Here is a 67,286-nt window from a genome sequence, read left to right as displayed (position 1 = left end):
TCTCTTTTCGTTATCGAATAATTTCGCCCCGTCTAGCTTGCGCTTATGCACTATCACACGCCAGCGGCCTATACGGAGTCGCATTCTTCTATAACCCCATGGGAGGCCATGTACTGTAATTCCTTCCGGAAGACGACCTGTTGGTAAGGCGAGAAGCAATAAAGCGCATATTCGAGTTAAGGTGTTTCGCGATTTAATAAATTGTTACTACGAAACCGTTTGGGTCCAGGGTGCAAAAACATTCCGTTGCGCCACATTTGTGGTGGCAAGTTACGGTTCCATAAAATGTAAGATTTGAAAGTGAGGTTAAATATTCTTTTTTTATTAATCTCCTGATAACTGATGTATTGGGAGTATACAATTATAGTTGGGACACTTGGTATGATATTGATATTGCAAGGTATTTATTTTCAAAAGAAACTCATACAAGAGACATGTTGTACAACTATTGCCTGTTTAGGCATAGTTTGATAGAAAGGCATTGAGTTGGTATCGTTTACAGCACTACTGGATGACACACTCGGACTCAAAGTTTTTAAATAATGTCGAGTTAAAATCACTTGCTGGTCGCTTCACGCAATCATTAGCATAATCCAGTGGTAAAACGCAATACATGTCTTTATTCTCACACTTCCAAAACAGCTTGATGTTATTATCGGATGCCCAAACCACGAGCGCGTCCGCGCAGGAACACACCAACGGATTTGCCTGAACAAAAATTTCCTGTACAGTTGGCAAAATTTGACTAAACGCACTTGTGGGGAGGTAGGTAAACTTATTTCGCTCGATCCCCAATCTATATAACGCACGTAAGTGACTTAAATTGACATCGAACGCCGTTAGTTGATTTCCACCTAAGGAAAGTTCGTCCAAACGAGACAATCCATGAAATGCCTCTGGGTGAATGTATTTTAATTTATTATCGTCAATAGCCAGTACCGTTATAGATCTCAAGTTTTGGAAGGCGGCGGCTGGGAGACTCTCAATCTGGTTGTTGATTAAGACTATCCGATCTAACACTGGAGTAGACACGAACCAATCTTGATTGAACTTTTTTAAATTATTATGGCTTAAATAAACCGAATTTAAACGGGGCAGATTGACAAATGTGTCCTTCCATATAACATCGATATTGTTATTTTGTAAAGAAATCCACTCTAGTGATGGTAAATTTTCAAATGCGTAGGGTTTTACTGTAACGAGATGATTGTGATCCAGGTATAAATCTTGCAAACCTGGTAAGTTTTCAAAAGCGCCTCGTTCGATTGCTTCAATTTTGTTGTGAATAATATTCAATCGGAAACTTCGTTGAATGTGGGAAACGGCGCTCCTATGCAATGCTGGTATCACTTGGCCCTTTATGTTAATTACAAAGTGATTCCCATTGATATTAGGTAGTTGGTTGCCAAACAAGCAACCAGTAATAACTCCGGTTATCCGTTGGTTTCCATATTCAACTGTCGCGTGGTGGTTTTGAAAGGTTGGAATACAAGGTTGCGTTGAACTTCTGGTGCAGAAAAACGCCAAAACACTCAACACCAAATATGATACGTCCATTTGAGGCAAATTGTAATACACATATGAAGGATCATATGGGTCAAATGTATATCATATTGTAACCGTAGCAGATAACGTAACAGTTTATCACTTTAACATTTGAGTTTTGAATGACCCCTTAAGTAGCTGCGCTCAATGAAAACAGACAAAACCACCTCATATTATTTTTCATTTGCCCTGATGACATTGAGCCTGGGTTTTGTTTTGATGACAGGCATAAGGATCTCGCAGACTAGCGGCGATAGAGGAATAGTTAAATGGGGGATAGAACTTGAATTAAAGGCGCCCATTATTATTCACATCATTCTCTATTGCCATCGTGCATGCAACAGTGTAAATTCGCCCACGTACACAAACCGGTGGAAAATTCCCCTTCAAGAAAACTTTGCTCAGTAATTTCGGAACAAGAGCACAATGCATGTAAAACAAAAAAGGCTAAATTAGTGCCTAATCAAAAATCCCCCCTTGATGATATTTCTCCTGGATAACCACCCAAAGAAGTCATTCCATTTGAAAACACAACCCGTTTCCAGTCGCAATAATAGCAGGTCCAAATATCCCCATACATTGGTTCCATTAGAGGACTGGTTGTTACACGTTTTTGATTCTTCAAAATTTTAAACGTCAATGAAATTGTGGAATCTATATTTTATTGGTCACTGGTTTGCGTGTGCGTCATGTCCGTTTAATGGCCATCGGACGAGCGTTAACAATGGATAATACTATCATAATGGGTTTTACGTGCCCAAAACAGCCCAGTCAGAATTACTCATGGTGATATCATGCGGTTTTCGTGTGGCAATATTAAACGGCAGTGGGTTTTGATGGATGGTCCTTATACGCACTTGATTGGGGTAAGGGGGGTCGCATTACCTAATTACCGCCATTTTGAGCGTGCTAAAAAGTGTAAAAGAGAGAAGTAGGGATCAGTCCAGAAAGAACAGAATCAGGACATTTGGTTTTGAGCCACGAGAACGTCATGTAAGTGGTGCGGAATAAAAATAGTATCGGGCATTTATAAGCATTATTTTTACGCGATTAGTATGCAAAGTTAACGGTTGACACGGAGTGCAGTACCTGAAGTAGGTTAATTACGGTCCGTTCTTCTAACTTAAGCCAAGTGTCATAAAACTGTTCAAGAAAAATTATGCGTGTAAAAAAACTGTGCGCAAAAATTCAGTAGCGTTCAAGGACATTAATCGTATGTTTCGTTTGAACCTATTCCAACAGGATATTCGTGAAAGTTAAAGGAAAATAAACGTTTTCGGTACAACCAGTGAGTGTTAAACTTCGTACTTGAAACTCTCGCAAAGTTACGGGCGAACGTCTCCGATAAATCAATAATACCTTAAGAGTCTCAGTTTTGAGTCAAAATGATTGCCTTTCGAAAATTAAAGTTGCCTGGAGCAATGTATCTTAGTTGCAGTTTGAATTTGGAATTAGTTGTTAATTGCCGATCGCAATTATTCCAATGTTTTGTAAGATTTTTGAGATAATAAACTTCAAACGCGGCCATTTATGAACCGAATTGCATGAAATTCAAAGTTAGCATAGCCAGTAGCCATATCAAATGTAATGTCACCGCTTTACCACTTTTGATTATGTATCGTCAGGGGGTAATTCGTGCATGTTCTAGTGTTCAAATGACATCTTTATGCAAGAACCAGTGCCGCCAGGGTGCGGGCCTCCGCTAAAAACTCGACCCTAACCAAGATGCCGCTAGCGGCATTCATTGAACCTTCGGTTCTAAAGATGTCTGCAATAAACGAGGTCTGTAATGAGAAAGGTTGTCTTCCAGGCTTTTTTATGTTAATTAATTCTTTAATAAAACTACTGGCTGGCCAGACAATTGTAACATTGCAAAATGTCAATTGCTTGCTGTTTCCATGGCCAGTTATTAGGAAAAAATGCAAATTGTAATTTTACTCAAGTTTATTATTTGACTTATACATGGTTAGAAATAGGAAAAAAACTGTATCAAACTAAGTATAAATCCAATATGGCGTCCATTTAAAATATGGAAGTTGATGTCAATATTTAGAAAACCGCCCTTTTGAAAAAAATTTCTGCATCCATTGAATAAATCCCATCGAATCTTATAACTTTTATTTAAACCTTTTTACGATAGCTCTCTTTGATACTAAATTAATATTTGAACTTTTAAAATATGATGATTTTCACTTTTTCCAATTTTCTACGAAACGATTTATTTTTTCAAAATATCGCATCGGAATATCCATCAGCATCAAAAACTACACAACTTTGCGAATTTAACCGATTCTGTAGGTATAATAATAACAAAGATTCAATTTAAGACACCCTGTATACAAGGCTTAACAGATCATCTTGTCTATCCCAAATAGATCGTATTTCCCTTTTAGGGGGACGTCGCCATTTCCGCGTTGTTAGAAAATGTGTTGTCAATAACGGACTGCTGACCTTAAAACCTTTAGACAACTGAAATAAGCACCTTTATTAAATTCTAAAGTAAAAACCCGTATAATCTCTGAGTTTCTATAAAAAGCATGACCTTTTTCTTGCCAAAAATTCTACCATTGACGTAATGCTGGGGAATACTGCTTTTTAGTATAGGCTGACAGCAACTCATGCAGAAGGTCAATAGATTACTCAGATATCTTTGGGAAAACAAGATCTGCTACTGCATTTAAAGTTACATACTTATGTAGTATTTGTTAATATACGCAATCTCTACTGTGTTATCTATACGCAAAAACATTTTAATTCAACCAATGCTGCCCAAAAGTAAAAAGTTACAATTCTGATGGTGTGGAAGTATTGCGATAGGGCGAATTCTCCGAGAGCGATCTTTTTGCACATAATTCCTTCAAAGATTTATTTTTAACTTTAATCAACGTGAACATTCCGTCAAATTGTTTCTAATTCCTTCCGGGGCGAATTTTCCTCGGGTAGGGGTGAATTTAGTTAGAGGCAATCAAGTTTTAGGGTTAGCAACATTGGTAGAGCGAATTTAGTCACAGACATGGAGAATTGGCCATTAGCATTAGCTTTGAACAACGCCTTGGTTTCTGCTGAGAAAGTATTGTAGCATGGAATATATTTTACGGGTAAAAATATCCTAGGGGCTAATATTTCAAAGGCGAAATTACGTGGGAGTTTGGGAGATCATCATGCTTCGCATTCGAAAAAACTCACCCTATGTAATAGCCTCAACGTCATCAAGGACCACAATCAATTTTTCTTACTAGTAAACACATTCGAATGTGAAAATGAAAAATAAAATAAGATTGCATGAAACGTCCTCGTAACGAAGTACCTAGCCTATTATAAAATTAATTTAAAATAAATTTTTATTAAAAAAGAAGAGAACAGAGGATTTAATACTAAAACAAAATTGAAAAAAATGTAAAATTGTAATAGTAAAATTGTATGGTGTTCAAATAAGGGATGTACACTACCCCTCGTCCATTACATCGTTTCTATACAATCTTTCACAAGAATATAAATAAAGTTTAAATATGTTTTGCCAATGCGAAATATGACTTTTGCGAATGAACAGGAGCGTTCCGTGTCAACCCCATTTATTAAAATGTGTTCTCTTGCAGCAAATGCGATATTTTAAGAAAAATAAGAATCAATTCAAAGTTACAAGATTATTGAATTGTTATTTGTCCCTTTACCCTTATCCTTTAGGCCAGAAGAGGGTTATCAACTGACGAGTAGCCGAAGCACATCAATATACAAAATAATTACACAATAAGTACCCCCCCCCACATTAATTAACCAGAAGAAATATGAGAAGAAGTAAAACGTGTAACATCCGTTGCACAATGTACATTAAAGGCATGATAGGAGGTAATTAGGTTTATTCCTTAATTAGCATTTTGGAAATTAACTCTTTTCCATTTACAATACACCCAAATAAATTATTTCATTTATTCATAACCCAAGTTGGTATTTTATTTAACCGTAAGGAACCTAAAAGGGAATTAGCAATATAAAGTAATGCACGGTTCGGAATGACAGTTTACCACCTAACATTCTACTCGAAATCCGCTCATTCTCACACCGAGAATGAACATATATCAAATTTAAATACGCAAGGCTCGCGGCCCAACACGAACCTCCGATTATAATTTTTTGACGAGGCGAAATCGAGTCAAAATATCAGTTAAATGCGCCCAAGTGTTATTACTCAGTGACTCAGAACACCAAGAAAGAGTGGGAATTTTTTGACCAAACTTGGTAGAAACGTTTAACTACTAAAAGGTAAGAATTGATTAAAATTTAAAAGAAAAAGAACGACATATAAACATATTTTTATTAACAAAGGGTTCGTGCCCGCCTATTGGTTACACAGACACACTCATTCACTCTTCACTCGCGCTTCGTGGCATCGATTTTGGTAGACAGCCGATTTCCTATTGAGGTATTGTGTCCCAAGCAACTGAAGTACTCTGTAATTCATTGTGTAGAGCTTGCAGCGTCTGCCGAGGATGCGACAACCCCGGTGGAGATATCATTACGTACATCGGGTGTATCATTCGCCTTCTACTTGTAGTTTCATATCAAACCTTATACTCCCTCAAACACTCCACCTTGCACTCAAGCAGGGTCGCGATCGACCTGCAGTTGTTGAGTTGCCTCTTACGACACGCAGTGCCCTCTGCGGTAGGGTTATTCTTTTACCGACCATACACGGTAACACCGATCTCAGTATCATATATTGATTGGGACTGACGTCAAAATCAGTCAATAAAAAATTTTGTTCTTTTTGAAACGATAATACATTTCGAGAATGGGAAGGTTGTTGTCGAAAATAGTCGCAGTTTGTAGTATGTTTGATGTAGTGGAGTCTTGTCGTCGCAGAATTTTACTTAGAAAAGAAGAAAAATTATGTGAATGTCTTCTTTGTTCCTTGTATTATAACTATGCGAATCTTGTTTTACAGTTTGTGAAACTACGTCGAGTATATGTTCTCTTTAGTAGGTATAGAGTAGGCATTGTAGTATATTGAATATGTATAGGTAGGAGAAGTCTGATCGAAAAAGTACGAATTGTTTTGGATTCTACGCACCAAAATTAATAAGAAAAAGTGTCTTCCCGAAAAATTTTGGTGCAGTCGATTTTTGGTAAAAAAGGAAGGTAATACGCTGCCTTTTTTTGAGGCTTGAAAAAAAAATTGTCTCAGATCGACCGGGAAAAAACATTTTCTTATAGACTGTGGCCTGTAGAATCCATAATTTCAAACAGTTCCAAGATTGGGCTACTAGTTCAAAAGTTACAGCCCTTTGAATTTTCTTTCGAAATTGGTTTCTAGTCTATTACCTTTTATTAAGAAGTCTGATCGAAAAAGTACGAATTGTTTTGGATTCTACGCACCAAAATTAATAAGAAAAAGTGTTTTCCCGAAAAATTTTGGTGCAGTCAATTTCAAGATTCATAACGCGCGAGACTAATTAAATCGTGAGAAGACAGGGCAGGAACCTCCAATCAACAGGACAAAAAAGGGCGTAAAGCTAAGATAAGTGCTTACTTGCTTACTTACTCACCTACTTACTTAGAATTAAGGCTAAATTTAATTTAAAAGTGAAAAAAGGGGAAAAGATAGAATAGAGAGGCGTAAGTCACTGGGAGCTACATTGAATATACCTCGAGATATACCTACTTCGAATCGGGGTGGAACAAATTGGCCCTTGGGAAAGGAAATATAAACTTGTCAACCGGAGACATATAAAGAAACTAAGCCATAAATTACAATATTTAAGCTCTCAAATTACGGGGCGGTCAAAGATAGACTGAAGGGGCACGTCTCGGTGACTTACAATTAACTTAACTAAATTATCTCTCCTAGGTATCTCTTTTAGCGATCAATAAACAGCACCCACCACCCAAACCAGGATTAAGACCTTAAAGACAAGTACTCGTAACAGCGATCAAATAGAAGTGCGATCAAAAGAATACATCCTAGAATGCATCAGTATAAATAAGGATGGGGACTGCCTGTTTGGAGCGATTGCGCACCAACTGAGGCGACTGCCAGTGACATCAGAGCCTCACAGGAAATTAACCAAATGATTAAAAAAGAAATCAACGCATACATCAGGGAAAACCTGGAAGATTTCTACCCACAATTGATAGGAGGCGTAGACGGATACGTGGAGGGAAGAAGGAGAGAACCAGCAGGGTTGCGGAAATCGTAATCAAGAAGCACCGATGCATTGAGGTGGAGAAAATTTGAAGGAAAAGCAAGGTATATCCATGGCCCAAATCAAGATGAAAATAAGAAGACTAACAATCATAGGATGCCACATCCCCTCGGACAAAAGAGGGCAGGCGGAACTCAGAAATCGAAGTGAAACAACAAAAAAAAAGTGCGAAAAGAACAGGGGTATCATACTAGGCGACTTCAATGCACAACTAGGCAGACTGGACGGAAGTGAATAGGAGGAAGGGAACGGCAGCGACCTTTACGAACATGGTACACCTACATGGACTGAGGGTAGAAAACATATTCGGCAAGTCCAAAATGGTAACATGTAATCAAAGTAAATAAGCATCACGAACACAGCAGACATATGGGCAAAAACAGTAGGATCGGACCACAAAATGGTAAAGGGGAAAGTAAAGGGGGGAGGGGAAGAAGAGAACAGGAAGGAAAGGACAAGGAGCACAACGGGGAAACCGAAGGGTGGAATGTGAAACTTCTGTCAGGGGAGAAGAAAAGAAAGGAGTACCGAAAGCAGTGGTAAAAGATTAGAAGCAAAAAGGGGATGGGATACCATATGGAAAAATATCGGCGAAACGATCAAAGAAGCAACAAGGAAAACACTAGGGAAACAGAAACCGCCCATGTGACCGAACAGAAAGCGGGCCAAAACCCACACTAACCTGAAACAAAGAAGAAGCTAAGGGAAACCAAGGAAGAAGAAAACAGAGCCTATGAGCAACACGAAATCAAGGAATTCGCCGAGTTCGCGGAGAACATCACCAAACTCAGACCAATGGAGAGGAATACGGAAATGAAATGGTAGGCACATCAGACAATATAAACGGAGGAAACAAGGGGGAAACAGAAAGTATATACCAATGACAGCGTGGGCGATGCTGGGACTACCCAAATTCCTAATCAACAGAACCATACACGCGTGGCAAAGGGAGTATACTAGTATACAATGGTTTTGGAAGAAAACCGAACACCAAAAGAAAACCAGGGGGATCAAACAAGGATGTCCGTTTCCCCAAGGCTCTTCGCGATAGCACTAGACCACGCTATAGAACAAACAAGGATGGTGGTGAGGAACCTTAGCATAGGCGACCATTTACAACTACCGACATTACTGGCGTACGCGGACGATCTACTCGTAATCGCGGATAATTTATAAGACACTGAGGACTTCGTCCAGGCCATCGGGATACCAGGTACACTCGGAAATGGTGGACCTACAAATATACAACGAAAAGAGCTACATGATGACAAGAGTGCCAGGAAACAACACCCCCAGTACAAAGAAGGAGAGAAGACCATAGCCGGGAAGGAGATAACCATGAAGCACAAGATCAAATATATGGGAACGTATGTACATAAGCAGCACCCTCAGCAGGCACAACGCAGTGAAAGACAGAATAACCAACGCATTCAGAATCACACACGGAATCTGGAACTTCATACGAGCGAAGAAAATACCGGACAGCTTGAAATGATGATTTACAACACGATCGTAGCACCGACAATCTTATACGGAATTAACACTTCAGCGCCAACAAAGAGCAACAGACTAACATTGAGGAGGCCGGAGTGGAAGGCACTCAGGATACTGAAGAAAACAGCAACCTCACAAGAAAGCAGAGAAGAGAACTATTAGAGGAAAAGACGATTGCCAGGAGACTGAAGATGAGGCAGATGAGATACTGGGGACATACCAACAGGAGGAACAAAGACCATATCATCCGGGCTGCCAAGATTCTATGCGCCTCGGAATGGAAGGTAGGCCGACCCTGCCAAACATGGAACACCGCCATAAACCAAACGGTAGAGGTCTCGGGGATTACCATGGGAAGATGGGAAGAGAATAGCAGAGACAAACATCAAAGGAAGAATCAGCCACAAGGACAAGTAGCCAAGGGGAGGAGGAAATGGGGACAGAAACTAATGCGGGGAGAGGACAACAATAAAAAGAGCCTAACACGAGAGAAAACAGGGAAGGGAACGAGACCAAAGGATAGGAACATCGGAAGCCAATGAACGCCCGGAGAAGAAGCTATCACTAGAAAGCAGAGTTCCCTCTAAGGCAGAATACCAGTGGCGAAGCTGTGGCCGTACCCGTTCGGGTCGGATAACACCCAGTTAGCCGCCCCCCCACAACCCCCCCAATCCACAAAATCCACCACATTGTTTGGCATATGTCGCGGCCCAGCGCGATGGCAACAAAGTAGTGGAGAAACGTCCCTGATAGTGTCTACCAGGGACGCATCCTCACGACAGTTGACTAAATCCTGGGAGAGGCGGCGACGCCAGGCATATGTCAAAGTTTCAAGTTTCAAAGGAAGGTAATACGCTGCCTTTTTTTGAGGCTTGAAAATAAATTGTCTCAGATCGACCAGGAAAAAACATTTTCTTGTAGACTGTGGCCTGTAGAATCCATAATTTCAAACAGTTCCAAGATCAAAAGTTACAGCCCTTTGAATTTTCTTTCGAAATTGGTTTGTAGTCTATTACTTTTTATTGAGAAGTCTGATCGAAAAAGTACGAATTGTTTTGGATTCTACGCACCAAAATTAAGTCGATTTTTGGTTAAAAAAAAAGAAGGTTAAGTATTCAAATACAATGCGAAGTATTCGAATACTTCTCAAAGTTTCAAATACCTTGCGAAGTATCCAAAACCTTGCGAAGTATTCAAATACTTTGCGAAGTATTCGAATACTAAATATTTGTGAAAGTATTTGAGTTACAAATACAAATACTACTTCCATAAAAGAATTTAATTACAGAGTATTTGAATACTTTAAAGGATTTGAATACTAAAAAGTATTTACAAAATCAAATACTGCCCAGCTCTGACCGGGTGGTGCCTAGCGCGACGCAGTATAGGGATTTCAATGGTAATTTCTTTATAGCCAATTACTAGCTCCCCTAATTATTTTAGAGCAAAAGTCTAAATACGTTTTTTTAGAGAAACAAATACTGCATCTGTTCATACGACCACTTATAATTTTCCGTTTTTCAAAACCGTAGAAATCCACAAAATAAAAAATTACATTTTATAAAAATCAGTGATGCTTTGGAATCTTTTAACAAAATACAAGCGCATCGCATCTAAGTTATCGTTGTTTTACGTCGAATTCTTTACAGCAATGACCTGGTTTCGTATCTGAAAGAAGGCGATGATGGCGATTCTACATTTATTACATCATATGCTGATGACACAAATATATTAATTAAATCACGTTGTATAATGTCTTTGAAATTGCAAATAAAGCTCACGCTAAATAAATTAAGCACATGGTGCAGCAACAATAATATCATACTTAACGCTGCCAAAATATGATTTAAATGAATTCACGTGCTGTAAGACAACCAAAATGCTTGGGCTTACTGTAAGTTCTGACTTGGGTTGGTTTGCTCACATTGACACTGTCTGCAAATCACTTAGAAACTGTTGCTATTCTTTAAGCGTTCTTAAGAAGCTATATGCAACAAATCAACGTTACTGACTTTGTACCACGCCAACTTTCACTCTCATATTCGGTACAATATATGTACTTGGGGTGGCAGTACTCACGTTCAGCGCATACTTGTTCTGCAAAAATGCGCTATTAGAATTATATGCTCTTTACCTTTCAATACGTCGTGCAGACCGATTTTCAAAGAATTAAGGATATTGACGGTAATAGACACCTACATTCTGGAGATATGTTGCTTAGGGTTTAGAAAGAAATCGTTTTTTTTTAATCCTGAACATGTTTACAACACTCGACAGAAGATGTACTTAAACCCTGGCAAACACATTACACAGATCATCATTGTTTCAAAAAAATTTAACGTTTCGAACGTGTCAAATTTTTAATGCACTACCGCCAAATATTAAGGCCATTAAAACCTACCAAAAATTTAGATTTGCATTAAAACAATTTCTAGTAGAAAAAGCGTACTATCACCTAAATGAATACTTAAACATTTGAAACCTTTTAAAATATTTATTGCATGTTCGTCACAATTTTAGAATGTATCTTTTAATGTGTTTTTTTAAATGTGTCGGTTTGTTTTAATATGTTATACATTTTGTAATTTTAGTATTTGTGCTAAGTTTATTGTTTGTATGTATTTTTTTTTTAAGTATAATTAAGCCCGTTCAGTAAGAGTCTACTTTGCTCGGCTGTTTGGACAGTTACTTGTCACGTGTTTTAGGCACTAGAGGGTAGTTAGCCCATAACTAAAAATTTGGAAAATTTTTTAATTAATTTATAGATTCATTCATTGTCACTTGAACTGTTTAACATAATGTCTTGTGGCAGCTTGCGCTTCAGGCGTCGATGAATGTTTCTTCTTCCGATTGGGTAGTTTTTGGTGGCCGGGCAGCTTGGCAGATTGCTAAAGTAGCGTTTAGACATGTTTTTGTAGACTTCGTTGAGCATTGGAACGCTGGTTTCGCGATGGATTTGCTGGTTCCTTATATACCATGGCGCGTTGAGCACCATGCGGAGAACCTTATTTTGAAAGGTTTGGATCTTCTTAAGGTGTGTGGGTCTTGCGTTGCACCATACTGGGCAGCCATATGTTAGTAGAGGTCTGATAACAGAGGTATATATCAGTGTCCCACATGGTATTTTTAACGGTGAATTTTTGTTGATGATTGGGTAGAGTTGGACTAGGCGGGTATGGGCTTCGTTGAGTTTCTTGTTGATGTGGTTCCCCCAACTTAATCGTTTGTCAAGGTGTATGCCTAGGTATTTCACGGCTCGGTCATCTGGGTTCCACGGAATATTCTCATTGTTAACTGTTATGTATGGCGGATTGTTGATCCGTTTTAGTGTGAAAATTTTTGCCTTTGACTTGGACGGGTTTAAGTTAAGGTGCCAAGTGCTGAACCAGTTCGCTACTGCGTTGATACTATTCTGTAATTGCGACACTGCGGCGGCGAGGTCACTATGCTGACTGATTATAGCCGTATCATCTGCGAACATTGCAAGGCTTGAATTTTCAACTTCCGGGATGTCGTGCATATAAATATTGAAGAGAATTGGGGCCAGTATTGAGCCCTGAGGGACGCCTGCTTCAATAAGTTTGGGTTCGGATATGTGGTTGTTGATTACGGTTGAGAAGGAGCGCTTGGTTAGAAATGATTTTATTGTAAGTAGTAAGTACGGAGGTACTTGAATTTGCATTAGTTTATAAATTAATCCATTGTGCCACACCCTGTCAAAAGCTTGCTTAATCTCCAAGAACGCGGCCACCGTGTAAAGTTTGTTCTCGAACCCATGTTCTATAAGTTCAGTAATTCTGGTCAGCTGTTGGACTGTGGAATAGTTATTGCGAAATCCAAATTGGAATTTGGGTATTACATCATTTACAGAGACGTGTTGTACAAGCCTTGAATGTATTGTTTTCTCGAAAACTTTGGACAGTGTTGATAGTAGGCTAATATGGGTCTATATCCGGTAGGGTCATTTTGTTTTTTCCCAGGCTTGTGGAAGAGACGGACGTGTGCGTATTTCCATTGGTCTGGGAAATACCCTATTCTCAAGCAACCGTTGAACAAGGAAGTCAGATAAACTAATGCTTTCATCGGTAGGCCCTTCAGTAGACAGTTGGGGATAAGGTCGGCCCCAGGAGCTCTCTTGGTTGGTAGTTTGTTGATGATTTGCTTTATCTCGGCCGGTGTAACCGGAATTATCGAAGCGTTTGAGTGCGCCGGTATGTTGTTGTTTACGTAATCATTCACTTGTTGGGTATTTAGATTGGCGGGCTTGCTGCATGATGTGGAGAATGTTTGGGCTAAGGTTATAGCAAATATTTCGCATTTCTCTTCATTTGATGAGTAAGTTTTGTTGTCGGATTTGATGACTGGAATTGGGGAATATTGGTTGAGGATACGTCTCGTCGCGCGCCACATCGATGGGTCCCGCGGTTCAAGTTCACTAATGTATTTGGCATAGTTATTGATTCTTAGTTGGTCGAGCTGCTTTTTTATTTGGCGACTAGGTAGTTGAGGTGTGGTTTTATTTGTTCATTTCTTGTTGTAACCCATATTCTTTTCAGTTTATGCTTTTCACTGATCAGGTTTAGTATCCCCAGTGGCGGTGTATAGTGATTCCTTTTATTTTTGCTTTTTTGGACCGTGGTTGAAGCTGTAATTGATATTTTTATTGCATTTATTAGGTGGTCTAGAGCTTTATCAATGTTTCCGCTGTTTCTCAAAGCGGTAGGACATGTTAGGTTTTGCTGCATTGTTTCATTAAACATTTTCCAGTCGACCTTACCGTTTATAAGTTTAGGAAGGCCTTGTGAAATTTTGGGTTGCCTTGCGAAGTATATTAGTACCGGTAGGTGGTCGGAATCAAGTTCTGTTAGCACAGTTTGGGTGATTGGAGCAGCGAAATTTTTGTGCAGAACAATATCTAGGATGTCTTCCTTATGGTCGGCTCTGTACGGAATATGTGTTGCTTCGGGAGGTGGTGATATCTGGATGCCATGCGTTGTAAGAGATTGATAAAGTCTTGCGCCATCTGGATTCGTCGCTCTACAGCCCCATATTGTATTTTTACAGTTTAAGTCGCCTATTAGTAGTGTTGGGGTGTTGTCGTTGAAGATGTTCTGCAGGTCGTTGGCTGCGATTTTTTTGTTTGGTTGTTTGTAGGCGGCTATTATTTTAAGTTTTTGTTGGTTTTGGAGTTCGACCTGGATTGCTACAGTTTCGATGGTGTTAGTCTTTGGTAAATCCAATTGGTGCGCGGTAATATTTTTCTTATAAATGATGGCGACGCCTCCAGATGCTGTATTGCTTTGACGGTCATTACGGTAGATATTGTAGCCCGGAATTTTTAGGATTTGTTCGTTGGTTAAATGGGTTTCAGAAACACATTTGATATCGACGTTATGCTGTGATAAAAATACGATAATACTAGATCTTTGCCTAGTTATTCCATCTGCGTTGTAGTTTGTGATGAGTAAATTATTAAGATTATGTTTATGGTTGGGATCCATTTTGGAATAATGAGGGGATTAAGGACATAATAATAGTACATTATATATCAAGGTAGAGAAGTCCACTATTATTGCCTGAGCACCAAGATTACATCTCGAGGCGCTTGCGCCGAGGGGTGTAAGGTGCGAAGGCAATAATAGACTTCTCTACCGTGGTATATATACTATTTTTTTTCACTACTAGCACTTGAAATCCTCTAAATTAACATATTATATTGATAAGAGAGTTAACGGTTGGACAGAATTGTTTGTTTCTTAATTTAACATGTCAATCAAGTACGTGGGAGTACAAGTCAAACAGGCCGTATTTTGTTCTGTCATTGAGATTTTTCAAAGAGTAATTTCGTTCGAATTTTTTCAAAATGTGATAATTTTAGGTATGTAATTTCTCTGGAAATTTCGAATGGTGGCAATTATTCGTTTTAGAGAACTTGTCTAAACGTTCATTGAGCGAAATTTCGGGTTGTGTTTTCTAAAAGTGACAGCGTGACAGTTCTCATTATTGACTACTAGTTAATAATAAAAAATTATTAACCACTTTAAACAAATGCCGAGAAAGCCTACTTTACAAGTGGAAAAAAGGTTAATAATCATGTCATCAGACGCTAGTAGTGAAAAAAATTTTTTATTTGGTTGAGGTGTGGTGTAATTACCTGAATTATAGCTTGAAGTATGGTTTCGACTATTGTGGATGATGTGTTGGGGTTAGGTTTGCTGTTATCATTCGTGTTGGCGTTTGAGGTTATGGTGTTTTTGTTGTGAAACAGTTGGGCATAGCTCGTGTGTGGGGAAGTGTATCTGCCGGTATTTGGATGGTTTTTGGCAATGTTTCGGTTATTAGACTGGTTTAGGTTTTTGTTGCTGATTAGTTGTTGGTAATGTGGGCACCCTTTGAAGTTGGCTGTATGTTCTCCTTCGCAGTTGACGCAGCGCGGTTTTTCTTCCCGATGTTTGGTACACTCGGAGTAATGGTGATCCCCTAGGCATTTGACGCACCTTGGGGGTAACTTGCAATAGTTCCTCGTGTGGGTGTAACGCTGGCAGCGTGTACACTGAGGTATGCCACTGCCTCCCCGTCTCGGCTCAACTATTATTCTGCAGTGGTATAAGGTTTCTAGTTGGAATATGGAGTTAGATTTTTCTTCTTTGGCCAGGAGTACTGCACAAATAGGAATAGGTTGTTTGTCCTTATTGCGTAGGCGTGTTACATTAGATACAGAAAAGTTTTTGAGCAGTAGTTCTTCTTTAATTTCATCGTCTGTGATTGATGTCGGGAGATTCCTAATTATTACGGAAAGATTGGCGGTGTCGGGGCTTCGATACGTGTGGTATTTGACGTTGCCTTCCTTATCATAGTAGGCTGTGAGCGCTCTGTAATCATCGATGGTATTTAAGTTTACTTTAATTTGGGAACCTTTATTATTAATGGTGAATCCGTTCTTAACGTTTGATTTGATATCATTGATGACCTGCTTGTAATTTGAAGCATCATGAATAAATATAGGCGGTATCTTGACGGGTGTGGTGATTGTATTATCGTCGTGCGAGGTTGAATTATTATCTTGTAGTGCCGTTTCTTGTTGGGGGGGTAAATAGTACTTGTTTTGTTTTATTAAGTAGGGACATGGTGTTGCCACCTACTATAAGGTAAAGCAACAACGAATAAATGAAATGAAATGAAATGAAATGAATGATTTTCATATTTAATTCTGTTTCAACTAACCGACGCAAGAAAAAACGTTTATGGGGTAATTTTCTTTAGAGAATGTAATGCTGCATCTGCATCAGATACTATTTGTTTATCATTTTCCGGAACCAGTGTACATAATCGAAGAAAAAGAAATAGATTTGAGGAAGAATTGTTCTTAAACTTATATTCGGATTTTCCGCTACGGTAGCCAAACCGTTGAATGTATAGTCGTTTTCCTGATGGTTTTGAAGGACATTTTGAACGTTATTGCACTTGCAGTGCTGGTCCTGTTCTTTGAAACTTGCGCACAATTCTGTCTACTGTGGTACTGCTTGGAATCGGTCGATTGGGTTACTTCACAGTAAATAAACACGTTACTTGGCGGGCATAAAACAACTTTAACATTTCCTCTTTCTCTTCAGTTACATACCTACATGATAAACAATTTTATGATTAACTAATTTATAAATTAGTATAAATTTAATACCTATACGTCAAAGGCAAATAATGCAAAGTTATCTCTGTTTTTTTAGGTAATTCCAAGGCATATCTGATTTATTGTAAAATGTACCTTTTTATTTTGTCGATTTCTACGGTTTTGAAAAACGGAAAATTATAAGTGATCGTATGAACAGATGCAGTATTTTTTTCTCTAAAAAAACCTATTTAGACTTTTGCTCTAAAATGATTAGGGGAGCTAATAATTGACTATGAAATTACCATTGAAATCCCTCTATGCTGCGTCGCGCTAGGCACCACCCTGTGTACCTAGCTCAACAAAGCCTCTCCTACAGCACTCTCTCATGATTCGGCTACGTTTCCGTTGTAAGGCAAATAAAGTATTTGAATCGCCCCATGCAAGAATTGTATATGATAGAAATTGAATGGAAAATGCCATAATAGGCTGTAATTAGTTTCGATTGAATCAACTCTCTTAAAATTCCTAATAACGAATAACAGTGACCGATTAAAGAGGGGAGCGATGGGGGCGACCGCCCCCCACCGAGAGGCAGAACCAAGTGACTCAAAAATGCGCACCTAACTCAGCGGAGTTCGTCAGTAAGTTATTTTGAAGGTTTAGGGTTTTCTTCTTAATTTTTTTTTAAACAATTTATACAAATGAAGTTATTGAAAATGCGCACTTCGAGAATAAAAATATCTCTTTTGAATACTACAATACAATAACAAGTCAACTATACAATAACGTAATCGTTCAACTTTCTCGGTGCTCTACAAAAAACAAGTTAGGGCCAAACCCGCTTGACTGCACTTGCTCTATTATATATGTTCATAGAGTCATCCATTGACAAAGAGAAAGTCATAAATAGAGAAGGGGGGAAAAAGAAGAAAAGACATGTTTTAACTGATTTCAACCAGTGTTTTTCGAGTTCAAGAAGTAAGCACTTACTCGACTTATTCTGCGTTTACCAGTTTCTTTATTTGTATTTACACCAAAAATGTACCTAATTGCTCATTCAATTTTATTTTGAGTTTCTAATAAATCTTCTTTTAAATAAAGCAAACGAAAAAATTAAATAGTAGGTATATTAATTTGTTTAATCCTGTCTTATTATGTTTAAAATATACATATTTAATTTATAAAGGATGTTACATTAAAAGTTTTGATATAATATCCAAAAGGGTTTTAGTAATTATGTAGTATTGATCCATAATTCCAGAGTTGTATGTTTCATTCCCTGCTTTTTGCGATATAATTTTCCCAAACAGGTATAATTACTTGATTTTCTATAAATGACTGCGATCGATGAAATATTTGCATTTTCAGTAGTTCAAGCTAATATTTCTTTACATTATAAATTGTCGGTCTAGAACCACTAAATCTGATACTTCTTAAGGTATTTTTTCAAAAAATTCCTCTCCGGACCCCCTCGTCTTTCTCCTCCCGTTCTGGAATTCCTCCCCCACCCACATATTTCTATTAATCCGTCCTTGACGAATAAAGCTTTAGATAATCACTACACGCTTAAGGATGAATCGTGCGCCCTCTAGCGGCAGACCTAGAAACTTAAGCATAATTTCCCGTGATTTCTCTTTTCCCCAAGCTGTGCAATTAACGGTTTGATCCTGCGACTTTTATTAATAGGTCACCCTGTACCAAGTGTCTATACAGTGTACACCATAAATAATACATGTTGTACACCTCGTACCCTTTCTTTAGTATATAATCAAAGCTCCGAATGCTCGTACCGATACAGCAGAAAAATGATAGATTTTAACGGTATTGCCGAATTCACCCCTTTTTTGGGCTACTTTTTTTTGTATTTTTGTTGTTTTATTTTTGTTTTAATTTTGTATTTAAGGCTCAAATAAACTTTATTATTATTATTAAAAGGGGTTTACGGGTTGCGGCGAAAATCGACCGTCTAAATGTCAATTCAGCTTGGTCGCAAGTGACTAAAATCGACCATGAAAATGGTCAGTTGCAGACGATCGCCTGCCGCATGAAGTTGTTTTTGGCTCTAAGGTGTTTGGTTTAGTCGCTTGCGATTTGTCAACTGTGTAAATGGGGTGGCGATACGGCTTTTGAGGACATTTGTTAAGCGACTAATAAAAAACAGCGAAAATTGACCCTTGTAAATACCCCTTTATGTAATTGGGCGGAAGCCTGTTGAGGGCCTACAACAAGAGGGACAATAAATAAATAAATAAATAAATAAATAAATACCTTTGAAATTACTCATTCTGTAATTGATAAGAAAACGAAATCGATAAAACTGTGACTTTATTAATGATATTATGTATTGTATCACAAAGTGACTAACAAAATTGTCCTTAAACGATATTCGTTTAAATCATAATGCAAAATTAATGCAGAGGTTATGCACATCTTCAGTTGTTAGAGGTGTTACCAGATGAAACTTTGAGGTAAGTTCCAACGAAATCAGGATCTTCCTGTTGAGGTCCCACCCACCACATAATTAGAGCATTTTCATATACCAAGACACTTCTGGTGTGATGCAGAGGATCCAAGGTATGATGTTGTCCTGATGATGATGCCAAGATTGGTCGATAGGGATGCAAAGACACTCCATTACAGCAGTCAGTGTGTAGAGGCAACTGTAAAACAACAGTTAACATTTAAACAATCGGCCTAAAATGTTTACCTCCATATGTACTGTGGGAGCTACACTTTGCGATACGTCCCACACTTGTACTTTGCCATCAGTGCCTCCGCTGACTAGCCATCTTCCGTCACTGGAGAGGTCGATTGCAATTTTCTGGTTCGTGTTGCACTGACGTCCCAAACAGAACAGCGGTCGGCCCGGCACCTAAAACGCGACAAGGGTAAACATATAATGCTAAATACAATATTACCACAATTTCCTTTAATAAAAATGATGAAATCGACGAAGTACTCTTACTCGTAGATCCCAGCAGATAATTTCGTTGTCTTTCCTCGCTCCGGTGTACAGCCGCATCCCGTCCATCGAGAACGCCATCGCTGTGATCCCTCCCTTGTGGCCGGTCAGTTTGCACAGGTGCCGGAACGTGCCGTCGCTCTGAGACACTAGCTCGACCGTGTTCTTCCACGTGCCTGAACGAAAAGGAGAGGGTCGATTAGAAGCGGGCGGAAAAAAATCTTTTAAACTACCTGCACTTCTTAACCTTAACCGAATTTAATGAAAATTACGCCCGTCACAGCTTATACTGAAAAAATAAACATTTAAATTTATCAGCACGAGTAAAACTGTCAGTTGGTCCTCAAAAGAGGGAAAAAGATAGTGGGAGAATCTAAACCCAAAGCTTTTTGGCTCCAACATATGCGAGAGGAAGTTCCAGTAATGTGTAGAAAATAACAAAAATGTCCCATGAATGGAAAAATGTAAATTCAAAATTTTACTAAATTGAAATGTGTCGGTACAAAATTATGGAAACGCCTAGAGCAACAAATGTGGTGCACCCTAACTAGAACTCAACCAGGGGCCTATAACACAAGCCGTACAAGTCCTACAATTGTTAGAATAAATTTTATTTTTCATTTGCCTATTATATGCCAACTATACCTATCTGTCATATGAGATATATAAAGCAGTCTATGACGCCCGAGGGCATAATGAGACGACAATCCATTATGCCCTCAAACTGCCTGTCAAATATATTGATGGAGTTATGTAATAAAAAAAGATGCTACTTGATTCGTATGGAGCACTAACAATAATCATTACATTTGTATATTGGAAATGCATTATTTGAAACAATGAAAAATAAAATTTTGTATGCACCTCAGGCATTATTCGATATTTAACCCTCGGGCGACTTACAGTCCCTCGGGCCTCGGGCTCTGTCGCTCTCGGCATAAATATCGCCTTAATGCGCTTGATACATAAATAACTATTACACTTGTAGCTTTTTCATAACACAACTCATTTGCATATACTGAATTTGGTAGGACTTGTAGTTATAGTTACAGGCAGATTACTTGTAACTTGTAGACTTGTTACAATTATATAGTTTGTGTTATAGGCCCAGGTTAACACAGAGTTCCTCGACATTAGCACAGAAACAATGGTAACTGTAGCAGCAATTAGGAACCTTGTCAATCCAATTGAATTTCCAAGGATCAACCGGGTTACCGAGTTAATTGCTATGGTTACACTATCGTTTCCTGATAATTCATATCAATCCAATTGAATCATCTTACTACCAATACGAAAATGGTTGTAAATTTTCACCTTCCGCAGAATGAACTAAACAGAAAAAATTTAAATGATTACATTGATCACAACTACACAAATTTCGCTCTGAAAAGTTAGTAGCAGCATGCAGGATGGATTATCGCTACATGCAATTTCCAACAGCCAGAAATCTACATTGAAATGTACACAAACACTGTAATAAAACTGAAAACGGGTTACAAATATTAATAATACACACCTATAGCGACAACACCTGGTTGAGCAATGCTTGAAACGATGCACGAAGCCGGATGTTGAGTGGCATATTCCAAGTATTCGCGTCCCGGTCTGCTAGTGCTGAAAATTTTAACATTCTTCTTGTAACCACAAAAAATATTCTGACCGTCAGCGGAAAAAGTTACGCTAATAGCAGCTTCCAACTCGTCGACATTGTTGTATCCTCGGTAAGTACAGCGTAGGTCGCCGGTGAAGGCATCCCAAAGATGAATGGGACCCTCATGTCCACTCGCCACCCAACTAAAATACTACTATAATTTTTTCCGATTGACAATCACTCGACTTACCAACAAGTTGCCGGATTACTGCTATTCATTCCGGGATACCATGAGTAGTCGTAGATCAAGCCGTTTTCGGGAACACTTACCGCGGGAGATAGAGGATTAACGGGACGGCTTGTGAGCATGGACTCGCCAGTGTATAGATCGGATGGGAGCTCCACGACGTGAGTACCGGCGCCACGCGCGATTGTTAAAAGACAGGTACCGTCAGGTGACCATTTGCAACACTTAAGGTAGTGCTGATCACTATAGTTTGCCCACTGGCAACGCGCTAACTCTAAAGTTGTGCTTTGAAAATTATAATTTACATAACCCACAGATGAGCCTTCGAACGTGGACATTGTTTAACTTAGGTACAACATAAAAGTTAGTAGACACGCCGAACAGCGAATTATGATAATAAATTAGTACAATGGATACGCGTAAAATTGTTTATAATTTATTCTCACTTCGCCAAAATAAGCTAAACGATGCCGACATGACAGCACAATACGCTTGGGTTGATTGCTATGAAGTTAGCAAGTACATTAAAACGTCGCAATACAGGGTTGTCTAACCGTTATACAAGGTGAGGCAGAATAACTAGCTGTACACTTACAACAAGAAAGATACCTTTGGAGTAGGTAAACTGTAAAACATCTGTCAAGATTTGACTTTAGAATGGAATAAAAGCAAATTTCAGAACAAGCCACAAACTGCCAGGTAAGATAACATCTGAAAGTTGGACGATGAGGTACAGATTGCGATTCACGGCCTCCTAAGCACAATTAACATTTAAACAAAGACAATTGGAAATTAATGCAAGTAGAGAGCGAGCACTATTCAACCCTAGGATATCTGACTCCTCGTTCGAAGTATATTATAAGAAACTGTCAATTGACACTTCAGGTGTATAATGGTAATAATGCTTGTTTTGCAGAATATGTCCTCCAGTAAACAACACAATGAAATCATTACAAATAAAAATGATTATTGACTACTTTGAAAATAATACAAAAGAAAATGCAAATTATAAATGTATCACAGAGCCAGTTCTTTAAATTAATTATCAATTAATTATGCTAATAATGTAAATTCAATTTCACGTTCTGGTTTTAATGCATTTTTGGTTATAATTGCTTTGAATACAGGAGAGGACTTCTTTTCAAGTTCTACTCTTAAATTTATCCTATGATAATAACTTCCACCTAGCGAGGGAGTTTGGTATGCTGCACTGCCGGAACCTATTCTTGTTGTTAAATCATTTGTTATAACAATCTAAAACTGCAAAATAAAATGCCAAAATTATCTGTAGAAAGAATTCAATACCGCAAAACAAAATTCTTGGGACAATCTCTGCACTTCTCTAAAGAAGTTAAATACCACTGTCGTTCGTTCCTGCCCATTTAAAGTTTTCAATGGAGCGGATATGCTGTCAATTACAACCAAACGTACCTAAAAAAACTAATTAAATACAGTTTAGCTAAACTGTAAACCAAACCATAGGGTGGTCATTAATAAACTGTTTCAATTTTATTAAAACTGCCATTAACTCTATATGGTCAGTTATGTAGATGTGCGAAATATTTCCCATTATCTTGTCGACGCAGAGTTCCTCAACTTTTCTTTTCCTATGCACTAAATGTTTAGTTTTAATGAATTCATAATGGTTGACAACACCAAGCGCGATTTGTCTTATGCGATGGGTAGCAAAGCTCTGGTTTGTACTTAGAAAGACGGCAGCTCCGTCCAGACCTCCGCACCAACTGGGTAACTGCACTGTAACACATAACTGAAAACTGTTGCAAGTTGTAGTCTAACAAAGCATTGTCGGTCTCTCTACCACAACTGAGTCTTGCCGGTTCCAGATTCTCCACAAAACTCTGTAATTTTTCCAATGGGAATACCGCCACCCAAGGCATCGTCGAAATGATCAATAAATGTACGAATTGATCCCATTTTTTGCTCTTCGTGGTATAAATCTAATGCTGTTTTTGTTTCCGGAGTTCGAGTTAGAACATCCCAGAGAGGATTATCGGTGTCCACATCTTTGCAGTGGTAGTATCCGGTGGACTTTAATTCCTGCATTTTATTTTCAGGAATGTCTAGTGAATTGATGGGCTGATACATTTTTAAACATATCAGACTTAAAAATAAACTACATAACCTAAAAAAAATTATAAACGAGCGCAAGCCATTTCCATAATGGTGGTGAAGCTAGCGACCAAAGGCATTAACAATGGTGCCATGTTCGTATTCTATACAAACTGTTCAGACCATTGCAAAAAGCAAAATATTAGGATCTATTTTATTATTAGTTTGTAACTTTTTTCTTTATTATTATTTTCATTATACTGTACACTATTATTATTATTGTACTAGCATTGTCCTGTAATTAGGCGATAAGTATGTAGGGCAATATATAAATTAGTTAATTAAATAAATAAAAAGAAATCATTTGGGAGTTTTAAATATATCGAATTGTACCTATTTGAAGAGAGAGTAAATTTATTTGTATAAAGTTCTACTACATCATTTCATAAGGTGGATATTTAGTCACATTCCCAGAACAGTATGGAAGTCCCTATTCTTCGCTGGTGTGATCTGTGGGGAGATACCAAAGGATTAAAGATATGGAAGAATGTGTGCCTGCGCCACGGTCACGACGAATCCAAGATTACATATATTTGAATTAAATAGGCGAATGTCACAATAATTAATGAAGACAAATGAAGTTGCTCCTAATAAGTAACCATTCGAAATGATGTTGCAATTGATTATTGTATAATTATTGTATCTCTACCGATATTGTAATTGTCGCTGCCCGACTTTAAATTCACTATTTCATATTAACACAGTATTAATCAATAGGTATGTTCAATTTCAGAAATTTAAAAAAAATGTCTACGCAGAAAAAGTAAGGCCATCTCAATAGTTATGGCAACGGAAAAAATTGATAGTTTATTCGAGGATAGTGTTAGAAAATGTCATCAGTAGGTACTTTACAGAGTTTTATAGCCCCACATCTTTTCAGATCACTATTATAGGTCTTAATCCGAATTGTTTATAGGTGCATGGTACAGTTTTTTAGACATCTAAGGTTATGATAATTTTCTATAAATTTACAGTGCGTCCCCAGAGTTGGTTAGAATTATTATTATTAAAATTGGCATTTTAATTAACTCCGAGTTTATAAAAAATGCTAAACCTAATTTCGCGCTGCGATTTATACTGTATCTGTCGAAACGCTCAATTGTAATATATATAATACAAATATTTCATAGAAATTAGAGTTGTGTGTTCGTGGCCTTTTTACTAAATGCGTACGCTGTTGCCACATGAAAAATCTGTAGCGCAGCCACGTTCATACTGTACTGAGAGTGTGGCTAAAGATCCACTGATCCACAAGTCATAGAAGAGGTTATGTTATGATGCACTATTAATTAATTAGTATTTATATCTTTTATGAAATGATGTAGTATAATTTGATAGTAATAAATTTGCTCTTCCTTTTAAATAAGTACAGTTTGAGATTTTTAAAATCCCCAAATAATTCCTTCTATTGAAATGGTCTGAACGTCTTACATTGAATACGAAAATGCCATCCGTTGCAATGCCGCACTTTGTGTCGGGATTGAAGTCCCGAAATCAGGAGGTTCGCTTCAAGACAGCACACGAACTGTCTGGCTTCGTAAAAAGCGAGCTAAGAGAGGCGACTCCGGAAGAAATCAACACCTTCCTCGATGAATTTAACCACCATATCTTTGAAATGGTGTCCAGTACGGATGTCAACGAAAAAAAAGGAGGAATATTGGCCATAGGTAAAACGTTAGCGACCACTTTTAATATACTAAGATCCTTTAATGCGCAGTCTGTCTAATCAACGCCGATGTTGGTAACATGACGACTAGAATTTCACGTTTCGCAAACTATTTGCGAAACCTTTTACCTTCAAACGACGTGGAAGTTATGGAATTTACGGCGAAGACTATGGGTAAATTGGCGTTGGTATCCGGATCTAAGGCATCCGAATATGTTGATTTTGAAGTAAAACGGGCCTTCGAATGGCTGGGAGGCGATCGTGTTGAAGTATAGCAAGGATCTGCTTAAAATGTAGTCTCTCAACGTCTATTTGTAGGGGAAGAGGCATGCCGCCGTCTTAGTATTACGAGAACTAGCTTTAACTATGCCCACTTATTTTTATCAGCAAGTCTCGCCATTTTTTGAGCTGATATTCTGCGCCGTACGCGATCCTAAGTCGAAAATACGCGAGGCTGCCGCCGAGGCGCTTAGAGCGGCATTGGTTGTTACGGCGCAGCGTGAATCGGCAAGGCAAACAACTAAGCCGCAATGGTTTGTATTTATTCGCGCTTGAATTGGGTTAGATTAGGAGAAACAAGTTGTGGAAGTTTTCAATTTGATTCGAGATTTCACTTAAAAAATCTTGGGAGACCATTATACTGTAAGAGAGAGAGAGAGGGGGGGGGATGGAGATTTAATTCAAATTTTAATATTCTTAAAGGGTATGATTGCTGCAATTTCCCTATTAATGTCTTGAAGTCTTTATAGTTTATGAAAAACCAATAGTCATGGGTGTAGCAGTAGGCCACCAAAAATGAGACCATAGGTTTGAAGCTGAAACTCAAAAATATTCCACATGGTGAAGATGAAATTTGTCAAATTACAATCTCTTGGAACATTATCGAGACTTTCTTCTACACAAACTTTACAGTCACCAAGACTGACCTGTTAAACGTCTGCTACGCCTATTTAAAACATTCTTCTCTACCTTTCAACTTTCCGATACATTTTCTTTCTTATTAATGCCATTAACCAATTAAACTCACAAAAACATGGCCAGCCCCCCCCCCCTCTCGTCTAACTTGAATATGCGTCTTTGATAAACTAACACATGTGTTTACTCCGGCGAACACCAGCCAACCAGCCTACTTCAAATTAATTAGCTTTACGGAGCGATAACGAACACCTTATCGCAAGACCGGATTTAAATGAGATAAACTTGTATAAAACGTCACGCATTTATTGTCCCTAGTCTTTCTTTACATAAACTAATTGAACACCAAATCAAAATATAAGACGATTATTTAATAGTAGTATTATGCATAAGTATTATAAACAACACTTTAGACATGAGTTTTGTTTATAACAAGAGCAGCCCATGAGAGGATTTTAGGATTTACTCGAATTAATCTCGATTTCTACCTTTCCGTACAGTTACCCCCACCATGCAAACCGGCAGATTAACATACCTCCAATATATTAGTGACTCCCCACCTGTGGAGGGATGTATATTCTATACATCATATAACTTTTTTCTTTCTATCATCTCATCTACAAAGTTTGATAGATCCCTATGATCCTCAAGTAAATCCCCATTTAGCCTCCTAGGCCCACCTACTACTAGGCCTAGATATGTCAACAAAATTCAAGCCGTTTTTAAGTAAACTTTGAGCGTTTTTAAATGCTGAAAACGCCCTAATCGGCACCAATCCGTTTCTAATGAGTAGTTGTATTAAAGCTGCCCATTCACTATACGAGCCCACACCCGACCCAATCAACTGTACAAGAGTTCGATTGTATATTGAAGGTAGTGGACTCTAGATGGCTGATAGATAAGTGAATTACGAATATGTTGGAATCAGTGGCGGTCCCAGGATTTGGTAAAGGAAGGGGCCCAAACCTGAACTTTGTCCCAACACGGAAAAATAAAATAAATCTCGCATAATGGAAATGAGATCGACACAAAATTGATGAAAAAAATGGACAATGGGGAGGACCCTCCCCCCCTGGGACCACCACCGGTTGGAATCTAAAGAGCGTTTTTCGTACCTCATACCTGATAACACCCCGTTCACACGGCGTTGGTATTTTTTTTTAAACACTTTCTACGCGCAAGTGCACATTCCGAATCGTGAGAAATGGCGGGTTCGTCCCAACGCGAGATTGGTCATTGTCAACAAAAAACGAATAAAGTTCTCGTTGTCTCACAAGTGGATGCACCCAATACTTTTTAATTTTCCTCCTGTGACAAAACAGTCAAAGGCCACAGACGTTACAACACTTCCTCTTCTATTTAACACATTTCCCTCTCTTGTCCCATCTTCTATTCTACTTCCCTATTTATTTTTTTTAGTAAAATACGCAAAATTTTCTTATCTAAAGCGCACACCTGTGGCATCTATTTACAAAATTAATTCTCTTTTAGGGATAAGTCTAACTCTTATCTACGACCGGAGAAAAACATGAGATAACTTTTTAAATATTACGCAAATACCTAATTACGATATCACGAAGGCATTAGCGTTCATCCCTTTTAAATGTTGTAGAAATACTACGCCTTGATTGTTTTGAATCACGATCTGGATTTAAAACGGAAGCGTCATGTGAATATCATTTTTTATGTCTTAGACGTATCGTTATTAATCATTATGAGACGAAGCTCGTTTACGCAATTCGTAAAAGATGGAGCATCGTGTAAATGGGGTGCAAGTCTGTCACCTTTGGAAGCAAAGTGACTTATATTTTTCGTAATTTATGTAATTTGCGTCTTACTACAACAATTGCATTTTTGTAGGTATAAGCAATGCTATGACGAAACAGTGGACCTTTTAAGGGTCGAAAAACACACAATCAAGGACGATCGCATTCACGGCGCCCTGTTGGTACTAAACGAGTTAATGCGCTGCGCAAATTTAGTATGGGAACGGAAGTATACAAGCTTGAAAGAAAGCGCCGATATGAAGCACACAGCCGACGAACATTTCTCGACAATAACCGTACAACCTCGATTCAAGTCGCTGCACAACAAGGTTCTGCCATCGTATCAAAACATTTCGTTTAGCGTTCTGCATAAGACGGTGAGCGAATCGTCCGTATGCCGGCAGATGGTGTTTGAGAAGTACGATTACATCTGCCTCGACGTTATCGCGCAGAGCAGCGCGCGATCGTTGCACATACAAAATGTGCTACTGAAAATTTTGCCGCGACTTGCCGCATTTAATCGAGCGCAATTTGCCGAAAACTACCTTCCCATCGCGATGAACTACCTGCTGAACACGTTGAAGGGGCGCGAGAAAGAACGATCCAACGCGTTTATCACAATCGGTCTAATCGCCGTGGCGATGGAGGATCTGATTAAGCCGTACGTTTCGAAAATAATCGAAGTTATCAAATTGGCTCTGCCGAACAGGGAGGGCTCTACTAAGAAACGCGTCACCATCGACGCTAGCGTTTTTAAGTGCATTATGTATCTCGGGCACGCTGTTAAAGATCACATTGATAATGACATCTTAAATATTTTGGAGCAAATGTATTCTGCGGGTCTGACTATGCCTCTAACGGTTTGCCTGCGGGAGTTGGCGAAAAATATACCGGATTTGAAGCAGCCAATCTCGTTGGGGCTTTTAAAGATGCTTTCGCAAATTCTGATTAATAAACCGCTGCTTCATCCCGGTATGCCGCGACAGTTGGCTACTAATGTGCTGCCTTTTAGTAGTTATTCCGATGCGAATGATACTTTTAGTATTGTCTTGGCGTTGCGCACTTTGGGCACTTTTAATTTCGAGGGTCACAGTTTGCTGCAGTTCGTCCAACGCTGCGCCGATTATTTTTTGGTACACGAGGAGAAGGATATCAGACTGGAAGCGGTGCGCACTTGCTGTAGATTGTTGAAGCATTCGATTCACAATCACCTTGGGAATCCGTCCGAAACGGTTACGGCGACGGTTGCCTCAGTTCTGAATAAACTGTTAATCGTTGGCATGACCGATATGCACCCCGATGTACGTTTTTGGGTGTTGTACTCATTAGATAGCACTTTTGATAAGCATCTGGCTCAGGCCGAGTCGCTCAGTGCGTTGTTCGTGGCGCTGAACGATGAAGTTTTCGAAATACGTGAGGTGGCCATGTGCATAATTGGTCGTTTAAGCACCATGAATCCTGCGTATGTTATGCCATCGTTGCGCAAATGTCTGGTTCAGCTACTGACGGAACTGGAGCACTCGGGTACTGGTCGTAACAAAGAACAAAGTGCAAGGACCCTGGATCGGCTTGTAGTAAACGCGCCACGATTAATTCGGCCATATATGGAACCTATACTTAAAGTGCTCGTTCCAAAGTTGAAAGAGCAAGAGCCTAATCCTGGCGTTGTACTATCCGTGCTTAATTGCATTGGAAATTTAGCTGAAGCCACTGGCGGTGGATTAGAATTGCAACACTGGATGCCTGAGCTATTGACGATTCTACTAGAAATGTTGGGAGACGCTTCCGCTCCAGAAAAACGTGGCGTTGCTCTAATTACGTTGGGGCAGCTCGTTGGCGCCACGGGTCATGTTGTTAAACCGTACAACCAATACCCGATGCTTTTAGATGTCCTGATCAACTTCCTTAAAACCGAACAGCACGCTTTGATCAGGCGCGAGACGATAAGGGTTCTCGGGTTACTGGGCGCCTTGGATCCGTACCGACAAAAAATAATCCGTGGTCAAATCGATTACCAACCCGAGGCACCAGTACTGATTGCAATTGCGGATAAAGAAGAGGAATCGAATGCGGATCTGAGTACAAATGAGATGCTCGTGAATATGAGCTCGAGCACCTTGGAAGAATATTACCCGGCAATTGCGATCGCCACACTAATGCGAATTATACGCGATCCGACTTTATCACAACATCACACTATGGTGGTCCAAGCGGTCACCTTCATATTCAAAAGCTTGGGTATCAAATGCGTGCCTTACATCGCCCAAGTACTTCCGAGTTTCCTAAACGTAGTACGCACCGCGGACGTGAATTTTCGCGAGTTCCTATTTCAACAACTGGCCCATCTGATTGCTATAGTAAAACAGCACATTCGCAATTACCTGGATGACATCATCAATCTCATCAAACACTTCTGGACTCCTAACAGCCCTATTCAAAATACGCTCATTTTGTTAATCGAGCACATAGCGGTCGCGCTCGGTGCCGAATTTAAAATTTACCTCCCCCGCTTAATTCCGCACATTTTAAGGGTGCTCAATCACGACACATCGAAAGATCGCAACGTGACCATTAAATTACTGGAGGCGTTGAAGAAGTTCGGTAACAACTTAGACGACTACATGCACCTAATCTTGCCGCCGATCGTCAAATTGTTCGACGCGCCCGACTGTCAGACGACGATTTCGAAACAGGCGCTCGAAACGATCGACCATTTGGCCGACATTTTAGATTTCTCCGATTTTATTTCGCGCATCGTTCATCCACTGGTCCGCGTCTTGGACAACTGTCCCGAGCTGCGACCCACAGCAATGGAAACGCTCTGCTCCCTGATCGTGCAGCTCAGCAGAAAGTTTAACATCTTCGTTCCTTTAGTCAACAAAATAATGCAGAAGCACAAAATACAGCACACGCGATACGAGACGTTAATATCGAAAATTTCCGTCGACACCACCCTGGCGGACGATACCGATTTCACGATGGTGCGACCGAAGCCTAAGAAAAATCGGGAGCTAAACATGTCCGCCAGCGATACGACCGTGATACAACGCTTGAAAGTGTCCGCCTCGAGCCTTCAGCAGGCGTGGACTCCGGCGAGACGAGTTTCGAAGGATGACTGGCTCGAGTGGCTGCAACGCTTAAGCATCGAGTTATTGAAGCAGTCGCCCATTCCCGCTTTACGCTCTTGCCTATCGCTAGCGCAGTCCTACTCTCAGCTACCCAAGGATTTGTTCAATGTTGCCTTTGTCAGTTGCTGGACCGAATTGGATGATGGCATGCAGAAGGAATTGATCAGCAGTTTAGAGCAAGCCTTAATGGTACCCGATTTGTCGGAAATTACTCAGACGATATTAAATTTGGCCGAATTTATGGAGCATTGCGATAAGGGGCCTCTGCCTTTGGACCCTCAACTGTTGGGAGAACGTGCTATGCATTGTAGGTAAGGTCCTTGATTGCTGTTTACTTGCTTAAACATCTCCGCCGTTCTGTACCTATTGTTTCCGCCACGCGTCTATGTCTCAACTCCATTTTTAGTACGTCGGGTACATGGCTAGAATGGGGAAAATACTGCACTTTTTTTTATTGGAATATGCCACTTTCTGTGGTAATAGTTAATACCAAAAGGCAACTTTTGAGATAGGGAGCCACTCGAAAATCCGTGCAGGAAACCAAAGTGGTGGCCGTCAAAATGGCGTCATTAGCCGAAATATAATTTTTTGTATCTCTGCTCTTAATAGTCCGATTTTAATTTTCTTTTTTTTTTGATTGAAAGCTTTTGTGACGAGGAAACTTTTTTGTTATATAACATTTACCTCTAAACCTTAAGGATTTAGCACAATTTTAAAAAAGTGATTTTTTACGAACGGAATATTATGATTTCCAAGTTTATACCTATTCATATAAGTTGAATCATTTTTATTATACAGGGAATCCACCTTCTGTAAGCGGGCGATAGAGTCTCAATTGTTGAGACTAATGGTAACGGTTTGTTGGTACGAGAAGCCTGAGGGGAAGCCTCAAACGTATTTTTAGATATATAGGGTGTTCTCGAGGGCAGCCTATACATTTTGATATTTTTTTAGGTATCCCCGGGTATCCCTTAACAAGAGAATTATTTTTGTAGGTCTTATCGGTTTTTTTTCGTAATGCTAACCGCGAGGCTAACCGTTTTCCGGATATGCTTTTTATACAGGGTGAAAATGTTATCTTCAAAACATTTTTTAAAGAAGCTTTTTATGACATCCACAATTATAAAAAGTTTGCTACCAATCCACGTACATTCAATTTGGGGTCAGTAGCATACTTCTGCACGGTCAAAGGGAGCATACTGTTTTTAAATAGCAACCACTATTTTCTTGACGTAGTGAATTATTTGTCGATACAAATTGATACAATAAAACTCGTTTTTCAAATAATTGAATTTTAATATTTCTTTAGCTAATCGACTTCGAATCGTATAGACCGATTCATCATCAGACCTTAAGAGTCAGAATATTGTGCTGAATAATACAAATCCTTACATATGTTACACATAAAAATCGGGTTGAGCTTACTTGTGATTCAAATTCGTAAAAAATCACTTTTTTAAAATTGTGCTAAATCCTTAAGTTTTAGAGATAATAGCAAAAAAGTTTCGTCGTCACAAGAGCTTTCAATAAAAAAAAAGAAACTTAAAATCGGAATATTAGGAGCAGAGATACAAAAAAATATATTGCGGCTAATGGCGCCATTTTGACGGCCACCATTTTGGTTTCCTGCACGGATTTTCGAGTGGCTCCCTATCTCAAAAGTACAGTTTTTTTTTGGCGTACCCAACGTACTATTTAGTCCCCAAACCTAAGAAAGTGTCCTCTATCTTGCTCTGAACACTCCTAAATTCTAGTTCATTACCTTTTTTTCTATTGCATAGAGCGTACGCCAAGGCCTTGCATTACAAAGAAGAAGAATTCCAAAGAGATACGAGTAGTCATGTGGTCGAAGCCCTAATATCAATCAACAATAAACTTCAACAGAAAGAAGCCGCGGAGGGTTTATTGCAGCACGTAATGCAACGGAGCGGCGACATTCAAGTGCAGGTTCGGTGGTACGAAAAATTGCACAATTGGGACAAGGCCCTAAATCTGTACAGAGATAAGCTTGAGGTAATAGAGCAAGACGAAGAGGCCTGTCTGGGAGAAATGAGGTACTCACTATTGCGGTGGAAGTATTCTAAGTATTGCTTGCAGGTGCTTAGAGGCTCTCGGTGAATGGAGTACCTTACGAAATGTCGTCGAGTCTAGATTTTTCGGCCTTACCGACAGCAATAAGCAAAAGGCTGGGAGGTTGGCGGCGGCGTCAGCGTGGGGGTTACACGACTGGAGTTCAATGGAAAGGTATTTAAACGTGTTTGGGTCATTAGTGGCAAATCCTTTTGTAAACTCATCCCGCTTCAAATTCCTTTTTAGGCTTCCTTTGGCAGATGGACCATTTCACAAGACACAATTTTCCTTGGGAAAAAAATGTAACCCATCCATTCCCATTTAACCGCATTTCTAGGTATTAATAGTGAGCATTGTAGATACGTAAATGTTATTCCGAGGGATACACACGATGGAGCGTTTTATAGGGCGATTCTTGCGATTCACAAGGAGCAATTTGATGAGGTTAGTCAATTTTTTTTGCTGGTTACCACGTATTATTTGCTTGTCTTGTAACCAAATAAAAATCTCAAATGCAATGAGGTATGTCAGTTTAGTAGGTATTCGATCATAACAGTGTGACTGCTATTCTTAAATATGAAGCTTTGGTTTTTTATAGCAAGCTTTTCCAATAAATTGTATGGCCGGGGGAAAAAATCCGTAAGTAACTGGTGAAATTGATTGTCTTTTCTGCGTCATTTGCTATCTATAGCGCATTATCCTCTTGATAGCTTTAGAAAATTCTAGACACAGTGAGTCGGAAGTATAGAAGGTAATTTTATCTTAGTAGGGATTTTGTGGCAAAGATAGCTGACCAATAAGGACACAGCTATGAGTTATCCATTTTAAAGATACAATTCAGCACAATTCTCGTTTGTGAGTTTCTTAACGACAGCTTAATTTTTCTTGGAGTATGGCGATCCTGATTAGCTTTTAAAGAAAAATGGTTGATTTAATTACAAGAAGCCATTTTGTAAAAGGCGTTCATTATTTAATAAGGAATAGGGGGATTAATCTGGAAGAAAATAAGGCATTTGGTTCGGGGCCTCTGGGGTATTCACTGCGTGGTTCTAGTCACAGTTTTGATTATGCGGGTCAAGCCGTTCAATTATCTTAGTAGAAATTCGGTTGATGCGGTAAGTTTCGTTCGAGGTTTGCCAGAGTGAAAGTTGCATTTTACGGACATCATAAAACCAATTTGTGATTTAGGGATTTTTCACTTACGGTAGTATTCACGTCGGCCCGTAAATCGTACAGAAACACAAAACTAACACCCATAAGTGAGTGAATTGAATATATCCGTTTTATTCCCATTAAAAGAAGATCCCGTAAGAGGAAGGCTGAGAAACTGTTACGCTGATTAATCGCACCTCTTTTGCATAAATAATTACAGTCGTATACTAAAACGTGCTGGCATTTTCGTGAACGAGAGGGGATTGAGCATTGTCGTTGGAAATGATAACGGCAACATTGTTCTAAACGTCTGCATCCGAAAAAAAACATTAAAATGAGGTGTGAAAATTTCCGCATTCGCCCTTTAAATCTAGAATTACACCATTTTAAGGTAGATGCGAGTTTCGTTACTATGGTGTAAGCACATATACCTTTTTTTGGTTTTATGTATGCAGTTTTTTGGGTTTTTTTTTCGTTCTCATTTCATGCTTCTCTCGTTTATTTTTAGGTGCTCGACATTTATAATGTGCGTCACCGTTTCATTATAATTTCTCTTATTAGGCTTGAAAGGACTGTTGAAATATTTGTGCGGCTGACTCGAATGAAGCGAAGCGAATTGAGCGGTTAAAAAAGTTTACTGCAGGTGTCAGTGAGGCCAGAATTGAGACTTAAATTTTGGTCCTGTAAACCGCAGGGACCAATATCAGTTCACGTTTCCGTATCCAATCGGTGCTGACCACTGTTACATCCATGTTTTCGTATTAGACGGAAAGTTAAGGGCTCAGTCGACAAAAAAGAAATAACCTATCACGGTTTCAGGCACCCTATCACGATAATTTAGAGAGGCTGTATTACCTATCCAGCTGCTTTATCTTTTTTTTTAATAGATCTATCTATCTATTTATGTATTTCGTAGGCGCAACATTACATTGACATGTCTCGTGATCTTTTGGACACCGAGCTGACGGCAATGGCCGGAGAATCGTACCAGCGCGCTTACGGTGCCATGGTAATTGTGCAAATGCTGGCGGAAATGGAAGAAGTAATTCAGTACAAATTGGTACCTGAACGTCGCTCCAATCTCTGCACAATGTGGTGGCAGCGATTGCAAGCCGGACAACGCTTAGCAGACGATTGGCAGCGCATCATACAGATTCATTCGTTGGTACTCTCTCCTCAGGAGGACATACATACTTGGCTCAAGTACGCGTCTTTGTGCCGGAAAAGTGGATCATTGGTTAGTTTCCTACGATAATCGTGACACTAGCTGACTGTAACTGTTGCAGATCCTTTCACATAAAACCTTGGTAATGTTACTAGGGTACGATCCTTCGGTGAACTCAGATCAGCCGTTACCTTGTAATCAACCTCAAGTCACCTTTGCGTACACGAAACATTTGTGGATGTCTGGTAAAAAACAAGAGGCGTACCTACAGTTGTCCAATTTCTTACGCGAGTATACTCGCCTGACTGATAGCGAAGACGTAACTCACGATGACAGGCGACGGTTGTTAGCGAGGTGCTATTTAAAATTAGGGGAATGGCAAGAGTCACTCGAGGGTGTCAAGGAGAAATCCATTCCCTTAATTTTAAAATGCTTCCAGCAAGCTACCGAACACAACCCCCTTTGGTATAAGGCCTGGCATTCTTGGGCGTATATGAACTTTGAAACCGTTTTGTTTTACAAAAATGAAAACTTGCTTCGGAACTCTGGCCAGACGGCGAAGACCGATAAAACTAACGACATCATACATTATACCGTTCTCGCCGTCCAGGGGTTTTTTAGGTTTGTCCTTTTGCCGATATTTTGAGCACTTTACGTTTAAGTTTAGATCAATTAATTTGTCCAAGGGAAGCTCCCTTCAAGACACTTTGCGATTATTAACCTTGTGGTTTGACTACGGTCAGTCGTCCGAGGTGCATGATGCGATTGTCGAAGGAATGCGCTTGATTGAAAAAAATACGTGGTTGCAAGTGATTCCGCAACTGATAGCGCGAATTGATACACCTCGGGCTTTAGTGTCACGTTTGATACATCATCTTCTCATCGATATCGGAAAATCCTACCCACAGGTGTTGTAGAATCGTTAATATTTAGTCTAATGTCTTACTTGTAGGCGTTGATATATCCTTTGTCCGTTGCGTCTAAAAGTACATCAGTGCTCAGGAGAAACGCCGCAAATAAGATATTAAAGTCGATGAGCGAGCATTCGCCAACTTTAGTCAATCAAGCTGTGATGGTTTCGGAGGAATTGGTACGGGTAGCTATCTTATGGCATGAGATGTGGCACGAGGGGTTGGAGGAGGCGTCAAGGTATGCAGATTGACTGTACTGTCTCCCACTTAACCTCAAATACTTCAGATTGTTTTTCGGTGAACAGGATATTAAGGGAATGTTTGACGTATTGGAACCATTACACGCGGTTATGGATAGAGGGCCTCAAACTCTTAAGGAAACCAGTTTTAATCAAGCGTACGGTAGGGATCTAGCAGAAGCTCAAGAATGGTGTCAACGGTTTAAGGTAAACATACTTTTTTACTGTAGTGGTCAAGTTTCATATTAAAACAGACAATTAATATGTCGCTATTAGCGTTGTATTTATAAAGGGATAGTATGGCAACCTTATCGACGAAAAAGATTTATTGACATAAAATATATGTTCCCTTTCCCAGAAATGTTGCCTTGATTGATCCCACTTTTGTCTTATTCTTGCTGCATGAACAAGAACAACAAGTACCGCTTCATAGCGAACATGAACAAAAATACGTCCCGAAACAAACAGGGATAAAAATGTGTGTTTTGAGATAAACATTGCTTAGACGGTTTATGCGGGGATTTTTAGACACGAGACGACGTTAGCCTTTCAATTTTGGTATGAGAATTTTATTATTTTCGCATAATTGCTATATTTTTGCAGCCAATCTCGCGAGTGGTTACGTGTACTACTTTAAGTACGGTAAATTGTTTAAAAAAAATTATCAAGTACCGATAAAGTTTTACCAATTTTTATTTTGAGTGTCGTAGAGGTTCAATTTTATCTTATGCAAGTGAAGTCTTCGACCCTTGTAAATGTAACTGGCCTGTTACAAGACGATAATGGTTAGTTGGTCATTCTTTTTATTTATGGTTTAGAAATCGTTAAAATTTTCGGGATCGAACTAACGGAATGAAATCGGCCTCAAGTTTTGTGGGTATACTCTCCAATTATGTTTAAACTTCTCAAGAATTCCTAAGAGTCTCAAAATTCTGACCTTGTAACGAAGATATCGGGGGTGCTTTCAAATTTGCTGATACGATATCTATACTGTATGTAAATACAATGGGAGTAGGTTAAAAAATTGATACTTAATATAATAATGCTGATGGAGGTTAATAAGTCTACTCCACTAATTTTTTAGCATTCTGGAAATAATCGGGATTTGAATCAAGCTTGGGATTTATACTATCACGTATTTCGGCGAATATCACGCCAATTGCCTCAGCTGACTTCCCTTGAATTGCAATATGTATCTCCGAACCTCTTAATTTGTCGCGACTTGGAGCTGGCGGTCCCCGGAAGTTACTGTCCTGGTCAGCCGGTAGTCAGAATTGCGTACATTCAGAGCTCGTTACAGGTAAATAATAAAGTGAAGATGTTTCAAAGTTAACAAGACGACTGTTTAAGGTGATCACGTCCAAGCAGAGGCCGCGCAAGTTGTTAATTCGAGGCAGTAACGGCAAGGACTACATGTTCCTCTTAAAGGGTCACGAGGATTTGCGACAAGACGAAAGAGTAATGCAACTGTTCGGGTTGGTAAACACGCTGCTACTTAAAGATCCGGACACCTTCCGGCGCAATCTTACCATACAGCGATATGCGGTTATTCCACTAAGCACAAACTCTGGTCTAATTGGTTGGGTACCTCACTGCGACACTCTGCATACGCTCATAAGGGATTACAGAGAGAAAAAGAAGATTCTGTTAAATATAGAGCATCGAATTATGCTGCGTATGGCACCCGACTATGACCATTTAACCCTGATGCAAAAGGTCGAAGTGTTTGAGCACGCTCTGGAACACACCCACGGCGATGATTTGGCACGATTACTGTGGCTGAAAAGCCCATCGTCGGAGGTGTGGTTTGACCGACGCACCAACTACACACGGTCACTTGCCGTAATGTCAATGATTGGTTATATACTCGGTTTAGGCGATCGTCACCCGTCCAACTTAATGTTGGATCGTCTGAGCGGAAAAATTCTGCACATCGACTTTGGCGACTGTTTCGAGGTTGCGATGACGCGTGAAAAGTTTCCCGAAAAAATTCCGTTCCGCTTAACTCGCATGCTGATTAACGCCATGGAAGTAACTGGAATTGAAGGTACATACCGGCGCACGTGTGAGTCCGTGATGGCGGTTTTGCATCACAATAAAGATAGTTTAATGGCCGTCTTGGAGGCGTTCGTTTATGACCCGCTGCTGAACTGGCGATTAATGGACGCCGGTCGAAATAATCGCTCTAACACAAACGAAGTGGGGTCGCTGTCGGGTACTTCCTCGCAGGATCAGGAGCTGGGATCGTTGAGCTTAAATGTCTCCAAGAAAGGTCTGCCTTGTCACGAAATGGTTGGCGACGGCATTCATATAGAAGCCGTAAGTAAAAAAGCGCTCGCCATTATCACGAGGGTTAGAGAAAAATTAACCGGCCGTGACTTTCCGCAAGAGGAAAACGTCACAATTCCACGGCAAGTCGAATTACTGATTCAACAGGCGACTAGTAATGAGAATTTATGTCAGTGCTATATAGGCTGGTGCCCTTTTTGGTAATTTTTGTCATTTGCTTGCTAATGATATCTAACGAGTAATGTAGAAATGTTTTAGTTTATATTCCCAAATGATGTTTGATTAATTTAATAAAGCCTACATTTTTGCTGGTGTAATAAATTTTACCTTATGAGTTCCCATAATCGATTCAAAAATACAATCTGCTGTAGTAATAACAAAATAGACCAAATACAATTTTTAAAAGTTACACACGCAATTCCACTCGATCTGAGGTCCTAGCTGTAGGGCTATTTTCATCTATGATATTTGTTAAGAAGTAGACATAGGGATTGGTTTTCCAGTACCAGTTTTTAAAGCGTCGTACACATGATACGTATGCCTTTCTGAAATTAATCCTAGCGATTTTGGAACAGATCCATTTTTGACCATCCGTGTGCATGATAACTTGTTTAGAAACGTGCGATCGCTTTGAAAATTGGTACACATGGTCTTAAGGATATAAGAAAGGTCCCTATTGTTTTTAAGTTACGTAGACTATCGAGTCAAAAAGTTTCACTCCAGTATCGTTCGGTATTCAGTTGTATCGGATTTTTATATTTGATTTTGTGACAATGGAAACTTTCCCTAAACATTTCTAAATTGTTCTCAAATATTTGAATAACTTAAAAGTACTGCCTTTTTTTGAGGCTGGAAAAAAAATTATCAAAGATCGACCGGGAAAAAACATTTTCTTATAGAATGTGGCCTGTAGAATCCATAATTTCAAACAGTTCCAAGATTGGGCTACTAGTTCAAAAGTTACAGCCTTTTGAATTTTCTTTCGAAATTGGTTTCTTTTCTAGTCTAAAACTTTTTATTGAGAAGTCTGATCGAAAAAGTACGAATTGTTTTGGATTCTACGCACCAAATTTAATAAGAAAAAGTGTTTTCTCGAGAAATTTTGGTGCAGTCGATTTTTGGTAAAAAAGGAAGGTTGTACACTGCCTTTTTTTGAGGCCCTAAAAAAAATTGTCTCAGATCGACCCGGAAAAAAAATGTTCTTATAGAATGTGGCCTGTAGAATCCATAATTTCAAACAGTTACAAGATTGGGCTACTAGTTCAAAAGTTACAGCCCTTTGAATTTTTTTTCGAAATTGGTTTCTAGTCTATAACTTTTGATTGAGAAGTCTGATCGAAAAAGTACGAATTGTTTGGGATTCTACGCACCAAAATTAATAAGAAAAAGTGTTTTCCCGAGAAATTTTGGTGTAGTCGATTTTTGGTAAAAAAGGAAGGTTAAGTATTCAAATACTATGCGAAGTATTCGAATACTTTACGAAGTATCCAAATACTTTGCGAAGTATTCGAATACTAAATATTTGTGAAAGTATTTGAGTTACAAATACAAATTAATACTGCTTCCATAAAGGTATTTAATTACAAAGTATTTGAATACTTTAAAGGATTTGAATACTAAAAAGTATTTACAAAATCGAATACTGCCCAGCTCTGATTACTTTGATTATTGTTGCATTTAAAACCCTTAGCACCTTTCACAATGGAAAAATGTGTAAGGACTGAACGTTTTGGAGGTGAACATATCACACATATCACTGGGTGGTATGGAATAACCCCCAGTAAACAAAGATCTTTGTGAACCTTGTAGCGAACTGAACGTTGAATCTTTTCTTTGTCCTAAGGGTATTACCCCTCGTTCTATATTCTTTTCAAAGACCCTTAGCACTTACCTACTATAGAATACCTATACAAGGTAGTGTATGTATGTAAAAAATATTAGGTGTGGTATAGGGGACCAAAACAAGCACTTTCTCCAAATAAACCCAGGACCCAGCGTGTTTCGTTTGGGAGCCACCCTCAAAAAAGTGACGAAATTTGAATTTCTTCTTTAATTATTTTCTTAGCAACCATAAGATTATATGAGTTCCAAAGACTATAGTGGCACGCCTTTGAATAGGTTTTGAGCTATTCCCTTTCTGATTTTCCAATTTTTTTTCATAATTCATACCACGAAAGGGCGCACCCCTAAATGGGGGTGCGAAAAAATTCTGTTTTCGACGAAATTTGGTATCGGGCGGTTTTTGAACTTAATTCTGGGCCGGACAACTAAAATAGAGAGAATTTCACGAAATTTGTTGTGTACATACTTCATTAGTGAAGGAACAAAATTGTCTTTGGAACTCTTATATGGTAGCCACAACAAAAAATATTGAAGGAGAAATACAAATTTTGCCACTTTGGAGTTGGACCCTTGGTTTATTTGGAAAAAGTGCTCGTTTTTATTGCCGCTGGTAGCTACCATCTAGTTTTTTTACATACTTTTTAACATGTGACAAAAAAGGTGGGTCTCTAAGTGTAAACTTTGGCATACTGAGATTCAGGTATAGCTAACACTAGAATGACTAATACCGAACATAAAGACAATCGAATCAAAAACAGTAAGGCGGGTTGAAGAATGCAATTATTGTACTGCTGAACAAATGAAGAATAGAAAAAGACAGGCAGTTGCCGGAGGTAAAACGCACCGGGTAAGCTAAACAGAATTTTCAATTAAACCTAACAAATACGTTTATGCAAAGTATAAGCAAAGAGTAACCTACCCTTTGGTATAAGCAAAGAGTAATTATGGTTACTCTTTGGTATAAGTTACCTACTTAAATTATGTATTTATCATCCTTAAAAAATTCTACTTATAAGTAGTGGGGAACCGAAACCTATATATGGTTCACACGGGTTTCAACCCCTGGTATGTAACATATCGATAACTTGACCAGATCCACCAGAGATAAGATAGATAGAGAATATTGAATGTCGGACCAGACCCGCTATAATGGACTCCAAATTGACGTGAAAGAAGAGTGCAGTGTTGCGTCAAAATGCTGAAACGGTTGTATACAGAAGGCATTATAAGAAAGAAGTGAGAACATTGACAGTAAATAAGCGTAGGCCCCAGAGCTGTGCAAAGCCCTTTTGCAATGGGCTTCATTCCAAAGCCCTCAAGCCCGTGTAAGAGGAATGGTGAATGGAAAGCTCAAATTCCTCTCAGCACGAAAAGGGCTTAAAATTCCAAAGCCCTTTAAAAAAGGCTTAAAGTTACGAAGCCTTAAGCTCAAAGCCCTTTGAAATTGAATTGAATTCCTTTCTAAAAATGAATTGAAATTCGTTAGGAAAAGGAATTGGGATTTGGAATTTAAAAAAATTGAAATCCTTGGCAAAGGAATGGAATTCCTTCGCAAAAGGAATTGAAATGTCTAATAAAATATGAATGATTATTACTCTAACAAATGCTTTTCGTTTTTATAAAATCGTTGAGTGAAGGGATAAAATATAATGAGAATACAGGACCCAGTAGCTGTAACGTAATAAATAAATATAGTTGGTTTGCATAAGTGCTGGTTTGGTTTGCTTGCTTGCTAGTGCATAATTGCATATAATTGTATTATAATTTAGTTAAGGCTCTAGATAGAGGTAGGTACTTACACTTTATCCCATTAGAGAACAACAACACCGCACGCACTAACAGTTCTACGTACTAGCGTTGGGCAAAAAAATCGATTAATCGATTATAATCAAACGATAATCGATAATCGGGTTTGATTATTCTATTAAATTAATCGATTATTTGATTAATCGATTATTTGATTCATCGATTATTTGATTAATCGGTTATTTGATTAATCGATTGTTTGATTAATCGATTATTTGATTAATCGGTTATTTGATTAATCGATTGTTTGATTAATCAATTATTAAGTAAAAATTAATTGATTATTATTAGCTGGATCATCAGTTTACGCAAAAAGGAGCACTCACAGCTCACAAGTATTATTTTATTTTATAGCGGATGTTAAAACGTCACTTTAAGCGGAGAGTAAGCTGCCTAATCATTTATTTTTATTTATTTATTTTTATTTTTGACCTTCATTTTCAAATGGACATGGTTTCAGCCAAGGCTGTTCTACCAACCAACCCACTATGCATTTGCAAATATCTATGCCCGAACCCAGATTCAAACCAGGGACACTTTGTTGATTATTGATTAATCGATCTGCCTAGTAATGAACGATTTGATGAAAAGAGTAATGGAATTATTTTTTATTTTTATTATTAAATAATTAACGTATTAATGTATACAAACAGATATTTATCACTCCTTGTACGTGACAATCGACTTTTGATTAAACGATTAGGTGATTAATCGATTATTTGATTAATCGATGATTTGATTAATCGATTATTTGATTAAACGATTATTTGATTAATCGATTAATCAGTGTAATCGATTATTTTTCATAATCGATTATCGATTATTCAAACCCGTAATCGCCCAGCCCTACTACGTACTGAAAGTGCAAGCTCAAAAAAAAATGGAAATAAAAAATGATGTGGGAGTGGGAAGCATATAAGGAATTGAAGCCTTTTTAAAGAGGATTTCAAGCCTATTAAAAAGGAATTGAAGCTCTTTAAAGGGAATTCCATCCTTAAAATGAAGTTTTCAATGAAAAAGTGATAATAATAATAATAATAATTTTTATTGCATTTAGTAGTTTTCTTAACAAAAAAACTTATTGCAGAGTTTAGCGTTAAACTAACATACCTACACTACTAAACACTAATCAAGCTTACAAAGGAAAATAATAATAATAGTAACTACCTATTGTAATGTACCTACCAGTATAGTTTTACTTAGTTTTAACTTAATTTTAGTACATCTTCATACAAAAAAAAAATAAAAAAAAATAGGTCCAGGATAAACGGAAACAATTATTCATTCATGATAAAGGATCGTAGTCTTAGACTTTGGGCAATAAAATTAAAAAGTGATCGGGTGATTTGTGTAGACTCGTTTCTCGGCCTATGGCTAAGATCAAAGTGTAAATGAAAAAGTGATTTCAATTCTTTTAAAAGGAATTTAAGCTCTTTGTCTGAAATCCAAAGCCCCAAGCTCACGCGAAAAGGCTTCAGACGTAAATTCCAAAGCCCTGTTTTTAGAAAAGGCTTGAAGCCTTGGAATTGCAAGCTTTTTAGAGCTTGAGGCTTTCCAAGCCTTTTGTACCAATTCCTTTGCACAGCTCTGGTAGGCCCCTTAAAGAAAGTGCGACAGAACAGTAAAGAAGTATATAGTAGCCTAAAGAGACAAGAAAGAAGTAGGTATAAAGCAAAAAATCATGAAGGAGGCAAAGAGGAAAGTTGTGAAAGGATGTTAAAAATTTTGCCGTAGCCAACAGATACCAACCGCACCGCTTTACTATTGCTATATAGTGCGTATTACAATTACAATATACCTACTACTACTAAATAGATTGGCAAATAAACCTGGGCTATTATGCGTAATTAGGAAAGCGCAGTCACTGTTATTTAGGATTCAAAATTTTGATTTTGAATGATTGGCGCGGCGCAATCGCGATTTTGTCTTCTTAGTCAAGTGGAAGATATGTACCAAATTTGGTTCAAGTCAATGTAATAGTTCAGTCATAATACTCTCTTGCGTTAGAACAGAACAGAACAGAAAAGGAAACACGGTTAAAAAAAGTACTTCGCGAACTCAGAAAAGTTTAATGAAAATGGAATTGGCATGGTAATAGCACATCTAAAGTGGAAACCTTAATTTCGTCAAGATTCGGCTTTGCCATATAAATTTCCACGTTACCAAATTCGCTCATAAATTGCCGACAAGTGCCACACGGAGCTACTACAAAATTCTCTTGAAAACCAACAACGGCAACTGCCTTAAACTTAGTTTTCCCTTCACTTATAGCTTTTACGTAAGCTGTCCTTTCAGCGCAAATGCTTGTAAAAGTTGCGTTTTCTACATTGCAACCTGCGAAGATTTCATTGTCTTCAGTTAGCACACTTGCACCCACTTTGAATTGGCTGTATGGCGAGTATGAGTGATTTCGAACCTTTTCTGCCTTTTTTAGTAACTCTTGAATGGATGGATCTAAAAAAAAGAAATTTATAAATACAGCTTAGTAGGGTAATGTATTTTTTGAAGACGTGATCGCAAACTGGGTATCTTGTACCTAGTTGCAATTATGCGCAGAATTTAAGCAGTTTCATTGGTGATACTTAATCATGCACGTCAATCAGCAAATCTTATGATGTAATAATAGTAGTTAATACACACCCAAAGATTCAAAATTAACTTTTTTCATGGTGTCTATAATCACGCTGGTGGTATACAACTGTGCCCGTTTAACCAATTAATGCCAATTTAGTGACTCAATTTCTCTTGCACAAAACGTTCTTATGCTTTAAATAAGGAAAACAACAATTTATATCTAAACGCGTGACAGATCGATCCGATCAAATCTACTTGTGTAACTCATTTAGTTACATGTAAAATGTGTGAACGTGCCTATGTAAATACCATAAATAATTACGTACTTAAATTATTAATATTTGCAATACCAATAGCCTAGACAGAAGCTAAGAGTAGACTGAGGTGATCTACTTATCTGAATAGGCCATTGCATGACCGCGAACACTTATAGATAAAGACAATCTATTTATAATTAGGTAATTGGTGTCAATGTTAATAGGTCTCGGGTAGGTACGTATTTAAGTAAACTGACCATCATTTAACCGTACAAGTAATAAACAAACGTATGGTACTAGGACGCTAATAGAAAATGTTTAGGTAGAACAAATAATTTATTAAATAAATAATAATACGGCTAATAATATCATAAGATGAATAATGGATGTTTACCTATTACAAATCATTTATTTAAATAAATGCGAAATTATGACATATGATTATAATAAATACCATATAGGGTTGAGAAACTGAAACAGTCATAATCAATGATTGTAACAAATACCTAACATTTTATTTAAACAAACGCAAAATTATAATTAATATCGCACGGTGAACTTTATCAGCAGATGAAGACATGGATGGCAAACTGAAACAAAACCATAATAAATTGTTACAACAAATCATTTTTTATTTAAACAAATGCGAAATTATTACTATAATAAAACCAATACAATAATAAAACTTAGAGTGAACTTCATCAGCAATTTATTTATTTATTTAATTTAATTTATTGAACCATACAGAATAAAAATTCCAATTACATGGCAGTGGGGCTCTGAACAAACATTAGGACTTAAGATCTACTTTGATTTATTATTGAATTTAAGTGATCGTGAAAAAAGTCGATATCATTAACTGAGGTCAACTTATTTAAAGTGATCAAGGTCTTAATAAATGGGGAAGTTGTGTTATTTCATTTCATTTTATTATTTGTGATCTATACAATAGTATTTTCACACGTCATCAGGTACAATTACATAATATTTAAAAAAAAAAGACAAAGGACACGAGAACATGATCACACAAAAATAGTATTATTTTGCCTTAGCTTAACAAATGGTACCTTAATTAAGGCATGGACGGCAAACTGAAACAAAGGCATAAAGTAATAGTGTTTACAACATTTAATATGGCGGGGGAACTTCATCAGCTGCAGATGAAAACATCGACGGAAAACTTAAAACAAATAAATAATAAGAAATAATCTTTTATTAAGACAAATACATTATAACATGACCGATGCTGGCGATGAATGAACGATGGAGTATGAAGAAAAATTTGTTGTTGGCAAATACCCAACGCTTGAAAACTTGGCTATGGATAGGTATTAAAGTAAGGGCAAAGAATACTTAATACCTAATATAATTACTCTTTGGTTAAGGGTTAAATATGAATTAAAATTTAAAAACATGGGATAGGTCATAAAGAAAATTGAAATTTCCAGGCTAACATCTTCTAAAAACTTGAGGGGAAAAAATTTTTTTGCCGTGTTTCTGAGTACCTTACTCGAAAATGGAATCTGCGGAATCATCAAGTGAAATATTATTGGAATAATTTAGGAACTTTCTTAAAAAAGTCGCAAGGAAAATTCTCTCCCGTCATAATGGCTGTGACATTATTATAGCCTTCTTGGAATTTACTAAGATTTTTTTACAATTTTTAAAGAATTGTATGTTTTTTTAATCATTAATGGTGAAGTTTCTAAGAAGCACACAAACACATCCCAAGTGTTGATTGCGGTGAAAAGGGGCGCACAACCCGAAATTAGGCCTTTACCACAATAGCCAGCCAACCGTAAACCAATCAGTCCATCGGCAAATTGGTAGTATATACGAGCGAGCGTGTGTAGGAGTTCTTGCATTTGTATTTCCTTGCGAACGTTGACATGTAAAACGTCAGAAATGTGTCACGAAAAACGCTTTGCAAGCTGCTGCTTTTGCGTCAATCTAAAAAACGCTTGCACCATCATCGCCTTGATCCACATCCTCACCTCATTTCTTCTCCTGGCCTCCGACGAGAATTCATTTCAGGCGTCCGATCTGAAACGGCTCCGTGAGTTTGGATGCATCGCCTGCATTGGTTTGGGCGCTCTGTTCCTCTACGAGGTGATCATCGAGAAACGCGAGGCGATATTGGTATACGGCTACTTTTATATGCTCGTGGTGCTCTTGACGTGTTTTGAGTTGTTCTTCATGGCCGCCGACGGTGTCGAGGGATTCTCTAGGAGAATCAAAGATCAGTATACCTACCCGCCAGAGACAAATAGATTGTTTTACAGTAGGGCAGGCTGCTTGCTGGTCAGTGTTCCCTTCAATCTTTACTTTATAGCAGTTATCTTAAGTTTCGGTGCAGAGTTAAAGATGGAACAAATTTCAGTTTAATCAATAAAGAAACGTCAAAAAGTGCACAATGTTGCCTAATGTTTTGTGCGTCACTTTGGCATAGCTGCAAAGTAAAATTGATATACACACGAAAATTCTGCAGTGGGAGCCATTAGCCTAGTACAGCATCGAATTTTAATCCTAAGCAAAACCAAAGACTATGCATAGGTACTCTTTGGCAAAACAGTATATCACAATTGTTGCATACATAATGCTACCAAGTACCATGCGGTAGACACGATATCGAATAATTTATTCAACAAATGCGAATAATGTGAGCGATCCCTAAAAATATCATGGAGTTTTCAGCAGGCGAATACACGAATGGGTATCTGAAACAAACGAATAATTAATGTCTATAACGAATAATTTATTAAACAAATGCAAATTTAAGGGATTAATGTGAGCGATCCCTAAAAATATCATGGAGTTTTCAGCAGGTGAAGAGACGAATGGGTAGGTATATCTGAAACAAACGAATAATGTCTATAACGAATAATTTATTAAACAAATGCAAATTTAAGGGATTAATGCGAGCGATCCTTAAAAATACCATCGTAATCGAGTTGGCATCGTCCGTAGGCGTAGACATGAATGGGAATTTATAAAAAAAGTATTAATTAAAATGGCGATAACAAATAATTTATTAAACAAATGCGAATTCAGCGAATTTGAGGGATAAATGTGAACGACCCCTAAAAATACCATGGGGTTATCATCGTCAGCAGACGAGCACACGAATGGGCATCTGAAACAAACGAATAATTAATGTCTATAACGAATAATTTATTAAACAAATGCAAATTTAAGGGATTAATGTGAGCGATCCCTAAAAATATCATGGAGTTTTCAGCAGGTGAAGAGACGAATGGGTAGGTATATCTGAAACAAACGAATAATGTCTATAACGAATAATTTATTAAACAAATGCAAATTTAAGGGATTAATGCGAGCGATCCTTAAAAATACCATCGTAATCGAGTTGGCATCGTCCGTAGGCGTAGACATGAATGGGAATTTATAAAAAAAGTATTAATTAAAATGGCGATAACAAATAATTTATTAAACAAATGCGAATTCAGCGAATTTGAGGGATAAATGTGAACGACCCCTAAAAATACCATGGGGTTATCATCGTCAGCAGACGAGCACACGAATGGGCATCTGAAACAAACGAATAATTAATGTCTATAACGAATAATTTATTAAACAAATGCGAATTTAAGGGATTAATGTGAGCGATTCCCAAAAATATCATGGAGTGTTCAGCAGGCGAAGACACGAATGGGTATCTGAAACAAACGAATAATTATTGTCTATAACGAATAATTTATTAAACAAATGCGAATTTAAGGGATTAATGTGCACAGTGCCTAAAAATACCATGGGGTTATCATCGTGAGCACGCGATCACACGAATGGGCATCTGAAACAAACGAATAATTAATGTCTATAACAAATAATTCATTAAACAAATGTGAATTTAAGGGATTAAAGTGAACGATCCCTAAAGATACCATAGGGTTAGCATCATCAGCAGACGATGAAACGAAAGCGAATCTGCAACAAACAAACGAATAATTAATGTCTATAACAAATAATTTATTAAACAAATACGAATTTAAGGGATTATTGTGAACGGTGCCTAAAAAATACCATGGGGTTATCATCGTGAGCACGCGATGACACGAAAGCGAATCTGAAACAAACAAACGAATAATTAATGTCTATAACAAATTATTTATTAAATTAAACAAATGCGAATTTAAGGGATTAATGTGAACGATACCTAAAAATACGATATGGAGCATCTTCAGCAGGCGAAGACACGAATTTGCATCTGAAACAAACGAATAATTAATGTCTATAACAAATAATTCATTAAACAAATGTAAATTTAAGGGATTAAAATTAACGATCCCTAAAGATACCATAGGGTTAACATCATCAGCAGGCGATGACACAATAAAGCGAATCTGAAGCAAACAAACGAATAATTAATGTCAATAACAAATAATTTATTAAGCAAATACGAATTTAAGGGATTAAAGTAAACGATCTATGAAAAGAACATGGGGTTAGCATCGTCAGCAGGCGAAGACACGAATGGGCATCTGAAACAAACGAATAATTAATGTCTATAACAAATAATTTATTAAACAAATGTGAATTTAAGGGATTAAAGTGAACGATCCCTAAAGATACCATAGGGTTAGCATCATCAGCAGACGATGAAACGAAAGCGAATCTGAAACAAACAAACGAATAATTAATGTCTATAACAAATAATTTATTAAACAAATACGAATTTAAGGGATTATTGTGAACGGTGCCTAAAAAATACCATGGGGTTATCATCGTGAGCACGCGATGACACGAAAGCGAATCTGAAACAAACAAACGAATAATTAATGTCTATAACAAATTATTTATTAAATTAAACAAATGCGAATTTAAGGGATTAATGTGAACGATACCTAAAAATACGATATGGAGCATCTTCAGCAGGCGAAGACACGAATTTGCATCTGAAACAAACGAATAATTAATGTCTATAACAAATAATTCATTAAACAAATGTAAATTTAAGGGATTAAAATTAACGATCCCTAAAGATACCATAGGGTTAACATCATCAGCAGGCGATGACACAAAAGCGAATCTGAAGCAAACAAACGAATAATTAATGTCAATAACAAATAATTTATTAAACAAATGCGAATTTTACCGATTAATGTGAACGGTGCCTAAAAAATACCATGCGGTTAGCATCTTGAGCAGGCGAAGACACGAATGGGAGTCTGAAACAAAGGAATATAATTAATGTTTATAACTAATTCTCTACTTATCAAATGTAAAATTAGGACGACGTATAAATCATGCCAAAATTAATTGTATTGCAACATTAGCAGATGAAGGCGCATAGACGGGAATCTGACAGAAGAAAACTGTTATCTACCAAACAATTGCAAGTTCTAGAGATTCAATATAAGAAATTTATATACACTGCCTTGGGGTAATGCGTAATGAGCAGACGACCACAAACAAAAGTGTAATGATTGTCGGTTAGCGGTTCTATATATAATGTATTATTCACAGTATAACATAAAGGGCATGAATTACTTGTTGTATGAAGCAATATAGTGTTCAATATAGTGTAGAAAGGAGACTAAACACACTTCCGTATCTTAGACTCATATAGTGCTTTTTTACGAAAATCATGATCGCACGCATTTAATTCAATAGGTATTCGTGGCAAACAGAAATAGAGGATCTAGTCTACAGGATTAAATTGCGTACAAAATAAGTCTGTAACGTCATTTTATATCTACTACCGTTTACGTATAATAAGCATACTTTTGATGATTTGTATACTTATAACACGTAAATGGTTTAGTATGCCGCTGTGAAACTTTTTGTCGAACGTTTTTTTACGTCTGGTGTCTTTTTTACTTTGTTTAGGAGTAATGTTCGAATTGTTCGCAAAATCCTTGAAAGCGAAACTGAATGGAAAAAAATACGTGTGGTTTTCAGACCTCGGATAAGTAATTGAAATGCTTATTATTGATAAACGGCCGTCTAGGAGGAGGAAGATTTAGATTAATTTACATTTTTCTCTTGTCTATTTCGGTTGAGTTTTAAAATAAATGTGCACGTTCACGATTTTCGTAAGAAATCTCTATACGACCACATTGTTGAACTCAGTTGAAGTGTGATATACTGAGTCGAAATTTACATTGCATTGGCCTGTTCGTATACTAGGGCATTGATTGTATAATCAATGGACAATGACTAGAGCTGGGGATAGAGAGCCCATATACCAATTCAATTGTTACGCCACTGGGATATCTATATATTTTGTAGGTTACTACTTTGACATTTGCAAAATGAACTGTCAGGTGATCAATTAAAAACAGGTGTTTAGCATAATTTTTGAAGTGTTTTGGCCTATCCTATCATTAATAGACCTCGATTTGCCATTGAGATTAAATGCACAATCAAAAAACTTATTGCCAAATGTTCTAAATCAGAGAGAGGTAAACAGCGGCAGTTGAGGTTAGACGCTTATCTTCCGACAATTTTTATCTTTAAACTTGTCTTCGTATTGTAGAAAATGACGCGTCCAATTGTGCCCATTTTACTAGTTTTTATCACAATTTGCCATTCGCAACTTTTCGAAAATACACGCGCGAGCACGGTGAGAAACAACTGTCCTCGCTTGTACCCGAAAATCTTTCAAGGATACGTACCGCAGGGCAACATAAGCGCTGGTAAACTGCTTCTGTCTATAGTGATGAATTTGTAATGGCTTGTTTTAGGTACGTATGTCGAAGTGCCCGATCTGAACAACTTAAAACAGTGCGTTGTTAAGTGCTGTGAAAAGGAAGAGTGTAACGTCGCATTTCGAACAGATGAGAAGTGTTATCATATTACGTGTGAGAGAAGCGAAACGTGCGCTCCGGTTGCCAATCTAAATCGGGAATCAATTCAGCATATTGCGATGGTGTTGGTTCGACCCGTCAATCCAGATGAATCCTGGAATGAATTCATTCAAACGGGTAGGTCTTTCTGTACAGTGTAGAGCAATACCAGGGGAAGCCACTCGCTACAGATCTGTGCAGATTACCAAATTTTTTTGTCTAGGCATTCCAGATAACTCATTCCTTTACGGTGTCGGAATAATGGTAATGTAATGCTGATACAATTTGGAATCGACCTTGTTTTGCAACTTTTTCTAAATGCCTCTAATTGGCCGAATAGTGTTTATTAAATTCAGATTGAATCATTTGCTCTTTGAGAAATTATTTATACAGTGTTAGAGCTTTGTGAGGAGGAGACAGTAGGCTTGTGGTAGGATCACGAAGGTGCCAGGTTCAATCCCAGGGCCTGCCAAAATATTTGCCTTTTTTCTCCTCAGGAGTGACTCGGCCTTGCTAAAAATGAGTGCATGGGGTTCACCCTGGGATAGTAATGATAATGATAGCTATGGAGCATAGTGCTTGCCACAGTACCTCCCTGAAATTCGTTCCAGATAGGCCATGCTAAACCAAGTGGTACTCACACACTTATCTCGTACAGCATCGCTAGATATTCGGGTTATTATTATATAGAGCATTGTTTGAGCAGGCTAGACAATTGCAAAGAAGCCACAAGTGCTGGATTATAAAGAGTGGGTCAGCTGAGTCACTAAATGCTGGATCACTGTGCATGTCAGACTGTCCAAATTCATCACCTGGAATCAGTGGACCTGAATATGTTGGAATGCAAGTGGAATATTATGGATTAGTATGGAATAAAATCGGAATACATTGGAATTCAATCAAGAGATATTGGTTTCCCAGTGGTATACCAGAATACTGTGAGAATCATCCGATTCCGACTAAATATGAGTTTGAGATTCGGTTTTTGATTTCTTAGAGGTCATGCTCTTTTAACATTTATTGTCTAATGAAAAAAAAATTTTAATAATTTTTTGCCCCCCCCCCCCCCTTTTTGTTACGGAATTGATGCTTTGATACAATTACCTACAGATTAGAGTAATGAAAAAAAAATAAGTACTTATTATCTTGTTGAGTCTTTTAGATCTGTAAATTTTCAATCACTATCTAAATAATAATTATCTATGATAGTTTTCAATGGTATAAGAGCGAGTATAAGAGGTAAAATTATTTTGTTGATAAGTAATTGATCGGAATGGTAAGTTAACGGATATTTAATTTCAAAACTGAAATGTAACATGCGCACCCTGTATAAATTTTTTGAACAATTTTTACATATTGAATCTCATTTTTGTGGGGCTTATTGAAGTCACATACTTTCGTATTACATTTTTTTTCATAAGTTTTATAATTATGAAGATATTTATTGTTTTTTAAATTGGCACTTTTCAGTTTTTTTTTAAGTAATTGATCTCGCTTGTTAGATACTCTGTATATAAATAGTTTCGCGTTAGTCGTCAAATGAATGTACTGTGTGTCCTATTTTGGCTGAGATTGCAGTATATTATCTCAATTGTTTTTAAAGATAAAGGCTTGCGGTTTTCGCGACCCTGTGCTACTTTTTTGTGAAACTTAATACTATAAACAATGAATCTAGCTACGTTCGTGTCTGAGATACAGGGTGAAAACGCAAGGTTTGAACTTTTGAAATGTTATCATATCTTACTACACATGTAAAATAGAAAAAAAGGTGAAAACTGCCTATGTGAGATATTTTACCTAGAATCCAGTGGCGTAGTAAAAAAAATTTTTGAACCACGATTTGACCCAAAGTAGTTTATAAATGTAAAACCCCTGTATATCTTACGCAATTTTTTTCCATTCTTTTTCCTGATTACATTGATGTATCAGTATCACAATCTATATTTTTTAAATTTTAGCTTTGATTTTAGCAATTAACCAAAAATAAAACCTTAGTTTTGACGGTTTTTAAATAGTAGGCCATGGATTTTAAAAATTTTGTTTTGTTTATTGAATCCATGGTAACTAAGGCAGCCAATACCAATCAATAAAAATGACTCATGGTCATTTTAAACATTTGAAAAATATATATGACATGTGCCCGAGATAGGATGTTTATCATGGAGATCTCCGAAAACAGAAGATACGACAATGGTAAAATTAGGAAAAATTGTGCAATTAAACAGTTTTGGTTTAAAGAAAACCAGAATTTTCCCCAAAAAATCATCCCCATTCCCGTTGTTCTAAAAAATAGAAAAATCTTATTTGTAGCAACATTTATAATGACTAATAATGTCAACATAATTCCAATTAATCATCCATGGAATTCTTTGTATTGTTTCTGTAATTCTGGAATGGCAAAGTAAAAAAACTTTTACATGTATTTCCCATAAGTGGTTTCCCCCTAGTAATTATTGGTCTAATTCCTTAGATCATATACCTATACATCATAGATGTAACCTCCAGTTTACTTTCAATAATCTGTGCCAACATACCTAACACAGACAGAGATATATTTTGAATCATAAATAGAACACCGCACATGCGCAATAGCATTTAACACATAAGACTACCAAAAATTTAAAATGTGTACATTGCGACTATGCAACGAATGATAAATGTAATTATAACAGACATTTATTAACAAGATCACCAAACATAAATCCAGTCTTAAAAGCACATCTGATCATCTAACATTTGTCATGATATGGACCTGCCAAGGATTTAAAATGTGATCGGTGTGATTTTTGTCATTTGTTAATACACAAGACCAGTAATAATTTCAAATGGGACTGATATGTACTACAACACAGGAATGTCAACTCACTGCGCATGATCGGTATTCGACTCACATAATTATGTTGGCACAGATTTAGTGGCTGTAGGCTATATATGAACTCTAAGACTAAAGCACTTCTGCGTGCAGAGAATCCAGCGGATGATGTCTCAGATCGTGAGCTGTCTTACTTACTAAGCGATCCGCACAGACTGGAGGATGCGTACAAAAGCCTACTGGAAGCGGGAGGATCCACCTATGACTATCAAATCAGTTGCAGTCTGGGTATACCGTCCTGCCCGGAAAACGAAGAATGTTTACAGAATAATGTAAAATCCCGCGCAGGTAAGCCGCTTCCTTTTACGATGCGCATTTGCTTATTTTCTTACATTAGGTACCTGTAAGTGTAAGTCTGGTTATAAACGAAATTGGGAAGGCGTGTGCATTCTCGACGTTAATAATATGTCGGAGTCAACGCTTAATATAAGTATACCACCGGAAACTAAGAAACATCTAACCGTAACCGCCGAATCGAAGGAAGTCAAGTACCCCACCAGCGAAGTCACTATTATCGCCTATGTCGAACCTGCTGCGCCGGATGGGGTTAAGTATCAGTACGACTGGATTTCACTACAACAACCCGCCGGAAGTGCCGCCGTCAAGCATCAGAATGGGGAGGAAATGCACTTGTCTAAGCTTTCCGAGGGATTATTTACTTTTAAGGTTTTGAAATATTTTCTAGACGAAAAGGCGTGTGTCAGAAATGTTGCAAATTTGGTGCAATGTCATGTTAGAACAACATGGACAACCTTCTGATTTCAAATTTTATGAGAAAGTGACCTCGTATGGAAACTTTTATTGCCGCCAGAGGGCGCTTTTCGAGTTTAGTCAACTCTGAATGTTTTTTAGAAATACTTTTAACAAGCTAATGTCTCACAAACAGGGGTAACTTTGCCTCCATTTAACTCACACAGTATTTCTCACGAATTTAAACCACCCTCTCTGATTTTGGAATGGATTAGTTATAGGATTTGACTTTCAGCAACATTTTTCGTTAGATAATTTCATTTTTACTATATGCGCCAAGTTTGCAATATAGCAAATTAACTGGAGCAAATCAATACACAAATTCCTTCCAGGTTAGTGTCTCTAGCGACGATGCCTATGGCGAAACGTTTGTTAATGTCACCGTCCTGCCGCCTTCTAGAATTAATCAACCGCCAAAAATTGTTATCACTCCTGCGAATCAAACAGTCAAACTGCCAAACACTGGCGCCGTCTTAGACGCGTCCTCCTCCACGGACGATGACGGCATTGTGTCATGGCACTGGGAGTTACAACAGGGACCATTGGGTAAAGACTATAACCTTCGCGCCCAAATAAACAATTGATATGTTTAGGATACCAACCGAATCTCAAGGACACGCCCACACTGCAATTGAACGATCTCACCAATCCGGGAAATTACACCTTTAAATTAACTGTAACAGACACTGACAAAAATACTTCATCGGCGATTGCTAACGTTACAGTTTTGAAAGTGACTGATTACAAGCCGGAAGCCAATGCTGGTTTGTTAACAATGAAAGTGGCGCCAACAAATAATATATTTTTCTACAGGGCAGGATGTAATTATTTATTTACCACGTAACGAAATTACACTGAATGGTAATTTAAGTACCGATGACCACGCCATAACCACCTGGGAGTGGACTAAGAGCGCGGGTGATGCGGATAAAGCCGTAGACATGCAAGACACGCATACACCATACTTAAAACTCTCCCACTTGGAAGAGGGAATGTACACGTTTGCCTTGAAAGTCACAGACAGTGCCAATCAGAGTAGCACGGCGGAGGTGCACGTGTTTGTAAAACCGCCGACCAATCAACCGCCGGTAGCACAAGCCGGGGATAATATAACAATTAGTTTACCTCAGACATGGGTCGTCGTCGACGCTGGTCAAAGTACGGACGACAACAAAATTACCGCCTTCCGATGGGAACAAGTCGACGGACCGTCTACCGTCAATTTTGTTAACGCAAATATGAGCAGCACTAACGTCACTGGATTAACAAAGGGACAGTATATATTTAAAGTGTTTGTTACAGATGATAACAAAAATGTTGCTAATGATACAGTGTTTGTTACCGTCGAACAGAGTAAGTATGTCTTTAGTTATCTATTTCTGTAATGTATTTTTCCACATTCTGAACAGAAGTTCGAAATTTGCTATGCCTTCATTGTACAATTGACAGTAGGGACTGAAAGCCGAGTGCGTTCTAATTATTTCACTTATTTCGAGTGCTTAGTGCCTGAACTTACTTTTACACCAAGGAAAGAAAAAACATCAATTAATCGTCTTTAAACTTTTTACCGGTTGCTGTTAACCCAAAATCCTATTATCGCCCGTATAAACAACAGAGGTGTACAAATTTGGTTAATAAACTTATCTTTTATCGTAATTAACCGCTCCAAGTATAAACGCAATGAACGTTTTGTACTTTTGACCCAAATTTTTTCGTAGTAAAATTTATTTAACCGCGAATGTCCCCAAAAGAAGAAATCGTGAACGTAGTGGTCGCCATACTGGTCCATTGATACCTATCCAATTTTCTTGAAAATGGGCACTTAACTGTTTTCAAGTTATGAGGTAGTGCACCATCTTGTTGAAATGTTGAATGTGTGTTTTTTAATATAGGCAGAGCCCTCCATTTGATCAGATTCTCCCTTAATTTCATAATCTCATCCGAATTATGCTCAATGATACATTTGCAAACCGCCAACTATGATGATTGCGGTAATTAATATTGGAATACATCAAATGTATTCATTAATTGCAGACAGCAACCAAAAACCAAAGGCAAACGCAGGTGGCAATTTCGAGATCGAACTTCCCCAAAACGTCATCTACATCAACGGATCGAAGTCGACGGATGATTGGTCAGTCGAGCAGTGGAAGTGGATTCGCGACGACACTTCCTTAGCAATGGGCGATTTCGCAGAAGGTTCCGATAGTACGCCTGTCTTAATGTTGGTGAATGCGGTGGCCGGAAAGTACGTGTTCAATCTGACCGTCTCCGATAAGCAGGGCTTGAGTGATACAGACACGGTTCATGTGACAGTAAAAAGTGATCCTAAATTGTATTACCTTATCGAAATGGTTATTGACTCGAATATAAATCGTTTATCCGAGGCACAGTATAAAATTATTAAGGGAAAGTTGGCGTTGTTGGTTAAGGACGGTACAAAGTTACAGGTTAGATAAGTCTCAGTAGGGGGTCCGTTGTAAACTCATGTGTTTAGGTGAGGGGAATTAAATCAGACACCAGCACTAATCAAGTGGTGATTAGTTTCTATGTTGACGATGCTAAAGGAAAACCGGTTGATGCAAATGAAGTCGTTTATTACCTACGGCAGAAGTTAAGGATGGATCAGAGCCTTTTAGGATTTAACGTCATGCGACTTCAGACTACAGTTTGTCAGAACAATTGCTCTGGCCATGGTGTTTGTGATGAAAAGACTCGTAACTGTATTTGCGAGTCGTTTTGGATGCAGGTAATTACACGTTTTACTCAAGTGTCCTCAAGTCCGTCAAAACAACATGCTGAAAAGTTGAAATTTTTGTAGGATTTATTCAAAGTATATTTCGGCTCGGATGAAGACTCAGATTGCAGATGGAGTATTCTATATGTTGTTTTGGGAGTACTTTGCAGCATAGTGACCGTACTAGCGCTGGTATGGGGTATGTTTTATTTGTGTTGCAATTTCTGCTCAAAGAGAAGGATGAGGCCGAAACCTACCAATTATAAACTAATCGAGGACTCCGAAGATTTGCAGCCTTGTAAGTTAAATTTGTATCGGTAATATCTCAACTCTTCGTACTTTCCCCTAGACTCGCGTAAAGGTGGCAACTTATCTGATAGTGATACAGATTCGGATGTGGTCTTTGAGTCACGGACGAAACCTACCGGACGATTTCATAGGGACACTCGTAACGGCCACAAAATAAACAGGAATGGCTTTACTAAACTAAATAACAGAATGAAAACATAGGCGATTCTAGTATGTTGTGGTGTAAATGTTTTAGATTTGTGCCTGTTTAAAGGAATGTATGTCGACAACGATCTTGCTTATTTTTTCATATGATGGTTTCTAAATTAGTATATGTCAAATGAATCAATTCCTAGTAATTTTATTGATTTCAATAGTTACCAATTTAGTACTTAAGTGATAAGGTGGTAATTTACTGTTACAAACAGTATTAATTAAATTTTAGTAATTGAAACTTAATTTTAACCAGTGTGATTATTGAAAGTATTAATATTTTTGTATGATGTTTTAATTTATGCATTGTAAGATACCTTATATCATTTTCTAAATTTTTCTAGTCCAACTTCGTAAAAATTTATGAAAAATATTTTTACAAAACTTTTATAGCTTTAACTAACGCCTACAAATTACATTTTTGTATTATTTATACTGAATGTAGCTACACATTCCACTGTAATATTAACCAACATTATACACGATACGTCTAAGTATTACATTTTTTATAAATTCACTGTATATCTTGTTTGGTGTATTTTTGAGTCGAGGCCATGTTCCCAAAATACCAACTTGTAATCTATTTTTTTAGTTAAGAGTCGATCAAATATGTTTTCTTTTTATATGTAATTTTCTTAGCGTGATACTAGCAATCTAATAATCTTAATTTTAATAAAATAATAAAAACTTAATAGGATATCGGTTTATTTGCACATGATCTCACTAAACGTCCAAAAATTTTGTTTATTATAACTTGCAAGACTTTTCTCAGCAACCACAACACATCATTTGTGTAAAGAAAATTCTTTACCAAAGGGATATCCATTCTGAAATAGGTATATGTACGTACGTTATATTGTAGAAACTATGAAAATCAAAATTATACCACCCAATCACACATGCCAAACATAAAGTGTTTGTTTCATGTGGTCTGTCATAATTAAATTTAAATTAAATAAACATCAGAATGTCCCAAATTGAGTGGAGTGCCGTGGGCGACGTTTGATAGGTATTAGATAAAATGGATACAAGTTTAGAACATTTTAGTGAAGTACTAAAGCATAGGTGAACTCCTAATTATCCAATTATATGGGGAATGCTCGCTTTTTCACAAGCCAGTACAAACTTTTGCTAATTAATACCAAACAATTCTTTGTTAATGCTAATAAATTGGGTTTAGAAAAAAATAATGAATAAAACATTGTATAGTTGGCTTATTCGAAATGGGTGCTACCTTGAGGGTAAACCAGTTGTATACAGGGAATTTTTCTTAAATACAGTTTATGATATGGGCTATTATGTATTATGATTTTAAAAAACTATTGAACAAATGGTTATAGATAACCAACATCACACGCGACAAACGAGAGTTCTTTTTAAAATACTTTCGCCCTTCAAGAATTGACTAATTGAAAATTAAATTCAATTTTGTACTCAGGACGTATACTTTCTTTGATTAAAAATTATTATTAAGTATTAGGGTTAAGTGGAAGAGCAGATTATGAAACTCCCTTTTCATAAATCTGAACTTCGCCCTATTAAAGGTGACTCTACGTTAGTTTTTATTTTCTATTTAATAGTAATGAATTCTGTTTATTAGTATGTACAATGTTATCCTTCAATAAATGACCATTATTAATACCGAAACCCGTTTTATATATTAATAACAAATAATAAACGCAAAATTAATTCAGCACGCATTCGGCAAAGTTCGTACGGTAACGTCATTACAAAACCATTTCGAATGGCTCACGTGACTTTTGCAGACCTTTATTACGTGTCCAATTGGTTGCCTAAGTATATTGGTATTTTATCATTCCATACATTGACATGGTTTTTACCACCCGCACTGTGAAAAATATTGAATATCCTAAAAACTAGGGGGTTTAGTTAGACACAGGACACCCCACATAAAAATTGAAGAAAACGCAAAAGACTATCGAACAGCGAAATAAAATAGTGTGGTAGTGCCATTTGGGAAATAGAACTTTGAAATTCAGAAACTTTACCATTTCCTTGTGAACACCCTGTATCACTAAATCCAACCATCTTATTGCCTTTACTCGGATTTTAACATTATTGCTCAAAGGTAAGGTCGCTGCGATTTATCTAAGTGGGGCTTGCTTATGGGGAATTATTCGAAAAAAATTAATAAGTTGGCAGCGTTGACAAAAAAAGGTACCATTCAACGTAGAAGTTAATAAATTACATCGAAACCAATAAACAATATAGGGAGTTCTATTTTAAATAAACGTTATTTATTGACAATAAAAGTGGGACACCAGATTCAAAAATAAGTTCTATAGATGCCAAACTCGATGAAGTTTGGTATTTGAGACTCTATGAATATATAAATATCATATGTAGGTATCCAAATGTACACTGGCAACAACGAGACCAATTTTTTGCCAATGTCAATTGCTCGTTGAATTTGTGTTTTAATCGTGTGAATCAGGAATGAGTAGGTGGTATTTGAAGTACATGACAGTTAATAATTAGTAGATAATTACCAACTGCCACGAATGACATGTTCAAATACCAAAATTCGATTGTTATAAAATCATGGTCCACTACTAAAAAGAAAATGGTATGAATTCAATGAAATGGGAATGAGTCAGAAACTGTTAAAGCTAGCTATAGGAACATGTAATATCAAAATATGCCAATTTCGCTCCTCTCTCTAATGCGATAGTAAGAAAATGGTCATTTCATTAACTGACTTTTTAGTTTGATTTTTTTTTAATTTGGGTCTCTGTGTGCGGACGCGTATACGCAACTTAACTTTTTTTTAAGTACACTAAAAGAAAGCCCTATTCTTTCTCTATGCACTGGTAAAAATGGGTTACCACTACAACCGTTTTCAAGTAGGTAATCAATTATCAAAGTACCGTCTGCATCCGCCATTTTTTTTCTTAAAGTCAAGATAACTTAAAAACCATAAATGCTAGATATCGGCATGCGGTATCAAAAGAACTGAAATTTCAAGTAGAATGCAAAGTGCAATAAAAAAAATAGGGGTTGTCATTTAAAATAACGAAGTTACTAGCTATTCCCGGAAGTGCGAGCATTTTGAAAACATTTTACATCGATTCGGCCTTCAGAGTAACTCCTATAAGTACACATTTTCAAAAAATTACCTATCTCACTTTCCCAGAAACGTTTAACTAAAGCAGATTGAGTAGCGCATTATAATCAAGTTTTAAATTTGTGCTTAAATTGGGATGATTGATATGAAAATAAAAACTATTCCAGCAGAAAACAGGAGCACACTCGAATGTATTTAGAAATCGGTTGATTCGTTAAATCTGAATAAATGTTACCGTAAATTTTACCTCTTACTGTTGTTCATCCCCCGAAAAAACATTGGTTATGTCCAAAAATCTAAAAACCACCAAAATGGCACTTGCCCTTTCGTCTTTACACTGTCAGGACAGGTTCACAACTGATTTACTTTAAATATTGTTATTGTGACCGTAGATAACAGGCGTGCGTTTACGTTAACATTCTTATACAATGCGACCTTATCTCATTGGCCATATCACTTCTAAACTGAAGTGAGCAATATGATTCATTGACATGTTTGCAATACAATTTAAATACCGGCATGCTGCTTATTTCTTCTCTTTTGTGTTTCACATCTTTTATTCGCATTACGATGGGCCGTTTTATAATCAAATACCCTACCATCATGCAATCGGCAAATTGAAATAGCAGACTTCAGTAGTTTACACACGTAATAAATTAATGCGTAACTATTTTTGTGAAAAATATTGAATAACCTGATGAAAGCTACGGGGTTTAGGCACAGGACACCCGTTATAAAAATCGAAGAGCATACAAAAGACTGTCGAATAAAGAAATAAAATAGTGGTAGTTCCATTTGAAAAAAAAATAGTTATGACACTTTGAAATATGGAAACTTTACTATTTTTTCGTGAACACCCTGTATCACTAAATCCGACTTTCTCATTACCAAAGCTTTTCCTTTTATTCAGATTAACATTATTGATCAAATGTATTTCTTAACTTTAAAATCAAGGTCCCTACGATTTTTCTAAGTGGAGCTTGCTTTTGGGCAATAATCTAAAAAAAATTAATAATCTCTGGTAACATTCTTTTCCTAGGAAATTTTGGCACGACAACTCCAGTTTCTCAAGAAGCGAAATAGTAACAATTGGCCGACTGAAATTCGGCCATGCTTGCTATCCATATCATTTACATAGGATTGGAGTCTTGGACTCGAACTTATGCGACGATTGTCAAGTAATAAGTGACTTCAATCACATTTTCTTTGCCTGTAACAAATACACAAACCAAAGACAAAAGCTGTATAGCGACCTTGGTAAAGAGGGCATTTTCCCACCTTACAATATAGTGCACATTTTGTACTTAGCAGTACAAAGTGTGACTATTTGCACGGCCCTTATGAATTTTATCAAATCAAGTCAGCTCACATTTTAGATAGGTTAGATTTCGTGTTCATTTTCGCCTATTGGCGACTGTTGAGTATCTTTACATTTTGAACAAGTCCGAGGTCTACCTGTTCTGTCCGTTAGCCACCCCGAGAGACCCCCGGGTGTGAAGAGTACACCCTATTCCACTCCTTTGTGGTCCCTCAAATCATTTTGTACAGGTTTAGACTAGGTCCAAAGAAACACATGAGCTGCTGGCTAATGAACTTAAGTTTAAGGGCAATTAAAAAAAAAAAAAAAAAAAAAAGATACCCCTGTGTATAAAACGCGTATGTTGAAATTCTAATCGACGCGACGTATGCGAGTATTTTTCCAGAACATTAAACCAGAATTGTAAATGGTTCCTTTCATCATGAAGGCACTACTTAAGTTCCTACTGAACAGCTCCTTTGGTTCCCTTGTTCTTACGGGGTTGATTTACCAAGCAAAATAAGGCTACGTTTACGGACTTTATAGGACATATGTTAATAATAAAGATAACTTGGAACTAAAAACAGTAAAACGCTGGTCAGGAAAGGATTGAATATTTTTATAGTTACTACTTTTCTATACATTAAGATTTGTGGACAGTTTTATGATCAACAAATAACGAATTGCGTAGGTACCTAAAAGGTCATCACTTATGATCAAGTTTTAAATTTCGATTTAAATTTATATGGAAACGGTAAAAGTGCATAATGGACTTTTCAAAATTGAATTTTTTGTTAATTAAATCCGAACAAATGTTAGGGTATATGTAACTACCTAAACCTTACCTCTTACTACTGTTGATCCCGAGAAAAAATAGGTTTTTTTAAGTAGAAACGTCAAAACGACACTCACTTCAGTCTTGACACAGACGCGCCACGTTTACACAACTAATTTAATTTAAATATTATAATATTGTGACCGAAGATAACAGGTATGCGCAGTCATTCTTATCTAATTGGCTAATAGATCACTGCCAAACTGAACAATGTGATGTGACTCATTCCACACCACACCACATGTGTAGAAGAATTCGAAAACCCGCATGTTGCTTATCTCTTAATAGGTACAAATAATACAAAATTGTTTCAGAAACCATCCCATTTGTCATGTCTTTCGTTTTGAAAAACAGTTACTTATCATGAATGTGGTCGCCTCACGCCCATAATACACATCCCAATAAAATCATTCCGGGCTTCAGTAGTTTACTGGATAATATAATATTGGTTACATGGCGTAATGGAAATTTCAGAATTTGGGTTTCTTTGATGCATCTACTTGCATTCTCTCCAGCTCAGGTGCCTAAAAGGTCACACTGATAGTGATTAAGTTTTAAATTTTGATTTTAATTTCAATAAATTAAACAGAAACTGCAGCAGCATATTATATGCAAAGCAAGATGGACGTTAAAATTGGAATCATTTTTAAGAATCAGTTGATTTATCAAGTCGGAATGTGAATCAATGTTAGGAACTATTACGTAATGAAATCTTACCTGTTACTATCGCGTTGATCCGTAGAATACATTGGTCCAAAAACTAAAAATTCCAAAACGACACTTGCACTTTCGTCTTTACACGACGCGACTCGCTTACGACTGATTTATTCTGCCCGTAGATAACAGGTGCGCGTCAACATTCCTAATACCTATACAATGCCTTTATCTAATTGGCCATATCACTTCTTATAAACTGAACAATATGGTTCATTTACTTACATGTTTGCAGTAACTGGAATCTTAAGATGGTTAATGTCGATATTAGGAGACTCTTCAAAATAATGTTACCTAATGGTAATCGTGACTGAGACGGCATACCAGAAAAATTATAGATTCTAGAAAAACATCTTGCGCTACCATGGTCAGTAAAATATCATTGTGAAAAATCCAGAATAGTCGAAAAGATCTTGTCATAAAATGTTGCCATTACCATATTAAATCTTACCATAATTGTGACAGGGCAGTTACTTCCGATAGTAAGTTACGCGGAATAATTTTGACGTACCTATGGAAAGAATGTCTTTTAGTTCATTCCTTCATTTATTTCTACTTACATTTTCACTTTTCCTTACTTGTACACCTATCCCAAGATAAATTTGTACCTATACCACGAGCATATGTAAAAGACTAATACAGTTGATGTCATACCCTTGAACCAACTTTTAACCGTTGGTTTGTAAATAGTGGTTTAGATGGTGATTTTGATCTGCTTATCTACAGTGTGCCACTGTTAAAATTTGCCAGAGGGAAGATGGCGGAAATGTCATCAAACAGTGGAGGAGAGGAAGAAAGTTTTGTACACGAGTGTACAGTCCATTCTATTGAAGTTGTGTCCATATTGCATAATTATTTACAAACATAAGGGAAAGAAAAATATATAATCCAAATATATGCAAAGGGTTGAAAGGAAGTAAAAAAAAACCTATTCATAGTTTAAACCCAAAATAATACTGACGTTGGATAGTTAATATTTTGTACTGAGGTATTATTTCTTTTTTAAGAAGCACCTCAATGGAGAGCACATTAAATGAGGAAAATTCGTTACTTTGTTTTGGACTTTGGACATCATATATCAAGTTTTAAATTCGATTTCTTTAGATCCTCGTCAGCCTCAAACTCTTTTGTTTAGTGACTCTTCCGACAGACCGACACTATCAAAATTCTTAGTCACCCTTAGTAAATGCCACTCACAGATCATGGACCTGCAACTAGAGCCAGGACAAGATTACCTACTAGGATAAGAAGAATGATCGACATGATCGAAAAAGTGCAGAAAAAGTTCATCCGAGTAATGTTTTTTTAGGTCAACCCACAATTATCCATATTTGATCTCGTACGGTACCCAGCTATTTAAGTAATTACTTAAATAGTACTTTTGGCTTAAAAATGACTGGGTTATAAACCCGACTGTTCATTGCATCCACAATTTTTGTCTTCAAAATTTTACATAATTTGTTAAACTCTTCCGAATTACTTCAAGTAATTAAGCTGAAGGTATACCATTGATAAGCTAAGCAAAAAATTAAATACTATTTTTGCAGTTACCAACAAAACTTCCCCACTTATTAGCCGGCCCCGGGTTATAAATGGGCTAACTGATGGGCTATAGCCCAGAGCGCCACTTTCGAAGGGGCGGCAAGATGTGCTAAATTATGTATTTTGCATTACTTGCAATTCCCCTCCTCTTGGTGAATGTTGTTTCAAAATCAATACAGATAAACAATACAGAACAACAACATACATGCACAATAATTTGTTTCACTTTATCTACCCTTGCGGTTAAAAAGGCTACCCATTCAGTTCTATTTAAATGTCAATTTAACATCTGCTATAAAATAAAAGATCAAACATCATTATTTTAACTCGATTTAAATGACAAATTAATTAGACCATAATATAATATCTTATTACCACCGAAAAAAAGACAATTTATAATTCTGATCATTTTACAGTGGCGCACCAAAGTATCGCATCTACAGTCATAAAAAAGTTAAAATTATTGCCAGAAGAAATGCACAAAAGGAATGCAAACAAAATAGGTTTTCGTTCTTACCACCACCGAAAGAAAACCATTTCTACCTCTCCGGTCCTTTGACATTGGCATTTTGCTTTGGTATGATATTCG

At 37.5% G+C, this 67,286-nt stretch overlaps 6 protein-coding genes across 6 annotated transcripts; 2 read left to right on the top strand and 4 right to left on the bottom strand.

The window, feature by feature from the left end:
• Positions 1–382: 382 nt before the first annotated feature.
• Positions 383–1,604, bottom strand: LOC116178546 (connectin-like). The gene has a single exon (XM_031498067.1). It carries the CDS (start codon positions 1,555–1,557, stop codon positions 505–507), a length of 1,053 nt encoding a protein of 350 aa, XP_031353927.1. The 5' UTR covers positions 1,558–1,604; the 3' UTR covers positions 383–504.
• Positions 1,605–19,155: 17,551 nt separating this feature from the next.
• On the bottom strand, positions 19,156–22,138 carry LOC116178457 (telomerase Cajal body protein 1 homolog). The gene is made up of 5 exons (XM_031497949.1): positions 21,652–22,138; positions 21,327–21,604; positions 19,814–19,986; positions 19,556–19,720; positions 19,156–19,508 (listed from the first exon to the last, which is right to left on the bottom strand). Exons 1-5 carry the CDS (start codon positions 21,984–21,986, stop codon positions 19,281–19,283), a joined length of 1,179 nt encoding a protein of 392 aa, XP_031353809.1. The 5' UTR covers positions 21,987–22,138; the 3' UTR covers positions 19,156–19,280.
• Positions 22,139–22,433: 295 nt separating this feature from the next.
• On the bottom strand, positions 22,434–23,823 carry LOC116178459 (DNA repair protein RAD51 homolog 3-like). Its single transcript, XM_031497950.1, has 4 exons — positions 23,468–23,823; positions 23,126–23,423; positions 22,954–23,079; positions 22,434–22,902 (listed from the first exon to the last, which is right to left on the bottom strand). Exons 1-4 carry the CDS (start codon positions 23,752–23,754, stop codon positions 22,702–22,704), a joined length of 912 nt encoding a protein of 303 aa, XP_031353810.1. The 5' UTR covers positions 23,755–23,823; the 3' UTR covers positions 22,434–22,701.
• Positions 23,824–25,028: 1,205 nt separating this feature from the next.
• LOC116177660 (serine/threonine-protein kinase Tor) lies at positions 25,029–39,386 on the top strand. The gene is made up of 14 exons (XM_031496685.1): positions 25,029–25,445; positions 25,496–25,713; positions 25,763–25,977; positions 28,220–31,564; positions 33,035–33,307; positions 33,351–33,497; positions 33,683–33,767; positions 35,392–35,712; positions 35,762–36,261; positions 36,308–36,548; positions 36,593–36,789; positions 36,838–36,997; positions 37,875–38,090; positions 38,141–39,386. Exons 1-14 carry the CDS (start codon positions 25,223–25,225, stop codon positions 39,281–39,283), a joined length of 7,284 nt encoding a protein of 2,427 aa, XP_031352545.1. The 5' UTR covers positions 25,029–25,222; the 3' UTR covers positions 39,284–39,386.
• A 5,390-nt stretch (positions 39,387–44,776) lies between these two features.
• Positions 44,777–62,646, bottom strand: LOC116179521 (cytidine deaminase-like). The gene is given in 4 exon segments (XM_031499317.1): positions 44,777–45,181; positions 46,111–46,148; positions 47,203–50,744; positions 62,557–62,646. Coding segments are annotated over 3 exon segments (768 nt in total). The 5' UTR covers positions 47,547–50,744; positions 62,557–62,646; the 3' UTR covers positions 44,777–44,795.
• On the top strand, positions 51,808–60,796 carry LOC116177737 (dyslexia-associated protein KIAA0319-like protein). The gene is made up of 12 exons (XM_031496804.1): positions 51,808–51,999; positions 52,055–52,214; positions 52,263–52,502; positions 55,330–55,524; positions 55,574–55,902; positions 56,319–56,532; positions 56,580–56,750; positions 56,800–57,339; positions 58,021–58,436; positions 58,484–58,735; positions 58,808–59,021; positions 59,073–60,796. Exons 2-12 carry the CDS (start codon positions 52,058–52,060, stop codon positions 59,231–59,233), a joined length of 2,889 nt encoding a protein of 962 aa, XP_031352664.1. The 5' UTR covers positions 51,808–51,999; positions 52,055–52,057; the 3' UTR covers positions 59,234–60,796.
• Positions 62,647–67,286: the final 4,640 nt, after the last annotated feature.

This window comes from Photinus pyralis, unplaced genomic scaffold (genome assembly GCF_008802855.1).
Source record: "Photinus pyralis isolate 1611_PpyrPB1 unplaced genomic scaffold, Ppyr1.3 Ppyr1.4_LG8, whole genome shotgun sequence".
Taxonomy (NCBI): domain Eukaryota; kingdom Metazoa; phylum Arthropoda; class Insecta; order Coleoptera; family Lampyridae; genus Photinus; species Photinus pyralis.
Note: the sequence above shows the minus strand (reverse complement) of the source record. Positions and strands in the feature narration are given on the sequence as shown.

What these genes read in the sequence shown, in the direction of transcription:
- LOC116178546 (XM_031498067.1), bottom strand. Translation starts at nt 1,557, where the DNA reads ATGGACGTATCATATTTGGTGTTGAGTGTTTTGGCGTTTTTCTGCACC.
- LOC116178457 (XM_031497949.1), bottom strand. Translation starts at nt 21,986, where the DNA reads ATGTCCACGTTCGAAGGCTCATCTGTGGGTTATGTAAATTATAATTTT. An exon ending in ACCAGGTGTTGTCGCTATAG is followed by an intron (nt 19,987 to 21,326) that starts GTGTGTATTATT and finishes CTTTTCGTTCAG; the next exon opens with GCACGTGGAAGAACACGGTC. An exon ending in TTATCTGCTGGGATCTACGA is followed by an intron (nt 19,721 to 19,813) that starts GTAAGAGTACTT and finishes GTCGCGTTTTAG; the next exon opens with GTGCCGGGCCGACCGCTGTT.
- LOC116178459 (XM_031497950.1), bottom strand. Translation starts at nt 23,754, where the DNA reads ATGTATCAGCCCATCAATTCACTAGACATTCCTGAAAATAAAATGCAG. An exon ending in ACCGGCAAGACTCAGTTGTG is followed by an intron (nt 23,424 to 23,467) that starts GTAGAGAGACCG and finishes AACTTGCAACAG; the next exon opens with TTTTCAGTTATGTGTTACAG. An exon ending in CCCAAGAATTTTGTTTTGCG is followed by an intron (nt 22,903 to 22,953) that starts GTATTGAATTCT and finishes TTGCAGTTTTAG; the next exon opens with ATTGTTATAACAAATGATTT.
- LOC116177660 (XM_031496685.1), top strand. Translation starts at nt 25,223, where the DNA reads ATGCCATCCGTTGCAATGCCGCACTTTGTGTCGGGATTGAAGTCCCGA. An exon ending in GAACGTGCTATGCATTGTAG is followed by an intron (nt 31,565 to 33,034) that starts GTAAGGTCCTTG and finishes TCTATTGCATAG; the next exon opens with AGCGTACGCCAAGGCCTTGC. An exon ending in TCGGAAAATCCTACCCACAG is followed by an intron (nt 36,549 to 36,592) that starts GTGTTGTAGAAT and finishes TCTTACTTGTAG; the next exon opens with GCGTTGATATATCCTTTGTC.
- LOC116177737 (XM_031496804.1), top strand. Translation starts at nt 52,058, where the DNA reads ATGACGCGTCCAATTGTGCCCATTTTACTAGTTTTTATCACAATTTGC. An exon ending in TAATGTAAAATCCCGCGCAG is followed by an intron (nt 55,525 to 55,573) that starts GTAAGCCGCTTC and finishes TTCTTACATTAG; the next exon opens with GTACCTGTAAGTGTAAGTCT. An exon ending in GTTTGTTACCGTCGAACAGA is followed by an intron (nt 57,340 to 58,020) that starts GTAAGTATGTCT and finishes CATTAATTGCAG; the next exon opens with ACAGCAACCAAAAACCAAAG.